Source organism: Bos indicus, chromosome 1 (assembly GCF_029378745.1).
Source record: "Bos indicus isolate NIAB-ARS_2022 breed Sahiwal x Tharparkar chromosome 1, NIAB-ARS_B.indTharparkar_mat_pri_1.0, whole genome shotgun sequence".
Classification (NCBI taxonomy): Eukaryota; Metazoa; Chordata; class Mammalia; order Artiodactyla; family Bovidae; genus Bos; species Bos indicus.
In genome coordinates this window covers 11706073-11778161 of record NC_091760.1, presented here as the reverse complement: position 1 = coordinate 11778161, position 72089 = coordinate 11706073, and positions in this window count along the sequence as shown.

Below are 72089 nucleotides of genomic sequence, written 5' to 3'. Positions count from 1 at the left end.
AGCAGAGCATAAAGTAGTTATTAATATGGTCATGTGTGTAGGACTATTTCCTAAAATGGCTAACGTTCAGCATAAAATTTCTTCAGGTAGGAGCATCATATGTATTACGTGTGGTACATAAGAAGACAACTTTTGGTAAATACCCTTTGCATTCTGCCATTTTTGAGTTTTTAACAAGAGCCTTTACAATGCAGGGATGTGGAGAATTGACCGATTTTGTACATTTTAGTGCTTTTTCACAATGTCTGCTACGTTCAGCAGAATATAAGCTTTCAGATTTAAAAAATGTTTTCTAGCTTATCCCACTGTGCAAATCAGTACATTAAGCAAGCCTAGCAGAAAACCATAAGCAGGCAGATAGAAAAGCTGCAAGAGTCTTTCCTATCAAATGTGATGGGAAATAAGATTTAAATATCAGTGTGCCCACCAGGGGATGACCCAGAAATTACAGTCCTGAAACAGGAAAAAATATCACCAAGCAAGCAAGGTCAACACAGACACACACTAGCTTGTAAACTTTGAAAGAACTCACTTAAAATCATTCAAATCAAAACATCCTTCATTAAGCATGCTTTCTTAAACATATTATACCAAAGCACATTGTTGATATAGGATAAACTGCTGCAACAAATAAACCTACATAGAGTCTATATTTCTTGCTCTTGCAATAGTCCAGACAGATGCTCCTGGCTGACATACAGCTCTCTGCTCTGCAAGGATGACGAGTTCTAGACTCTTTGCATCCAGGACCAAGACACCACGGTCCACATTCTGTAGGCTGCTTTAGGTTATGTGGCAGAAAATGGAAAAGAGGATAAAGAAGGTACATCTGTTCAGATAAAGGCCCCAGCACTAGGAGACTGGGATTCACACATACACACTATTAATACTATGTGTGAAAGAGATAGTATTAAATAGACATTCAGCTTTAAATATTCACTGGAAGGACTGATGCTAAAGTGAAGTTCCAGTACTTTGGCCACCTAATGTGATGAGATGACTCAATGGAAAAGACCCTGATGCTGGGAAAGATTGAAGGCTTGTGGGGAAGGGGAAGACAGAGGATGAGATGGTTGGATGGTATCACCAACTCAATGGCATGAGTTTGAACAAACTCTAGGAGACAATGAAAGACAGGGAAGCCTGGAGTGCTGCGGTCCACAGGGTTGCAGAATTGGACACAACTTAGCGACTGAACAACAACAACAACAAAATAGATTTAAAAAAAAAATGAGAACATACTGTATAGCACAGGGAACTTTACTTAATGCACTGTGTGACCTGAAAAGGAAGGAGTCCAAAAGGGAGAGGATATATATATATACAGAAAAAATGTCAGTTCTCTCTGAGAAGCCCGTGAGGGGACTCTGTGTCACCAAGCGAGGGGACTAAGGAAGCAGCAGTTCCATGTACCACAGAATGGGTGCTAATTACAACTTCCACTTGGCAAGTTGAGACTGCTCGTTACTTCTCCGTTATAGCTAGCAGCCTTTCAAAAACGTAACACTCATGTTGGCTTTGATTAGACGGTAAAGGTGTATTCTCAGTGCATGAGAAAATTTTGAGGGCTTATTTGGAATATCACCAAGTCTTTCACAGTTGTGTTTTTCTTTAGCAGTTAACTTTTTTTAACAAATACATATGATTCAGGGTCATAAATACATAGAATGTACTCGGTTACTTAGAATTCGGTTAAGGTGAATTTTGGAGAACAGAAAATAGGTTTTGGGGTCTCACTTCCCTGGTGGCTCAGAGGTTAAAGCATCCTCCTGCAATGCAGGAGACCTGGGTTTGATCCCTGGGTCGGGAAGATCCCCTGGAGAAGAAAATGGCAACCCACTCCAGTACTCTTGCCTGGAGAATCCCATGGACGGAGGAGCCTGGTGGCCTACAGTCCATGGGGTCGCAAAGAGTTGGACGCGACTGAGCGAAACCTTAGTATACAGAAAAATAAGTCAGTCATATATATATATAACTGACTTATTTTTCTGTACAGTAGAAACTGGCACATTGTAAAACATATATACTCCAATAAAAATTAATTAAAAAAAAACAGATCCCAGCCTGGAAGCGCAGTCTTTCCATTCTCATTGCATTATAAAGAACTCCAAGAGCAGTCCTTTGATCGATTTTGCTGCAAGGGAGATTAAAATCTATAGTCTTGCCAAGTGCCAGGAAGAAGGGGAGAAGGGATTCTGGTGTCCAAAAAACAATCACAGAAATAAGTGTGTGCAATAAACGTTGCACACATAAAATTCCTGCTGATACTAACATTCTAACACATTTAATTGTTTTAAAGATATTTTAATATGAAACAAGGAAGCTAGAGTGTTTATGATATAAAGTAACAAAACTATAATTACAATCATTTTTCTGGCTCATGAAAATAAGTCATTGGTTTGAGAACATAAGTGGTAACAAATTTCAGGATACTAATTTTGTGACATCAAGGTACCATTACCCAAATATGGCATCAGTTCAGTTCAGTTCAGTCAGTCCCTCAGTCGTGTCCGACTCTTTGTGACCCCATGAATCGCAGCACGCCAGGCCTACCTGTCCATCACCAACTCCTGGAGTTCACTCAGACTCACGTCCATCGAGTCAGTGATGCCATCCAGCCATCTCATCCTCTGTCATCCCCTTCTCCTCCTGCCCCCAATCCCTCCCACCATCAGAGTCTTTTCCAATGAGTCAACTCTTCGCATGAGGTGGTCAAAGTACTGCAGTTTCAGCTTCAACGGGAATTAAAATAATTCTGAGACTTAAAGAGAAAGTAGAGGAGAGTAAATGAATTTTTTAAGATCTATATACAAGTCCCTTTACTAAAAATGTGAGATATGTATGCCTGTGGCTGATGCATGTTGATGTATGTGGAAACTAATACAATATTTTAAAGCAATTGTCCTCCAATTAAAAATAAAATAAATTTATTTCATTTTTTTAAATAAGAGATTAACCATAACCTTCTCATACACCAGTTTCTCTTCTTTAAAAAGATACTTCCTAGACTTCTCTCTAACAGTTACTCTTAGAACAAACACACTTTAAAAGAGATAAAATGGAGAAAGTACTTTGAAATGTTATAGAGCTATGTACATTCACATAAGGAATTTTTAGAATACTAATTTTTTCTTGTACTCAGTTTTTAAAATTCCAATAAAAAGTAGAATTGTACAGTCTATTAATTCAATATTTAAGTTATTTTTAAAATTTAACAAAATATTTTTATAACGATTTGCCTCATAATGAATGTTTCCATTTACAGTCTTTCCCAGATTACTAATTAAAAATAGAATATCATGCTATTTTTCACATTTATTTTACTACTTTGTAGGTCCTTTGAAAAAATAACATATTTTATTCAAGTTGGTAAAGTTGGAATTTTTTACAATATCAGTTAAAAATTTTGTAATCTTAGACCTTTGTGTGTGTATGTGTAATTTACAATTACATATTTTTGTCATTGAATTAACATATGGTATAATTATGAAACTGAAAACCTATAAATTTTAGTTGTCAACTTAAAAATGTACTTTAAATAAATTTATGTATTAAAGATATAAAAAATATTTTGTGCTTACTAAAAACTGAAATATTTTAATAATTTTATATAGGAAAAAATTTATTTTTATTCAGTAATATTTTAGACCAATGTTATTAGTTTTTCCTGCTTTAACACTTTGAGATCCAACTATTTAAAGATATTCTAAATTCAAAAAAATAAAAAGATATTCTAAGTTCAGCCAACTATTTAAAGGTATTTATAGTGGTTTTAATGTATATCAAAATGGAATAAGATATTTCATGAAGCTACAATATGCGATGTGTACTTATGTATGGTTCATTGCTAATGGTAATGGATCCATATTTTAATAATCATGATGATTCTGAATTTTTATTGATTTATCGTAAGATCTGATCAGACCATTGTGGTATTTTGTTTTATTTTGCTTCCTTAATGTCACAGTCGGGCTTACAAAGCACCTGCACCTGGACTAAGCCAAGCTAATAACCCTGAAAATGTTACTTTTTATTTTACTGTCATTTTATCACGACCTTTCATCTACAGTTTGTTTGGAAGAGTCTTTTAACGATTGTCCATTTTAGGAGGATTAATTAAGTTAAAACTAGGTATTTCCACTTAAGGAGGCACAGAGAAATTACACTGTGCTGCAATCCACTGAAAGCAGATGAACTAGTGGAAGCAATTCTGTGGGGAGCTCTGTCTGAGACTTGGAGTATCCTGGTTGCTCGTGGTATAGGACCACAAGGGGGCGCCAGAGGCAGTTCACAGAGAATATTCATAAGGTTGTCTCTTACATATGTTAGATAAAAATAAGTAAAAGTTAAAGTACACCACAATGAGTTATTTTTGCTCCATACTGAATGTATTCACCCTCGCCTGGAGGACAGTGCATTTTAATTACCTAATGAATCTTAAAAATGCAGTTTCTGATTGCATATATCTGGGGTGGGGACCAGGATTCTGCAAATCTACCAAGTTCCCAGGTGCTGCCCATGCTGTTGGTTCATAGATCTCAAACTAAGTTGCAAGAACTTAGAACATAATTGCTTTAAAGATTAATTACAGATAACAAATATAATGGACAGTTCTATAGTGAACAAACCCTTAGTCTTGGATCTGTTACAGTTCAGTTCAGTTCAGTGGCTCAGTTGTGTCCGACTCTTTCCAACCCCATAAATCTCAGCAGGCCAGGCCTCCCTGTCCATCACCAACCCCCGGAGTTCACCCAAACTCATGTGCATCAAGTCGGTGATGCCATCCAGCCATCTCATCCTCTGTCATCCCCTTCTCCTCCTGCCCCCAATCCCTCCCAGTATCAGGGTCTTTTCCAATGAGTCAACTCTTCGCATGAGGTAGCCAAAGTACTGGAGTTTCAGCTTCAGCATCAGTCCTTCCAATGAACACCCAGGACTGATCTCCTTTAGGATGGACTGGGTGGATCTCCTTGCAGTCCAAGGGACTCTCAAGAGTCTTCTCCAACACCACAGTTCAAAAGCATCAATTCTTCAGCCCTCAGCTTTCTTCACAGTCCAACTCTCACATCCATACACGACCACTGGAAAAACGATAGCCTTGACCAGACGGACCTTTGTTGGTAAAGTAATATCTCTGCTTTTTAATATGCTATCTAGGTTGGTCATAACTTTCCTTCCAAGGAGTAAGCATCTTTTAATTTCATGGCTGCAATCATCTGCAGTGATTTTGGAGCCCAAAAAAATTAAGTCTGACACTGTTTCCAGTGTTTCCCATCTATTTCCCATGAAGTGATGGGACCAGATGGTATGATCTTAGTTTTATGAATGTTAAGATTTAAGCCAACTATTTCACTCTCCTCTTTCACTTTCATCAAGAGGCTTTGGGGCTGGTGCATTGGGATGACCCAGAGGGATGGTATGGGGAGGGAGGTGGGAGGGGGGTTCAGGATGGGGAACACGTGTATACCTGTGGCAGAATCATGTTAATGTATGGCAAAACCAATACAATATTGTAGAGTAAAAAAAAAAAAAAAGAGGCTTTTTAGTTCCTCTTCACTTTCTGCCATAAGGGTGATGTCATCTACATATCTGAGGTTATTGATATTTCTCCCTGCAATCTTGATTCCAGCTTGTGCTTCTTCCAGCCCAGCGTTTCTCATGATATACTCTGCATATAAGTTAAATAAGCAGGGTGACAATATACAGCCTTGACATACTCCTTTTCCTATTTGGAACCAGTCTGTTGTTCCATGTCCAGTTCTAACTGTTGCTTCCTGACCTGCATATAGGTTTCTCAAGAGGCAGGTCAGGTGGTCTGGTATTCCCATCTCTTTCAGAATTTTCCACAGTTTATTGTGATCCGCACAGTCAAAGGCTTTGGTATAGTCAATAAAGCAGAAATAGATGTTTTTCTGGAACTCTCTTGCTTTTTCGATGATCCAGCGGATGTTGGCAATTTGATCTCTGGTTCCTCTGCCTTTCCTAAAATCAGCTTGAACATCTGGAAATTCACAGTTCACATATTGCTGAAGACTGGCTTGGAGAATTTTGAGCATTATTTTACTAGCATGTGGGATGAGTGCAATTGTGTGGTAGTCTGAGCATTCTTTGGCATTGCCTTTCTTTGGGATTGGAATGAAAACTGACCTGTTCCAGTCCTGTGGCCACTGCTGAGTTTTCCACATTTGCTGGCATATTAAGTCCAGCACTTTCACAGCACCATCTTTCAGGATTTGAAATAGCTCAACTGGAGTTCCATCACCTCCACTAGTTTTGTTTGTAGTGATGCTTTCTAAGGCCCACTTTACTTCTCATTCCAGGATGTCTGGCTCTAGGTGAGTGATCACACCATCATGATTATCTGGGTCGTGAAGATCTTTTTTGTACAGCTCCTCCATCCATGGAATTTTCCAGGCAAGAATACTGGAATGGGCTGCCATTTCCTTCTCCAGAGGATCTTCCCGATCCGGAGATCGAACCCAGGTCTCCCACACTGCAGGCAGATGCTTTACCATCTGAACCACCAGGGAAGCTCTTGGATCTGTTTACATAAACCTAAAAAAAAAAAAAAAAACAGAACCAGGAACAGAAAAATAAATAACCAATAATAATACCTTAATCAAAATTTTCTTAAAGCATAGCTCCATTCCACCACTTCTAGACCTTTGGCCATGTTTTACACAATGTTTTGACAAGAAGCAAGATTTCATATACTGTCTAGAGTTCTTTAAGACTATAGGTAGGTTCATCAGCAGTAGAGAAGGCAAAGCTAGAACTATAGAAGGGTTTACAGCCTCTTGGTCATCTAGTGCTTGCTTTCTTGTATTTATCAATGCAGTGATGATAACAATCCTGATCCTGACAGTGGTGTTGAAAGGATTATACAAAATTATAGGATCAATACTTCATGTTAATTGCCCCTAGCAATCTTCACATGCCAGTGTGTTTAGAGAATTTGTCATTGCTTATGCTTAAACTGAAGCTAGCTGGTAACTTCTCAATTACTAGAGTGCCCAGAAGCACTCCAAAATATTTTAGCATAAATTGGGATTAGACATTGTGATGGAGAATGAAGGACTTTCCAAATACTTCATGATATAGTTGAAAACAAAGAAATTCAAAGTAACATTATATGCATTTTTATGTGCATATGAGAATTAAGTGTTACTCCGAATTTAGTGTGCTTGCTAAAAAAAAATAGCCAAATTTGTCAAAGAAATTCTTGATGTTTACTGAAGAAGATGAGAGAAAAGAACTTGACAACTAACAGGGCAATTTTATTTTAAAGGTGTTTATAAGCCTAGAGAAGGGAGAATGGGATACATATGTGTGCTTTATGAGTCTTGAAACAATGAAAACCTTTGATTTTTTTTCTTACTTTCAAAAAAGCTATTCAGGATTATATGTATGAATAGTTAAAATCTAAGCATTTTCAGTCAACTGAGTGTCTTTATCACTCTGTAATCTCAAATGTCTTAATGACAAAAGCTTTTCATGTGATATTTTAATAAACTCCCAACTAGATTATTTTAGTTTTTATTACAGGAGAGAAAACTAGCCAAGAAAACCTCTTTCTAAAATAACTAAATATGCATGCCATTTTCAAAAGAACTTTCAGTAACATATTCATCCCTAAGGTCTGTTTAAATGTTATGGAATTTATACACATACAAGCCCATATGCACACCCTTTTTTCTTGTTAAAAAATATAACATTTAAAAAAATACAACTACTGCACAAATGCTTTCTTTCTGATGTTATTAAAGAAACATTTGGCTTTATTCCCTGAATAACTGTTAGCAGCACTTTATATCCACCATTGATAAATTATAATAAAGGTGCTAAAAAAATTCCTGCTGAAATAAATCATGTCAAACTTTAATAACAAAAGTATAGAGTGATCAGATTGATACTGAGCAATTCCTCTTCCAATTGGGCTTTCCAAGTGGTGCTAGCAGTAAAGAACCTGCCTGCCAATGCAGGAGACACAGGTTCGATCTCTGGGTTGGGAAGATCCCTGGAGGAGCACAAAACTGGGCAATCCACTCAAGTATTCTTGCCTGGAGAATTCCGTGGACAGAGCAGCAGGCTACAGTCCATAAGGTCACGCAGAGTTGGACACGACAAACGACTTAGCACACATGCAATTCATCTTCTTTTATTATAATATTGATCAAAACAAACAGATATTTCCTTTTTCCAGAGTCTCATAAAAGTGAAAAGTAATCTGTTAATGCTTTCTAAATGTATTATGCCAACGTGGGAAAAAGAAAGATCTTTTGTGTATCTAATATGTGTTGGGAGCTGTACAAACGTCAAAAAAGGTACATATCTCATGTGACATCTTCCAAAAAGCAGGCCAAAGGTGGAATTGTTTCACTTTATGGAGAAGGAAGATGAGGTTCAGAGAAATTAAGTCATCGTGTCAGTGTTAGAAAGTTGGTAAGCTGCAGCAGGGTATCTCACTGCAGAGCCCATGCTCTTTCACTGGTAAAGCAAGACTGGATTTATCTTGTCCATGTGCAGAAAACATTAGGATGCATTTCATGAAGCAGTCACATCACTGGAGTTCTGTATGACTGAGTGCAAAAATACACATTATTGCTCAGTTGCTAAGTCATGTACAAATCTGGGACCCCATGGACTGCAGCGCATCAGTCTTCCCTGTCCTTCACCATCTTCCAGAGTTTGCTCAGACTCATGTCCACTAAGTCAGTGATGCCATCCAACCATCTCATCCTCTGTCACCCCCTTCACCTCCTGCCCTCAATCTTTCTTTGCATCAAGGTCTTTTCCAGTGATCTGGCTCTTAGCATCAGGTGGTCAAAGCATTGGAGAGTCAGCTTCAGCATCAGTCCTTCCAATGAATATTCAGGGTTGATTTCCTTTAGGAATGACTGGTTTGATTTCCTTGCTGTCCAAGGAACTCTCAAATATACATTAGGTGCAGGAAAATACTATTTGATTCCACTTGTACGAGATACCTAGAATAGTCAAATTCATAGTGTCAGAAAGTATACTGGTAGATGCCAGGGGCTGATGGTGGGGGCGGGGGGGTGGCGCGGGGGTAGGGAATATGGAGTTGGTATTTAATGGGGACAGAGTTTCAGTTTAGGAAGGTGAGAATTTCAAGAGCTGGATGATGGTGAGAGTTTCACCACAGTGTGAATATACTTAGTGCCACTGAACTGTACAGTTAAATATTGTTAAAATAGTATACTTTACATTATGTGGCTTTTACCACAATAAAAAAATTTTTTTAAGTATGGGTGTGGGGGTGCTCAGAGTCTGTATTCAGAATCCTTCCTCCTCATATAAGTACATGCAAACCCAAAATACCCAACACTGAAAAGAAAAAAATAAATTGTTTGAAATAAGATAAAATATTAAACCATAATACATGAAATCACCTGCTTATATTATAAAATGACACTCACACCTTAGATTGTACTGTAACAGTATAAAAATTAAATTGTTTTTATCCATTACTTCATCAAACAGATTTTCTGCCCATGTCTGTCTCTTCTCTTGCTGGGAACCTTATAATGGAAATGTTAGTATGTTTAATGCTGTCACAGAGGTCCCTGAAGCTACCTTAATGTTTTTCTTTTTCTCTTTTGGTGTTCTGCTTGGGTAATATCTACTATGTTGTCTTCCAAGTAGCTTAAGTGCTTTTCTATATCACCTAATCTGCTGTTGATTCCCTCCAGTGCATTTTTCATTTAAGTTCTTGTATTCTTCAATTCTGATTGGTTTTTTTTTTTTTATGCTTTCTAATACTTGTGTTTGTTTTATTTTGTTTTTAAATTTTGTGCCATGCTGCACAGCATGTGGGCTCTTTGTTCCCCAACCAGGGATCAAGCCCATGTGCCCCGAATTGGAAGCACAGAGTCTTGACCGCTGGACTGCCAGAGAAGCCCCTGTATGTTTTAATTCTTTGTTGACGTTCTCATCAGGGTTCCTCCTTTCTTTTCCCGAAGTCAGTAAGCAACTTAATGACTGTTGCTTCAAACTCTCTTGCATAAATTATTTATCTCCGTTTCTTTAGGACTTTTCCCCCTGAGGGCTTTATTTTAGTCTTTCAATTGTAACATATTCCTGTCTTCTCAACCTAACGGAAAATAAAACCAAAATAAACTACATATATTATCTGAAGAAGATAATGTGACTTCCATATTAAAATTGGCCTATCAATCTCAGTGTGCTCATTTATGATATGTGGGTGAACATTACACTGCATGGTAGAGAGAAAAATGGGCTAGATGTGTCCCCAGTGGCATGTTACTGAAGCTAGAATGGACTAAATACCATAAACCAACTAAATAAATCATCCAAAATAAGTCTAAGTTGAATAATTTTGTATCTTATCCTAAGGAATAAACTGTAATGACTCTTGTAAAATCTCAGTTTCTCAAAATAATAACCATGTATGACTGGCTGAAACATCCTTTTTGTAGGCCATCAATACCTTCAGGGGAGTACAAGGTTATGCACACCCATTTATGTCTTCATCACTGCATCATTACACAATACAAAATAGAAAATCAGTATTTAAGGTAAAATACAAGCTTCCCAGGTGGCTCAATCAATAAAGAATCTGCCTGCAATGCAGGAAACACAGGAGATGCAGGTTTGATCCCTGGGTCAGGAAGAGCCCCTGGAAGAGGGCATGGCAACCCACTCCAGTATTCTTGTCTGAAGAATCCCATGAACAGAGGAGCTTGGTGGGCTATAGTTCATAGCGTGGCAAAGAGTCAGACACAACGGAAGCAACTAAGCAAGGTAAAACACAGTTGTAAAGCGGCTTCAGTGGGTCTTTACAGAAGGTTGCTGCTGCTGCTGCTGCTAAGTCGCTTCAGTCGTGTCCGACTCTGTGCGACCCCATAGACGGCAGCCCACCAGGCTCCCCCGTCCCTGGGATTCTCCAGGCAAGAATACTGGAGTGGGTTGCCATTTCCTTCTCCAATGCATGAAAGTGAAAAGTGAAAGGGAAGTCACTCAGTTGTGCCCGACTCCTAGCGACCCCATGGACTGGAACCCACCAGGCTCCTCCATCCATGGGATTTTCCAGGCAAGAGTACTGGAGTGGGTGCCATTGCCTTCTCCATTACAGAAGGTTATGAAGACCAAATAAGAGTCAGAATTCACTTCCTTTGCTTGTTTCTTTTTCCTCTTAGTGTAGCTGGAAGGCTGAGCAGGACCTGGGAAAGTTCCAGAATAATGCTACTCTTGTAAATTCAAGAGAAGCCTTGACAGAGTTGGGCAAAGTGATCCTCAGCACTCACATAAGAGGCTGGGCTGCTCAGCTAGGGCTTCACTGCTGAAGCACTGACTCCAAAGAGGCCTCTTTGTGCAAAGGTAATGGTCAAGCATTCTTAACCTGACGCTGAGATCAAGAAGCAAGGCAAATCTGTATAGGAACTGGTTCCATTCTTTGGTTACAGTGAAGCTCTGCTATTAAAAATGAGCCAAGAGAAGAAATAATATCCCTTTCTGTGTAGCATGTATCAGGCTTAGATTCCCAAATACATCTATTTTTTATGTCTTTCTTCCCATCTTTCCCTCCTTTTGTCATTTATTTCACACATACCATATTATCTAAGTTGGTTAACTCTGAAACTGAAAGGACTTTCTTTAAAAAAATAAAAATAAATAAACTCACCCCTTTGCAGCTCCTGCTACTTAGCTATGCCCGCTGCCCACTGTCCCTCTCCTTGCTGAGGTCCACCACCAACTTCTGTTCACAGCTGTCCCATGCATAGCAGGTTACATCCTATGGCATTAACACTTTGAGTTTAATCTCTTTGTCTCTGAAGACATTTTCCTTCCTCCAAAGACTTTTTCTTTCTTCCAATTAACTCACCTACAGCTATGATCATACTCTGTTAACCCATAGCTACTCTACCTGAAAAATTAGTAAATCAAGGCTCCTGCTTTTTTACCACAAAACTGTGTCATTCTGGACTCATTGGTACATGAATAAAATCATTTCAAGATAGGACAGATGTGTGTTTTTCTCAATGCCAGTGAGAAAGATCCACTTGTTTGAAGCAAGCTGAATGTACAAGAGAAGAAAGATAACAGTTGATGGACAAAGAATCTTGTGTGTCAATACTTCTAACATCTTTTAGTCCATCAGACCTTCCCTTTCATCACTTCAATCTTCACCTGAGAGTCTAGGAGCTACCATTTTAGTAACATTCTTTCCTACATCATAAAATCCTTTCCTGCTTTGCCTTTTCTTGAACTCAGAAAAACCCCATTCTGGTTGGTCTCCTCTGTTTTCTTTCATTTTGCCTGTGTTCAATATAAGAGGGTATCAAAAACCTATCCTTCCCCTTTGTGCTTTGAACTCTGTCTTTTCCCATCTTCTCTTGTATATTCAACATCTCCCACTGGCTTTTAAACATGCCCACGTTTCTTTCGTCTTACAAAGAAACTCTCACTCAAACTTTTCCCTCCACTATTCCTGTGTCTCTCTCCTACCCTTCACAGATAAACTTCTTGAAAAACGTGTCTTCACCTACGGATTTCATTTTCTCATCTGCCTCATTCTCCACCCACTCTAATACGACTCCCATCCCCACCACTCAACAAAATGTCACTATCCAAGGTCAGCAATATTTCCATTTTGATAAATGCCATGGGTATTTGGGGGTAACATTTAGCACAACCTACTTATTTCATTCTCAAATATCTTTTCCTCTCTTTGGGTTTCTGTGCCTCCGCAGGGACCTGTCTTGTTTGACTTTCTTGAATTATCCTTCCCTGTCCTGGCCATTAATGTATTTCCTTAGACGGCTTATTAGGCTGTCTTTTCTTCTCCCTCAAAACTCTCTCCGTAGGCATTTCATCCATGCATATAATTCAAATCACTCAATGTGGGCCTATGTCAATCAAATTTATGCTACATTTAATCAAGATGCTTATTTTCCACATTTTAACGTCTTTGAAATGAAACTGGGTCTTGCAGTTCATGGCACGCCATAGTGGTGGCTGTATTTTTCTCAGTGGCATATAAAATCATGGTACAATTTTAAACTGGTGGTGTGTCAGATTCAATGAAATAAAGTCATTCCTTGAAATATCAGACCCATATATCTAGTTATTGTTTCTGTGTGCATGCTTGAGACACCAGGACAGCAGTGACAATTTCAGGGGGCAATGTTTGCATTGAAGTGTACATGAATGGCACCTTCTGGAAATACAGAACACAGCGATCTTGGCAAAAGTACTTCAAATTCAATACATTCAAAACTGAACTCAAATCTCCACTCTCTTCCCAAATCCCAAACTCCCCTGAAATCTACCCCTATTCTTGTGTTCACTATTTTAGTATTCTTTATCATTGCCCATCCAGTTATGTACAAGCCAGAACCCTAAATATCAAACTTGCATTTCCCTTTCCCATATCCTGTAAAATCTAGTTATCAAGTTCTACTGATTTTTCCAGATCTTTTGTATTTCTTTCAGTATCTTTCTAGTCCCAGAGACCAACATGATACTGAGACTCCATAAGAGTCTTCTAACTGCTCTGATAACATCCATTCTTGCCCTGTTTCCCATCTTTTCTCCATCTAATAGCATAATCCTTTCAAAATAAATGACAATGTCACATTCAAGTTTAAAACTCTTTGGTGTACCTATTGCTGCCTTGCCAGTATTCTCCCAGTCTGGGTCTTCTGGAAGGTTCCACATTTTCTGATCCCCTCCCATGGCTCTTGACCCCTGTATGTGGGTCAAGAAGCAACAGTTAGAGCCCTGTATGGAACAACTAATTGGTTCAAGATTGGGAAAGGAGTACGACAGGGCTGTCTGCTGTCACCCTGTTTGTTTAACCCATATGCTGAGTACATTATGAAAAATGCCAGGCTGAATGAGTTACAAGTGGGATTTAAGATAGGTGGGAGAAGCACCAACAGTCTCAGCTATGCAGATGATACCCTTCTAATGGCAGAAAGCAAAGAGGGACTAAAGAGCCTTTTGGTGAGGGAGGAGAGTGAAAGAGCCAGCTTAAAACTAAATATTAAGAAAAACTAAGGTCATGTCATCCACCCCCATTACTGCACGGCAGATAGATGGAGAAAAGGTGGAAGTAGTGACTGATTTCCTCTTCTTGGGCTCCAAAATCATTGCAGATGGTGACTGCAGCCATGAAATCAGAAGACAACTGCTTCTTGGCAGGAAATCAATGACAAACCTAGACAGTGTGTTGCAAAGCAGAGACATTACTCTGCTGACAAAGGTCCGCATTGTCAAGGCTATGGTCTTCCCAGTGGTCACATACGGTTGTGAGAGCTGGACAGTAAAGAAGGCAGAACACCAGTGAATTGATGCCTTCGAACTGTGGTGCTGGAGAAGACCCCTGAAAGTCCCTTGGACAGCAAGGAGATCAAACCAGTCCATTTTAATGGAGATTGGCCCTGAATATTCACTGGAAGGACTGATGCCGAAGCTGAAGCTCCCTTATTTTGGTCATCTGATGTGAACAGACAACTCTTTGGAAAAGAGCCTGAAGATGGGAAAGACTGAGGGCAGAAGGAGAAGAGGGTGTCAGAGGATGAGGTGGCTGGACAGCATCACCGATACAATGAACATGAACTTAGGCAAACTCCAGGAGATGCTGAGAGACAAGGAGGTCTGGCGTGCTGCAGTGCATGGGGTCACAAAGAGTCAGACACAGCTGGGCAGCTGAACAACAGCAACAACCACCCATGGCTCAAGTTCACGTGTACAGAATGCTTCCACAGTCCCTAAGCCCCAGTACAGTGGGCTTCTTTTAGGTCCCTAAGGACACAGACTCTTTCTTTAGCACAGATACATTTCTCTCTACCTGAAATGCTCTCCGTATTCTCCTCCCACTTTAGCTACTTGACCCTCTTCAGCCTTCAGATCTCTGTCTAAACAGTATTCTTTCTGGGAGTCCTTCTCTGACCTAAACCAAATCAGCTCCATTCATCACATGCTTTTCTTTTCATTTTAAATTTTTATATTTTATTAACATGTATTATTGATGGGGATATAAATAAGCTTTGCTAAATTCTTGGCCCCATGACAACAAGGACAATGCCTATTTTCTTATTTTTATAGCCCCAGTTTTCAACAGAGTTCCTGGAACTGAGTAGGCACTCAAGAAATTCTTTTTAAATGAATATTTACCAAGACAGGATCAGATCAGATGACGTCCAAGGATGCCCCTTCCCCCTATATGGGTGATTCCAAGATACAGGTTTTTATTTAACATTATTATTGTATTTATTGAGTGTTTTAGGCCTTCATGTCAACAGTATTTTTTTTAATTAGTTTTCTTATACATTCTGGGTTTTGTTTTTTTCTTTTCTGGTTGTACCTAGTAGCTTGCAGAATCTTAGTTTCCTAACCAGGCACTGAACTCTGGGCCACTTCGATGAAAGTGCCAACTCCTGACCACTGTACTGGGAGTGCCTCTTATCCAGCTTTATTTAATGTTGTGTGTTTACTTTTATTTAAATGGTGTTTGTTTTCTTACGTGTTCCATTTCTACATTATTATAAAAAATTTTATTAATTCCATTTGTTTGCCATTAGTCTCTCCTACATTGTTATTTTTTTCTTTTTAAAGGAATATTTTGCCTTTATTTTTATAATAGTTACGGTGATCTTCTGTGTCAGGAATTTAATATTTTGGTGATGACTAGCAAGTATTACTCTGCTATTTCTACACCTCTAGGTCTTTATTTCAATTAGTATAATATGCTCATTAAATTAAGACATCTATTATGGTGCCAGCACTCACATAATAGACAGAAAAATGTCTCATAGGGTCAATTGAAATCATTGCATTAAATTAACATCATAGCCTTTTATAAGAGGGTCTTAGTAGATACTGTTATTAACAGAGATAGGGCACAAATTGAAATGGGGTTTTTATGCTTTACATGCTCTGAGTAGATTTTCAATTGACAAATCTTTGTAGAAGGCAGCTGAGCTCTCAAAGTGTACCTTATTTGTGTATCCAAAAAACCATTTACCAATTTACACAGTAGTGAGGATTGTGCCTGTTTACCTGGCTCAGTGTATAAGACATAGGATCAAGTCTATTTTACCTGAGTATCTGAAATGTTCTCTACACCTCTTGGGTAAAAATAAAAGGCCTCTATTTTGCCTTTCAGGAATATTCTAACTCTGTATGATTCAGCTCCTGTTCAAGGCAACTGATCCTACTCCTCACGGATCAGCACAGTGTGCCCTTCACTGGTCCGCTCACTTGTTGCTGTTGTGTAGTTGTGAAGTCGCGTCTGACGCTTCTGTGACTCCATGGACTGTAGCCCACCAGGTTCCTCTGTCCGTGTTATTTCCCAGGCAATGATCGGGTCTCCATTTCCCCACCCAGGGATCATACCCGAGTCTCCTACATTTTCGGGCGGATTCTCTACCACTGAGCCAGCTGGGAAGCCTGGTTAGCTCACTGGCCAAGCTTTAATAACAGAATTAAAAGGAATCAATGATGGTTAGTACCACTTTTATTGTAGCTCTGGCCCTATGTTCTTCCTAAATGCGTGGCCTTGAGCAAGCCACGTGCCTTCTTATCCCTTGTTTTCCCAACTTTGAAATCTTCCCAGACTCAATTAACCATTAAGAATATTTGATATATAAATACAAAAAGCAGGTGTGAAGTAAAGGCATTACACAAATAGGAGACTTCACTTGTATTATGAACAACCTGCATTTTCAGGCACCAGCTATTTGAGTTCTTACTGGCATGTACCTGTCCATTGAGATATTACCCTCAATTCATTAAGGTTCCTGCGAGCACTTCTCTGGTCACATCATTCATCAGTGCATAGCTTTCAATGATGTTCTGTGATCTGACAAATGCACTCAGTCAAATCCTTCAGTCTAATAATCCGTTTTCCTACCCCATTCACGTGTATTTTGAGGCTGACAAAGTCATTGATGCAATGGGTGCAGAAGATCAGTCATTAATGCTGAGTGGGGAGGAACTTGAAATTGCCTTAATAAATATTTAATTTATTGTATTAATCAATATTTCCCCATTTTGGTGGCTTTTGCTCATCTTTTTCTGGCTACATTTCCAGTGAGTAGGACCTCAAAAGATGTCCAGAGATTATGGAGAAAGATTATCAGAGAGTGAAAAACAAAACAATACTCTGTGAGGATTTTATTTTTTTAATCCTATCACCATGATATAGTCTTACTATTTAACCTAAAAATACTCTTATTTAGAGGTTTAGGTTAAATAAAGCTTATTGCATGTGTGTGTGTGCTGCGTTGCTTCAGTCATGTCTGACTCAGCGACCTCATGGGCTGTAGCATGCCAGGCTCATCTGTCCATGGGATTCTCCAGGTGAGACTATGGAGTGGATTTCCATGCCCTCCTCCAGGGGAGTCTTCCCCATCTGGGGATAGAACCTGGGTCTCCTATGTCTCCTGCATTGGCAGACAGGTTCTTTACCACTAGCACAAACTGGGAAACCCAAAGCTTACTAAGCTAAGACAATTGGAGTCATAATTTGGAAACCAAGGAAACTAACCTAAATGACCAGTGAGAAGAGAAAAAGCATCAGTACCTCCTGAGTCCATAGGCTCAGCGGTGGACAGTTCCTTGGGGTGATGCACATAGGAGAGTGTCCTGAGCTCTCATTTGGAGACCAAAAGCAGGAGAAGGAACCCATGTTCCACCAGACAAGAACCCCTAAGCACAAACAGCACAAAGTGCCTCCACCTGGGCTGGGAAACACTTCCTCTCACCCGCACTACACGTAGGAAGCAAACAGCTGACAGTCATCAATAGCATTTCCGTCATCTGATGTTCCTGGTGCTAAATGTCCATCATGGCAAGATTTAGCATAACTTATTCTTTAACACTGATGTACAACCTCACAGGACATCAAACTTACCCCTCCTTGAAATAAAGTCTTCACCTCACAAAATGTATTAAAGACCTGATAACGTGTCAAGTACTATGCAAGGTTCTGAAGATATGGTTAAGAGTAAGGTTCTTAAAAAGGAGATATATTCTGCCACTCCATATGAATGAAATTCTGCACTAATATGTACATTCAAAATGAATCCTTTGTCCAAAAATAAGAACTCCAAATTTTCATAGTAATTAGCAGAGTGACTAAGGCATTACATTTTGGCACTTGATCCTTTGACTAATATTAGAAAATGTCAAAGCTAAAAATAACTGTACATGGGTGACATGCAGAAGATAACCAGAGGGAGTTTTAAAAGGAGGAGCAGGAACTAGGGACTTTCCATGAAACCGTCAGATAAAGGTGGTCACGCAGTATGTGATTCCATTTATATGACATTCTCGAAATGACAAAATGATAGAGATGGAAAACAAATTGATAACTCTCAGGGTTAGAAAGGAGAGCCGTTATGAGGACTATAAAGGGATAGCATAAAGGAGATTTTTGTGGTAATGGACTAGTCCTTTATCATAATTGCGACCGGTTTTACGCATAAAATAAAATGGCACCATATATACGTACTGCACTGATGTCAAATTCCTGGGTTTGATATTGTTCTGTAGTTACATAAAATGTAACCATTGAGAAAACTGGCTAGACAGGACATGTGATCTCTCTATACTATCTTTGCAAGTTCCTGTGAATTTATAATTATTTCAAAATTAAAAGTCAAAAAAAGAAAGAGAAAGACAGCAAACACTAGGGACTTTCCATGAAACTATCAGTTAGAATATGTGTATAGAAACCAAATCTACTTTCAGTTGTAACCGGAGGGGGCTTTTAGAGTTTTAGGCACACAGGTAATAGGTCTCTATCTCTTCAGCAGTGATCGGAGACGAATAATTGCATCCACAAGGGATCTCCCACTCAATTAATTGGTATTTTATTCTTGAGATTTGATAAAATGAGACCAGAAATCATGTTTAGAAGAAAAAGCAAAAAGCTTGAAGCCAGCCACCTAACATCTAACCGGAGATTGCTTGGCTTCTAATTTCTATCACACAGTTTCTGCTTATTACCTTAAGAAAAATGAGAACTATCTCAATTAAAAAATTCAAAGACTTTACCTCAGAAATTGTTAAAAGTAGTATCATTAGAATCATACAAATTAGAACCGACACGAGTAGTTTAAGATACGCAGCAATTTTTCATGCTAATGGACGAAAGTCCCTCTTTGAGCCTTTCCTGTCATCAGTTTCTGGCTCTATTATTTCTGTTGAGGTAAAATTATCTACATAAAATCATTACCCAGGCCTCCTGTGTATAAAGATAATGGAAACAGCTTCCAGACTTTGCGAACACGTTATGTTCCAAAAGAATATGAACATTTTATGTAAGTTCCTAATGGGAACATTTCTAAAACACTAAAACAATTACTCAACATGACTCTCTGCTCATAATTGCAGCAAATTTTATAAAAGTATAGATTTGAGGAGATATTATTATCTACTGTTATTTGCTTTCTTAAGATACCAGGCATTCTGATTCACTTTAAATATATATCAAGATAGACTGTGTCTACATTTCATGTGTATCTATGATTCAAAGATAAAAAGGGCATGATGATAGAATATAACACTGGACAAAATGTCTAATCCATCCCACAAAATACTTACACCTGCAATATTTCAATTCAAAATAATCATACATTTGATTTTATCCTGCAGTTTGTTAATACAATTCTGGACTACAGGAAGTGTTCTGTGGAGCAATTTTTGTAAATCATGGCTCTTCCAAACCAACCTGTAATAGTTTCCATGAGTGAAAATTCAGAGGAGCCAAAAAAGAAAGGCAATGTCTCCAGTTTCTAATTATTTCAGTCATGTGCTGTCAGAGTCAGGGAAAGAGCAGTAGAAGGCTTCGTTTGGCCTCAGGACCAAGCAACATATTTACAAAACATTTTGTATTTTGATAATAAAAAATATAATACACTTCCTCACCATATCATTCTGGTATCTATGGTTCTTGTAGGCTAGAATCATTCAAAAGTGGAAGTGGTACTCAATTCTAGAAGTAGCAATTACCAAACCCAACAACATTCATCTTGAGTACAACAAAATGGGGACATAAAACAAGGCAATATTTTGGGACTTTGCTGGCAGTCCAGTGGTTAAGACTCCAAGCTTCCACTGTAAGCTCAGTCACTCAGTCATGTCCGACTTTTTGCAACCCCATGGACTGCAGCATGCCAGGCTTCCCTGTCCATCACCAACTCCCAGAGCTTACTTAAACTCATGTCCATCGAGTTGGTGATGCCATCCAACCATCTCATCCCCTATCGTCCCCTTCTCCTCCCGCCTTCAATCTTTCCCAGCATCAGGATCTTTTCCAAGGAGTCAGTTCTTCACATCACGTGGCCAAAGTATTGGAGTTTCAGCTTCAGCCTCAGTCCTTACAATGAATATTCAGGACTGATTTCCTTTAGGATTGACTGGTTGGATCTCCTTGCAGTCCAAGTGACTCTCAAGAGTCTTCTCCAATACCACAGTTTAAAAGCATCAATTCGTTGGCGCTCAGCTTTCTTTATGGTCCAACTCTCACAGCCATACATGACTACTGGAAAAACCATAACTTTGACTATACAGATCTTTGTTGGCAAAGTAATGTCTCTGCTTTTTAATGTGCTATCTAGGTTAGTCATAGCTTTTCTTCCAGGGAGCAAGTGTCTTTTAATTTCATGGCTACAGTCACCATCTGCAGTGATTTTGGAGCCCCTAAAAATAAAGTCTCTCACTGTTTCCACTGTTTTTCCATCTATTTGCCATGAAGTGATGGGACCAGATGCCATGATCTTAGTTTTCTGAATGTTGAATTTTAAGCCAACTTTTTCACTCTCATCTTTCACTTTCATTAAGAGGCCCTTTAGTTCTTCATTTTCTGCCATAAGGGTGGTGTCATCTGCATATCTGAGGTTATTAATATTTCTCCCAGCAATCTTGATTCCAGCTTATGCTTCATCCAGCCCAGGATTTCTCATGATGTACTCTGCATAGAAGTTAAATAAGCAGGGTGACTGTATACAGCCTTGACATACTTCTTTCCCAGTTTGGAACCAGTCTGCTGTTCCATATCCAGTTCTAATCCAGTTCTGTTGCTTCTTGACCTGCATACAGATTTCTTAGAAGGCAAGTCAGGTGGTCTGGTGTTCCCATCTTTTGAAGAATTTTCCAGTTTGTTGTGATCCACACAAAGGCTTTGGCATAATCAATAAAGCAAAAGTAGATGTTTTTCTGGAACTCTCTTGCTTTTTCGATGATCCAGTGGATGTTGGCAATTTGATCTCTGGTTCCTCTGCCTTTTCTAAATCCAGCTTAAACATCTGGAAGTTCATGGGTCAAGTCATGTTGAAGTCTGACTTGGAGAATTTTGAGCATTACTTTGCTAGCATGTGAGATCAGTACAATTGTGTAGTAGTTTGAACAATCTTTGGCATTGCCTTTCTTTGGGACTGGAATGAAAACTGACCTTTTCCAGTCCTGTGGCCACTGCTGAGTTCTCCAAATTTGCTGTTATATTGAGTGCAGCACTTTCACAGCATCATCTTTTAGGATTTGCAATAGCTCAACTGGAATTCCATCACCTCCACTAGCTTTGTTCGTAGTGATGCTTTGACTTCTCATTCCAGGATGTCTGGCTCTAGGTGAGTGATCATACCATCGTGGTTATCTGGGTCATGAAGATCCTTTTTGCACAGTTCTGTGTATTGTTGCCACCTCTTCTTAATATAATCTGTTTCTGTTTAGTCTCCACTGTAAGGTCTGCAGGTTTGATCTCTGGTGTGGGAATTAAGATCCTGCATGTTGCACAGTGCCACCAAAAAAAAAAAAAAAAAAGACTATATCTTAAAGAACTATTTGAAGCATAATAGAATATAAATATATCCAGGAAACATTTCAGGTTTTGTCTCTTACTGTATATAAACTCTCTAAAAATAAGAACTTCCTACCCATAGCGCAGGCTTCCCTGGTGGCTCAGATACTAATGAATCTGCCTGCAATGTGGGAGGCTCGGGTTCTATCCCTGGGTCAGAAAAATCCCCTGGAGAAGGTAAAAGCTACCCACTTCAGTTTTCTTTCCTGGAGAATTCCATGCACTGAGGAGTTTGGTGGACAAACTCTGGGTCGCAAAGAGTCGGAGACAACTGAGTGACTAGCTCTTTACATATAGTGTAAGCAGAAGCTCTTCATTCTCCAAAACATTTTATTGGAACACCCTGTACACAGTACTAGTTAAGAAAATTATTTTTAAATAGATGTTAGATTGATGAATATCATTAAAAATTACATACTTCTTAAAAATGTCCTATTAGTCAGGACATGGATAAATAAAATGTGGCATACTGTATGATAGATTTCTTAAAAAATAAAACATAAGACATCTATATCATCATGGATATAGCCCAAAAATATAATAAGTGAAGAAATTTTATTTCAGAATTTGTTAAAATAATAAAATAACATTGTGAAAATATTTATAATAAACAATAATATTTATTATAAACTATTATTATAAAAATAAGTCACCACAACTAGTGAGTAGCCTCCCCTTGCCACAACTAGAGCAGCAATGAAGACCCAGCACAGCCAAAATAAATTATTTTTTTAAAAGAACCATTTTTAGTATTATTTTATTTTATTTTAATTAATTAAATAAAATAATATTAAAATTAATTAAGTTATTTAACATAAAAGTTATTTAGTAAGTGTTTAATAAAGCAGAATTTATTAAAATATTAAACTAATAAAATATCTTATTCTATTTAAAATTTAAATCACACCAAAATAATATTTTATTTTTCTCAAGAACTCTGTATTTGTGTAACAGTGAAAATAAACTATAAGAACATATATTTAATCTCTGATAAAAATGGTTTTTGGATAAAGGGAAGAACAAATTAGGAATAGGGGGTTAAGAACACTTAAGATTCAACAGATGATGACTGCAGCCATGAAATTAAAAGATTCCTGCTCCTTGGAAGAAAAGCCATGACCAACCTGATGATAGTGGTTTAGTCACTAAGTGATGTCCGACACTTGTGATCCATGGACTGTAGCCCACCAGGCTCTTCTGTCCATGGGATTCTCCAGGCAAGAATACTGAGTGGGTTGCCATTTCCTTCTCCAGGGAGATCTTCCCGACTCAGGAATCAAACCCAGGTCTCCTGCATTGCAGGCAGACTCTTTACTGACTGAGCTATGAGGGAAGCACATGACCAACCTAGACAGCATATTAAAAAGCAGAGACATTACTTTGCCAAAAAAGGTCCATCTAGTCATAGCTATGGTTTTTCCAGTAGTCATGTGTGGATGTGAGAGTTGGACCATTAAGAAAGCTGAGTGTTGAAGAATTGATACTTTTGAACTGTAGTGTTGGAGAAGACTCTTGACTTTGGACTGCAAGGAGATCAATCCAGTCAATCCTAAAGAAAATCAGTTCTGAATATTCACTGGAAGGACTGATACTGAAGCTGAAGCTCCAATACTTTGGCCACCTGATGCAAAGAACTGACTCACTGGAAAACACCTTGATGCTGGGAAATACTGAAGGCAGGAGGGGACAACAGAGGAAGAGATGGTTGGATGGCATCACTGACTCAATGGACATGAATTTGAACAAACCCCAGGGGTTGGTGATGGACTGGCATGCTGCATCCATGGGGTCACAAAGAGTTGGACACGACTCAGCAACTGGACCAAACTGAAGATTCAGACATTGCTTTTATTACTAAAATAAATTGAAAACACTTGGCATTTTAAAACGTTAAGATTTATATTCTTCAAAAACTGACAATTATCTCTCAGCAAGCTTCTTCTCCAACACCCTCACATTTCATCTTATACTTTTTAAGAACCATTTATTGGGCTTCCCTCATGGCTCAGTGGTATAGTTAGCCTGCCATTGCAGGAGGCATAGGTTCAATCCCTGGTCCGGAAAGATCCCACATGCCACGGGACAACTAAACCCATGGACCACAACTATTGAGCCTGTGTTCCAGAGCCCGGAAATTACAACTACTGAGTCCAGTTGCCACAACTACTGAAGCCCAAACTCTAGAGATTGTGCTCTGCAACAAGAAAAGCCACCAGAACGAGAAGTCTGGGCACCACAACTAGAGAGGAGCCCTGACTCACCACAACTAGAGCAGCAACGAAGACCCAGCACAGCCAAAATAAATTAATTTTTTTAAAAGAAAAAAACCATTTTTGAGTATTATAAATCAAAAGGAAAAAAAGTGTTTGTAAACTATACAAATAAAAGATAAATCTGTTTTATCTTTAGAAATACATAAATCAAATATTTTAAAATACATAAAGGATGTATCTTTAGGCTGCTCTTAGTCTGTATTTTTCACAGGAACACAATGACTAATCTGATAAATATAAAAAGTGTTTTCTTAGCATGGCTACTTCTAACATTCTTTTCTAGCTCTTAAAAGAGCTGAGATTGGAATACATGGAATCCCACCATGCAATCTCTACAAGTCAAAAGTGGATATGTAAATTGGTAAGAGAAAACTTGTCCATCTCTAACTCCCAAGGACAATCCAAGTTTAACCTGAGGATATGATATAACACATCACCCGAGTCAGCAGGTACCATGAGAGGAGGTCACTGCACTCCGCAAATAAAAGTTTCAGACTAGAGTCCCAGCAGGTATTTCATTTCCAGACCTGCTATACCACAAGTGACTGAAGAGGACCACAGTTGCCTGAAGAGGACCACAGTTGCCCTGGGTAAGTCACTGCTCACTTAAAAACCACTCATATCTTAGTCTTATATTGCTGTACCAAGGGATCTGTTAGGTCTCTCCTCTCAAAGGCTACCTTCCATTCCATAGTTAAGCCTAGATTCTGAGTCTAGACTGAACTGCTGCTGCTAAGTCACTTCAGTCATGTCCGACTCTGTGTGACCCCAGAGAGAGCAGCCCACCAGGCTCCCCCATCCCTGGCACTCTCCAGGCAAGAACACTGGAGTGGGTTGCCATTTCCTTCTCCAATGCATGAAAGTGAAAAGTGAAAGGGAAGTCGCTCAGTTCGACTCTTAGCAACCCCATGGATTGCAGCCTACCAGGCTCCTCCATCCATGGGATCTTCCAAGCAAGAGTACTGGAGTGGGATGCCATTGCCCTCTCCGTAGACTGAACTATGAGTCCCCAACTCCTGTAGTATGTTCCACAAATCTCTTCATAATAATCCCTGTCTGCCTGGACTACACAATTATGGAACACTGCAAAATTCTTAGTCAGTCTTCAAATCTTGAGCAAAAGCCCATTTCATCCATACAATTCATGTGTCATACATATTTTGCTGTATTCTTAACCTTTGAAAATTAGTTTTGTTTTAAACCATGTAGAATTCTTTCCTAACAAAATGATTTTAGTAAAATATTGTATTTTTTTGCAAAGCACCTCACACATTTATGACATCTGAATAGTGGCATACTAGTAAGAGCTGGCGTTGGCACCCCACTCCAGAACTCTTGCCTGGAAAATCCCATGGATGGAGGAGCCTGGTGGGCTGCAGCCCATGGGGTCTCGAAGAGTTGGACACGACTGAGCGACTTCACTTTCACTTTCATGCATTGGAGAAGGAAATGGCAACCCACTCCAGTGTTCTTGCCTGGAGAATCCCAGGGACGGGGGAGCCTGGTGGGCTGCCGTCTATGGGGTCGCACAGAGTCGGACACGACTGAAGCGACTTAGCAGCAGCAGCAGCAGGGTAGTAGCAGCCCCCCAGCCAGTCCTACCCCAGCAGTCCCAAATGTCCTACTTGTTGTTCTGTCTACACTGAACCCAGCCCAGGACATAACCCCTATCCTATGTCTGACTCCAGTATTTCCACTGTCTATCATATGTCTTGTCATTTTATAGAGAGAGATTTCTAGGTACATATCTTCTAATATAAAAAATGCACTTTTAATCTTTCAGGGTATGGTGGCTGTGTGTGCGTGCATGCTAAGTCACTTCACTCATGTCCAACTCTTTATGACCTTAGGAACCATACCCCGAAAGGTTTCTCTGTCCATGGGGTTCTCCAGGCAAGAAAACCAGAGTGGATTACCATCTCCTCCTCCAGGGGATCTTCCCCATCCAGGGACTGAATCTGCATTTCTTACTTCTCTTGCACTGGTAGGCTGGTTCTTTACCACTAGTGCCACCTGGGAAGCCCTCGTCAAGGTGACGGTAACCACGGTCATGTTTCTCTCAGGACTGGCAGCAAGGCAGGGCTGCAAAGGACAGCATCATTTTGATCCAGGGCAGGAGTCCTCTACGGGGTAAGCTTTGTTTGAGGATTCCCTGTCAGGTCAGCAGAGATTTGCAACATCTGCTCAACTCTGTTTACCCCTCTTTTTTTCCCACAGGCATTTTTCCCAATAAATCTTTTGTACTCCAAATTCTATCTCAGCTCCTGGAGAACCTACCCTGCAACAGATGAAGATGTGAGAGATGGGATTTATGACAATGTCATAAAGTTAAGAAAAGACCAAAATGGAAACAGACTCATAAAGCTTGAAAACAAATTTATGGTTGCCAAAGTGGAAAGGTTGGGAGTTATAAATTAGGAGTTTGAGATTATCATATACACACTACTATATATAAAATACATAATCAGCAAGGACCTACTGTATAGGACAGAGAACTCTATTCAATACTCTGTAATGGTCTACATGGGAAAAGAATCTGAAACAGAATGGATATATATATATATATTTACATATATTCAGTTATATATGTATAACTGAATCACTTTGCTGTACACCTGAAACTAACACAATACTGTAAATCAACTGTATTCCTAGACAAAACAAAAATCAAATTTGAGAGGGAAAAAAAAACTAGGAAAAGACCACACTGGGCTGGCTTATAAAACTTGATGGAAGTTGGGAAAGGGTGGGGTTGCCAGGTGGTGCGGAGGACAGGCCATAGTGTTTCTAGCATATCAAGAACTGTAAAAGAATGCAAGCTAGAATTTACCAGATTCTTACTATATATTAGGAAAATTTACAAATGTTATTATCACTCAGTCTTTTTAATTTATTTATTTTTACTTGGAGCATAATTGCTTTACAATATTGTGTTGGTTTCTGCCATACATCAACATTATCATTCAGTCTTTATGAGCACTTTTGGAAAGATACGTTTTAGGCATATTTAATAGATCAAACCTGTCACAAATATTCATTTACACCTTCCTGCTTCACATATCTGCACCACAAAGTTATTTGCTCTCATAGGTGCAGATTTTACACCAGCAAAGTAGAATCTGATAAAAGACATGAAGGGTAGAGAAAAGGGTCACCTCTCTGACCTGAGAATTAAAAGTAGGTTTCCAAGAGGAATTTATACCTGAGCTTACTCATAAGGTGTGAAGACCTATTTCACTTGGGTTAACCAGGTTAAAAAAAAGAAAAAAAAAGTGTGGCCAGAGAAGTTTAAGCTGAGACACTCTGTAAAAATGAGAGGAGAGCCCAAAGCTTCATTCCCAGATTCCTGGTAAAAGGTGAAGTCAGGATTCAGACTCAGTCTTGACTCCAAATATCACATCTAGTGCACTTCCATCAAAGCTCAGGACTGAAATTGGCAGAGTATGTATACTCAGTCACTAAATCATGTCTGACTCTTTGTGACTCCATGACCTGTAGCCCACAAGGCTCCTCTGTCCGTGGGATTTCCTGGGCAAGAATACTGGAATGAGTTGCCATTTCCTTCTCCAGGGGATCTTCCTGACCCAGGGATCAAACCTACATTTCCTGCATTGGCAGGCAGGTTCTTTACCTCTGAGCCACCAGGAAAGTCCAACTGGCAGTAGATGGACATAAAGTTGTCTCTCCACCTTTCCCTGGTGTGTCTAGAGCCAACTTGTTTCTCCAAGTCATGCTCCCCTTGCCTTGGTGTTCCCATTAGGTACAAAATCCAATGCAAGCAAACAACTGACAACAGTAACACAAACAGAGCTGTGAAGGCCTTTTCCAGACGCTGAAGCTCCCCTGATGGCTAGTTGAGTTGACAGCAAAAATTCATTCTGAGCTAGAAAATCACTGATCATGAAAACTCCTGGAAGGCTACACTTAACCTCAGCTACTCCATTGCTCACACTAAATGCTGACCTACCCATGTATGGGAGGCAACAAAGAAACACTATGATTAATAATTGAGCACTGTTTTAATACAATGTTATAGTCCTTACGCTTTTAACAATTACTACTTTTGTTGTTCTGAAATGGCAGTTTTATTTTTTTTATAATTTTTTAATGAAATAGTTAATTTACAATGTTGTGATAGTTTCAGGTATACAATAAAGTGACTGATATATATGCGTATATAGGACTTCCCAGGTGCCTCAGCAGTAAAGAATCTGCCTGCAATGCAGACGACACAGGAGACGTGGGTTCAAACCTTGGGTCAGGAGGATCCCCTGGAGAAGGAAACGGCAACCCACTCTAGTATTCTTTCATGGGAAATCCCTTGGACAGAGGAGCCTGGTGGGTTACAGTCCATGGGGTCTCAAAGAGCCAGACACAACTTAGTGACTAAAAACCAACAAACAAACAGAGAGAGAGAGAGAGAGAGACCAGGGAAAGGTGGAGAGACAATTTTATGTCCATCTACTGCCAACTGGGCTTTCCTGGTGGCTCAGAGGTATTCTTTTTCAGATTATTTTTCCATTATAGGTTACTATAAGATATTGAGTATAGTCTCCTGTGTTAAACAGTAGGTTCTTGTTTATTTTATTTTTGGTACTGTGTATCTGTTAATTCCAAACCCCTAATTTATCCCCACCACTATTCCCCTTTGGTAACTGTAAATTTGTTTTCTGTCTGTGAATCTATTTCTGTTTTGTAAATAATTTCATTTGCATCATTTTTTTTAGATTCCATATATTAGTGTAATGATAGCATTTGCCTCTGACTTACTTCACCTAGCATGATCATCACTAGGCCCAAACACATTGCTGCGAATGGCAACACTTCATTCTTTTTCAAGGCTGAGTAATATTCCATGGTATATATACCACATCTTCTTTATCCATTGCTCTTGATGGACATTTAAGTTATTTCCCTGTCTTACCTACTGTAAATAGTGTTGCTATGAATGCTGGGGTGCATGTATTTTTTTTGAATTAGAGTTTTCTTCTTTTCCAGATACATGCCCAGAATTGGAATTGCTGAAATGCTAATTTTAACGGATTGTTTCAATCTCATGGAATAAGCAATGTTTGGCCTTGCCAGAATAAATGGAAATAGTTTCATGATTCAGTGTTTAACTAATGCAAATTACCTCCTCAAGACTCACCCAAAGGTGAGTTTCACAGAGAAATCCTATTTTTATTAGGCACTGTCAATATACAACTAGAATGTAAAATTAAGGAACATAACAATAAAGTGCCCTCCAGTGCAATCCCTGACTTTAGCAATTGACAGATTCTGTCAACAGTCATTTTGGCACTGACTTCCAACTGGAGCATGATTAATCATGATTCCTACAGTATGTTAATTCATCATTAATGGAGTAATGTATTTTTACATCTTTAATTTCAGCACCTAAGTCAAGCAGCAAAAAATTATTTTGTTTAGTTGGCAATGAGAGATTTCTTTTGTAGAACTAAAAGACTTTGTTAGCCAAAAAATAATCCAGGTATCATATGAAGATAATAGCACAGGACTGGATATTGGAAGCAAGAAGCCAAGACCACACCCTGACTAGAGTTCTGATAGAAAATGTGCCAGAGCTCTCAGGGACTGCAGAGGCTGACTCTAAACTCAGAGTGGGACTGAGGTGAACTAGGCACTTTTACAGAATGTGGGCTTTGATGTGATGGCATTGGGCTTTCCTGGTGGCTCAGCTGATAAAGAATCTGCCTGCAGTGCAGGAGACCTGGGTTCAATCCCTGGGTTGGGAAGATCCCCTGGGGAAAGGAACAGTTACCCACTCCAGTATCCTGGCCTGGAGAATTTCATGGACTGTATAGTCCACGGGGTTGCAAAGAGTCTGACACGACCTAGCGACTTTCACTTTCATTAGACTGATAGATGGGCATTGATGTGATACAGTTTCACGTGATGTAATCTAGGTAGAAGGACCTGACTCGGTGGTGGGCACACAAGTAGTGGATCAGAACTTATGAGCTGAACTAGACTCTGAGAGGACCAGCTACACTGCCAGTAACCACTGTCTGGGTGGGCTCTCTCTAGAGGATCAGCTATGACAGTGGTCCTTGAACATGCGTCAGAATAAATAAGTCTGCTTATTATTTTTTTTAACCACTGCTAGTGGTTAAAAAAAAAAAGAGCAAAACCCTGCCTGGTAATGCAGGAGACATAACAGATGCAGGTTTCATCCCTGGGTTGGGAAGATCCCTTGGAGGAGGGCATGGCAACCCACTCAAGTATTCTTGCCTGGAGAACCCCATGGACAGAGGAGCCTGATAGGCTACAGTCCATGGGGTTGCAATGCGTCAGACATGACTGAAGTGACTTAGCATGCAGCATGCATCAAAAGTGCAGGTTCCTGGGCTTCTCTGGTGGCTCACTGGTAAAGAATCTGCCTGCCGGTGCTGAAGATGCGGGCTCTATCCCTGATCTGGGAAGATCCCCACATGATGCAAAGCAACTAAGCCCGTGCGCCACCACTACTGAGCCCTCGCTCTAGAGCCAGGGAGCCACAACTACTGAGCCCACACACCACCAGTGCCGATGCCTGCACACCCTAGATTCCGCGCTCTGCACCAGGAAGCCACTGCAATTAGAAGCTCTTGCACCACAGCCAGAGAGTAACCCGCGCTCGCCGCAACTAGGGAAGAATCTGCAAACCAATGAGGCCCAGCACAGCCAAAATAAATAGATAAATAAATTAATTTTTTTAAGTACAGGTTTCCTGACCCAACCCCTGATTCAATAAATTCAATAAAGCATGAATGAAACCCAGAAATCTGCATGTTGATTCTGCTGCAGTTTCCTGATAAGAAACCATGGTCTAGGTGGAATTGTGAAATAAAAGATTAAAGAAATTATAACTGGCAGAATGAGCCATGATGCATGTAATGCAACAAAATAGAGCTTAGTGGCCCAAACAGAATCTTACCATCCTCTCCCTCTGGTTGCACTCTAGGTAAGTATAAGTCCCCAGTTATGTCTCCAATTTTAAGAAGCCATTAAGAAACTGGAAAAAAAAAGTCACATTTTTTAATTGAAGAAATTTCAGCTCATTTTAACCAATCAATTGAACACATATAAGGTTTTGTAGTGGAAATGATATTGGATACTAACGATAAAAAACAAATTCAAATCTTAATTCCATTTCTGGTTAAACTGATCATATTGACAGTTACTAACAGCTCAGCATTTCAATTTCCTTCGCTGAAAACACCGGGGATAATAATACCTGTGCAGAATGATTGTTGTGAGAATTAAATGAGGAGACTATGCAAGTTCTAAGCCTGGTTTTCAGTACCTAAAAGAAACTGTAATTTGGGGATATGAATAGGTGAATAAACAAACAAGTATTTGGGTGGATGAGACACTCGTGAAATAAAATGAAAGCTGAAAATGTTGACAGACATAATGTGTTAGCTCTCAAGTTAGCCACAAAAATAAATAATTCTTTATTTTTAATGACCAATTAATTTCTTTTTTCCATTGTGTTTTTAACCACTAGGAGCACACATGTTATCAGTCTTTATTTGTATCCTGCTTTGCTTTGATTTCCTGCACAGCTTTGGTGTAAATCATTCAAAATATCATTTAAACCATAGACCAGCAGAGCCTAGCGGTCTTTGGATTCAGGGCTGTTGAACCAGATGGGAAAACTAATTCATTCATCTGGTTCTCATTTTGTATATCATTCCCACCTTTTTCAAGACTTTTATTAATTTTCAGAGCATGGTCTGTGAGTAGTTCCGCAAAGGTCCACAATTATGTGGGGCTGTCTTCCATGTTAACTCTTCAAATGGCTTCATTTATAGGCACAGCTGTCTCATCTTGATTTCACTGTGAGCGAGGCAGTGCTGGCATTTCCCTGCTCACAGCCCATTTATTCTCAGACACGTGTTGCAGCATACATTAAGGTCAATTTCTGCCGAGTTGTTACTGACGTGTAGAACCATGCACAGCTGGATGGCATCGTGCCCTCCAAATGGGACAAAGAATAATGTAGACAAAAGGACAAGCAGAGGAAAGGTAAATTTTCTAATCTGTGACATCCGTGTCATGTCGAGGAAATCCCCAAGCTTTCCCCAGGAAAAGAAGCAACAGTGTGACTTGGAGGTAGACAGAAGTTTCCTATTTACAAATAATCTCACTCTTATCACTTGATTTTCTAGACTATGGCATGTGTGTGTGCTCAGTTGCTTCAGTCATGTCCAACTCTTTGTAACTCCATGGACTGTAGTCTGCCAGGCTCCTCTGTCCATGGGATTCTCTAGGCAAGAATACTGGAGTGGGTTGCCATTCCCTCCTCCAGGGGATCTTCCGGACCCAGGAATCAACCCACATCTCCTGCACTGCAGGCAGATTCTTTACCAATGAGCCACCAGGGAAGCCCTACTTTGGCATAGGTATTATTCTAATCCTTATTGTAAAAAGGAGGCACTAGCCTCTGACGGTCTAGTGGTTAGGATTTGCTGCTCTCACCACTGTGGCCTGGGTTCAAGTCCTGGGTAGAGAACTAAGATCTCACTTTAAGCTACTGCACACTGATATCACCCTGAGATCACTTTCATGAAACTATACATTTGTATAAATATTCCAACTATCCACACAATTGAAAACATTATATAAGGAGCTCGGGATGAACACACACAAACACACACACACACACACACACACTACTACACATAAGAAAGATAACCAGAAAGGACCTACTGTATAGCACAGGAAACTGTGCTCAACATTCTGTGATAACCTATATGAGAAAAGAATCTTAAAAAGAATGAATATATGTATGTTCATGCCTGCATGCTAAGTCACTTCAGTTGTGTCTGACTTTTTGTGACCCTGTGAACCATAGCCCTCCAGGCTCCTCTGTCCATGGGATTCTCCAGGCAAGAATACTGGAGTGGATTGCCGTGCCCTCCTCTGGGGGATCTTCCCAACCCAGGGGTCAAACCTGAGAGCCTGAATATTGGATGTCTCCTGCACTGAGTTCTTTACCACTAGCACAATCTGGGGAGCCCAAATATATGTATGAAGTAAAGTGAAGTCAAAGTCACTCAGTTGTGTCCAACTCTTTGCAACTCCATGGACTATACAGTCCATGGAACTCTTCAGGCCAGTATACTGGAATGAGTAAGCCATTCCCATGTCCAGGGGATCTTTTCAATCCAGAGATGGAACCCAGGTCTCCCACATTGCAGGCGGATTCTTTACCAGCTGAGCCACCAGGGAAGCCCAGAAATATGTATATGTATCACTAAATCACTTTGCTGTACACATGAAACTAATACAATGTTATAAATCAATTATACTCCAGTAAAACTTTTAAAATAAAAAAAAAAAAAAAAAAACAAGACAAGTATCTCAATACATATTATTAGGCCCACCTGAAATTTATTCAGTGAAAGAAATCTACAAATGTAGGTGTTATGACAGAGGGCATACATAAGACATACATTTAACTTATATAAATCCCTTTACATAGATACATTAAAAAATTACAATAAAATTTTAAAATAAAAATAAATAAGAGGAAATAGAAGCCCAATAGGGTCACGTAAAAGACCCGAAGTCACAACTGGCAAGCTGCCGAGGAGACATGGACACCACTTTCTTTGCCTTAGTCCATTCAGGCGGCTATAACAGAATAACATAGGCTGGGCAGCTTATGAGTAAGAGAAATTGTATTCCTCACAATTCAGAAGGCTGGGAAGTCTAAGATCAAGGCATCAGCATGGTTGCTTTGTGATGAGGGTCCCCTTCCTGGTTCATAGCCAGTGCTTTCTCGCTGTGATCCACACACAGTGAAAAGAGGAGTTAGTTCTTTGAGACTCTTTTATAAGGACATGGGTATCATTCCTGAGGACTGAATCCTCTTGATCTAAGCACTTCCCAGATGCCTCACCTCCTCAATCCATCTTATTTGGCCTTAGGATTTCAACATATGAACTCTGGGATGACACAAATATTCAGGCCATATCATCTTTCTAATTCCAAATCCCAGATGCCTTCCAAAGTGACAATATCTCTCCCTCTTCAGACATGACTCTGGGCTTAGCAAGAGTCTTTAAAGGGGAAGAAAGTGAGACATGTAAGGCAAATGCAGATTCCCAGAATCAAGCTGCATAATCCGATTCAAACAAACCCTCCTTGTTGTGTTCCTCTCAGAGGCCCTCCGTGGGTGTAAACTTATTCATTTAATGCCAGTCACTAACCACAGGAGAGTCACTTTTTCAGATGGTCACCACTGCCTCCTCGCTTCAGTTTAGCTGCAGGCATCTGACAGCTGCCATGGCGGACAGTGCTGTGGGATCGCGGACGCCGGAGCACAGTCTTTAGTCCTATTTGGTTGAATGACCTTTGGACTTGAAGGTTGTGAACTTGATTGGGTTGCAGTAACTCCTTGATCTGGAGTGGCTGCACACCATTGTAATTTTACTTGGCACACAATAGCATTTGTTCTAAGTAAACTTGGGATAATCTCCAGTTCAAAGGATTCTGCAGACAAAATGCCCACAGCATAATCCTCTCCTGTGTGCATGCGTGCGTGAGAAGTCACTTCAGTCGTGTCTGACTCTGTGCGACCCTATAGACTACAGCCGGCCAGGCTTCTCTGTCCATGAGATTCTCTTGGCAGGAGTACTGGAGTTGGCTGCCATGCCCTTCTCCAGGGGATCTTCCCTAACCAGGGTTTGAACCTGCATTGCTTAAGTCTCCTGCATTGTCAGGTGGGTTCTTTACCACTAGCACCAGGTGGGAAACCCAGGCCTCCCCAACCCCCTCAAAAAAAAAAAAAAAAAGGGCTACAGTAGATTGACTTTTTTACCTTGTACTAGTTCATGTGAGCTGCACTTCTATGACTAAAGCAGGAAAGTGTCCAGGTGAAGGATTATGTGTATTGCATTCTCAGGTCAGTCTCAGAGGACCTGGTTTGTCTTGTTTTATTGTGCTCTAGCAAGGTACTTCGGAGAAGGCAATGACACCCCACTCCAGTACTCTTGCCTGGAAAATCCTATGGATGGAGGAGCCTGGTGGGCTGCAGTCCATGGAGTCGCTATGAGTCGGGCACCACTGAGTGACTTCACTTTCACTTTTCACTTTCCTGCATTGGAGAAGGAAATGGCAATCCACTCCAGTGTTCTTGCCTGGAGAATCCCAGGGACGGGGGAGCCTAGTGGGCTGCCGTCTATGGGGTCGCACAGAGTCGGACACGACTAAAGCGGCTTAGCAGCAGCAGCAGCAGCAACAAGGTCCTTATACAAATGAACCACAGGCTTCTCTGCCATCAGCTGAGAATCCCTTATTGTAGGTTTAATTAACTGCCATAGATATGTTTTCCAGGCTCAGAAAATTGCTAAACACACCAGGTACTATGAGCTGGAGCAGGAGATCAAGTGTCTTGGTATCAAAGTAAAACTCCCTGAAACACGTGGGGAAACGCTGCTAGTATGTGGAACCAAGGAAACACCTCCTCACGCTTCCTCTTCCTCTTCGACTGGAGGATGTGCTTTCTGTCCTTTCACTCCCAGTCTCTCTTCCCATCCATTTCTGCTCCTTGTTCAGTTCAGTTCAATCACTCAGTCATATCCAACTCTGCGACTCCACGGTTTGCAGCACACCAGGCTTTTCTGTCCATCACCAACTCCCGGAGCTTACTCAAACTCATGTCCATTGAGTCAGTGATGCCATTCAACCATCTCACCCTCTGTCGGCCCCTTCTCCTCCTGCCTTCAATCATTCCCAGCATCAGGGTCTTTTCCAATGAGTCAGTCCTTCGCATCAGGTGGCCAAAGTATTGGAGTTTCAGCTTCAGCATCAGTCCTTCCAATGAATATTCAGGACTGATTTCCTTTAGTCAGGATTTTGGATCTCAAGAAAATAAAGTCTGTCACTGTTTCCATCGTTTCCACATCTATTTTCCATGAAGTGATGGGACCAGATGCCATAATCTTAGTTTTTTGAATGTTGAGTTTTAAGCCAGCTTTTCTGCTCCTTGATTTACCCCTTATTAACTCTTATACAAAGAGGACTAGCTGATCATCAGAAATGGAGATAATTAGAGGCACATTGTACCAGGTGGCTCAAATACTAAAATGTCCTTAAAGAGACACCATGAAAGCTCTCTGCTTTTTCTTCCTTCTTTCTGAATTTTCATAACAAGCAGAACCAGAAAAGGCCTGACTCTCTAGAATACCTCCCTCTATCTCTCTTATTCTTTCCTTTCTTCTCTACTAAGCATGCAACTGAATAATATTAAATTCAAGGAAAAATAAGGAGTCCTTTCTTTGATTTAACTAATGAGCCTATATTGGGAGAGAATAGTTCCCTGGTAGCTCAGTGGTAAAGAATCCACATGCCAATGCAGAAGACACAGGAGATGCAGGTTCAATCCCTGTGTCAGGAAAATCCCCTGGAGAAGGAATTGGCAAGCCACTCCAGTATTCTTGCCTGGGATATCCCATGGACAGAGGAGCCTGGCAGGCTACAGTCCAAGGGGTCACAAAGAGCTGGACATGGTTGAGCAACCAAGCACAGCCCTACTTCTCTTTTGGCTCTTAATCCTTGAGTTTGTCATTCCCCTCATCAAGCACCCTACAGGGAGAAGTTCCAGATCCAGAGCTATAGCCACTCATCCTTCGAACCCCAATACTTTGAAATATACATCAAACCTCTAAACTGCAGAGTAATTATCATACACCATTCCATTCAGTCATTCAATCTCTGGGCCAACTATTAATGATGAAATCCCAAAATGAGGGAAATTAATGTGTGATGGGAATTTGTTGCGGAAAATGAAAGTCAAATCACCTATGACCCAATAACAGCCTTCCAATTTCAATATTTTACTTAATGAGATTAAACCCACCATGATGAGTATTACCTCTGTCATCCATCTCCAATAGCAACCGCCCCCTCATCCAAATTAGCACATCAGATGTTTCAGCTATGCCTTTGCCTGTTCCTCTGAAAAGAGATCTTGAGATGAAGTCTGGGTTGCAACACTTCATTTGGGAAGCAGTTCTCCCAAGGCAGGAATGAAGGATGAAGAAAGTAAAACAAGGAAGGAGGGAAATTCAACAAAGAATGCTTTGTCAAGTTGGTGTGTGATCTCTTAGGACTTTCTGAGGACCCCTGAAATGACTTAGAACTGCCTGCCTGGGACAGACAGATGAAAGCAGAGAGCATTTATGCACTGGCTGTAATCCTCCACTGGGCAAGAGTGTCCTAGGGCATGATCTTCCCCAGTACCCGGGCTGCAGACACGCACAAGCTGCGTAGGTCCCCCAGGACAATGTGAATGCCAGGGTAGCAGAGAAGCCCTTGGCAGGAAGTTAGACAACATAGTGAAGACACAAGGGGGAAGCTCTGTCTGGTGTCTGGAGCTACTCAAGTCCTGCATAGAACTGGTGGTCACAGAAGTAGATGCAGTAAGAGAAGGTATTATTATGGCCAACACAGTCCTCCTCTAGCATTACAGTTCATGCCATGCCTTCCTTTAAGTCCAAAGTATTAGTGTCTTCTTCAAGCTCTGACCAGCCACAGTGTCTTCAGGGATCTAACATAGCAGACTGATGGAGCCGTGTCTCTGTCGCAGCCAGGCTGAAGTCATAACTGATCCCCACAGTCAATCTGCATCACTGGTTTTCTCTTTCTCTCAACCTTGAGCAGCATTTTGGCAGCTCTGCGTTGCTTTTCTGGTTGAATGACCTAGACTTTCATCATTTAGAAACCTGAGCTTTTATTTTTCTTGTCCTCAAGCCAAGGTTTGCTCAATTGCCCTATTTACAGCTGGCGGTGAACACAGACTCACTGAAAGACACCTCAGTGTACTCCCAGATCTCAGAGCCACCCCTCCTCAGCCCCACCAGGTAGGAGTAGTCCCCCTCCTCGTGACAATCAGACTCAGGTTCCTCACCAGAATAGAACGTCCGTCTTGTCCTACTGGTCCTCCTACATGAGGGTCCCACGTGACTGGGGATAGCATAGCTTCGTTCAGTAGAACTCTTACTACATCCCTGACGGATGTGTTATACACCTAAGAACCACACTTCCTATTCAGGAAGAGCCTACGACTGTGAGCACAGCTCTGCTCCCCAAGGGAGTCTCTGGGAATGATGTTTAAAAGAGCCAATCCTACTTATACCCTTCAAGTTTCAGACCCTTGTTCTCTGCTGTTGCTGCTGCTGCTAAGTCGCTTCAGTTGTGTCCAACTCTGTGAGACCCCATAGACGGCAGCCCACCAGGCTCCCCTGTCCCTGGGATTCTCCAGGCAAGAACACTGGAGTGGGTTGCCATTTCCTAGCCACTAGCAAAAGAGCACACATGTGCATGCTCAGTCATGTTCCACTCTTTGCAAACTCCCTGGACTGTAGCCACTAGACTCCTCTGCCCATGGGATTCTCCAGGCAAGAATACTGGAGTGGGTAGCTATTTCCTTCTCCAGGGATCTTCCGAACCCAAGGATTGAACCTGCATCTCCTGCATGGGGATTCTTTACCTTAGAGCCACCTGGGAAGCAGGGTATATTTTTCCATCATGTATATTTTTGCCACAGTTAACAAAAAAAAAAGAAAAAGAAACTGCTTTTGATTTTCTTTGCTGTTGGAAATTGACAAAAATGCCAGACCAATAGCCACATGCCAATGTCAGAAGTTGGGAGGGCCATATGAGGGGCACCTGTTGTGCTTGGGGAAACCATTACCACTTGAAAAAATTATGGCTATGCATGTGTGAAGAGAAAGTACTTTAATTCAGACAGTCAGGAAAAACATCATGGAGGTATCTCATGATAGAGACCTTGAAGACAAGAAGAATTTCCACAGTGAAGGTTGGAGAGATTATTCTAGACTTTTCAAGTGCAGAAACAAAACATTGGCTCTTCTGCCTTGGGAATATTGGAATCTTTGTTCTATCACATTTAGAACATACTCTGAATAAGCTACTAAGGTCATTGCCATGATTTGTGTGTTTGTCTTTAATTTTTTCTTGCAATATAGATGATTTACAATGCTGTGTTAGTTTCAGGTGTACTGCAAAGTGAATCAATTATAAATATATATGTAATATACATACTATATATATGCTGTATATAGCCACTCTTTTTTAGATTCTTTTCCCATATGGGCCATTACAGAGGACTGAGTAGAGTCCCTATGTTCTTATTACTCATCTATTTTATATATAGCAGCATGTATATGTCAATCCCAGTCTCCCAGTTTGTCCCTCCACGTTTCACTTCCTGGCAAACATAAACTTGTTTTCAACAGCTGTAACTCGATTTCTATTTTGTAGATAAGTGCATTTGTACCCTTTTTTAGATTCCATGTATGAGCAATATCATTTCCATTTTTGTAATCGCTAACTAGCCAAGAAGTAGAAGCCAGTGGCTACAGGAAATATTTGACATTTATGAAGAAAGAGGTACCCAGTGAAACCCGGGGTCTCCTTGCTTCCCATTTAAGCTCTTCTGAAAGTATTTTCCTCGCACCTCAAGGTTATCAAACAAACTTAAGAAACAGAACTTCCAAATTCATCAGACTGTTGGAACAAAATTAAATATAAATGTGAATTTCTCCTGCAGTTTTCAATCCTTAGAACTAAAGCTATTTACTACAAAATCACTTAAAATTAAATCTATATATCAAAATGTAAATATGCATCATCCATTTCATACGGATGGCCCTTTCATCAGCAACACAAACTTCCTATATTTTTCTGCAGTGCCTCGCTTTCTCAGACCTTTTCTTTCATGTTTTCATGTCTTTCTTCATTGGGGCCAAATGAAAGAGGATGTGGAGGCTTTTTCAGTGTTCAATACTGGGTTGCTAAGCACCCTTGTAGCATCTTTGCCAGGGGCTTTGTCCCAAGCACATGCCTTCATGCCTCCTTCTTAGAGGCAACCTCATTCTTGAGACAACCTCATTCTTTCACGGTATAGAAATGAAGAATCAATATAACCACATCAGATTTCTTACATAGGCCCCATTAGAAAGCTGAGGCTCAGAGTTTGTCTCATCACGGTCTGCAGAGGAATATGGTGAGAGGCAGACTGCACTGTGACTTTGTCAGCTCTTTAGTAAATTACATGCGCGAGTAAAGAAGATAAAGGATAAAGAGGACGAGCCTCACCTGCTGATAAAACACATTCTTTATTCTCCTTTCTCTGCAATGTTGAATCACACTATAGGACATGTCATTATATACTTTATATGAAAAATGAATAATTACAGCAAAGGAAGCCAAAAAACATACTTCAAAGAATATCATGTTTCCTAGCAGGAAGTGCAGAAATTCAGAACCGTGAACTCAGGTTTTCAACTCTGAGTCTTTTTAACAGTGTGATGATTTTTAACATCCTAACTAGATTATGATCCTGCCAAGCAATACTTGTATTTCAGCCTTCTGTTTGGCATTAAAACTCAAGTAGCAATTGCCATTAGGAAAAAAAAAAATGGAATAGAGGAAGGAATTTTTGTTTACCTAATTTTGTAATGTATACAAAGCATTTGCTGGTGTCATCATTGATTCTTCACAGCAGCCTTATAGAAGAAGCACTGTTTACCCCATTTTTGCAGCAGAAGCTGAGAGGCACCAAGAAATTTGCTCAAGCTCAGTTTTCAAAAGAGTGGAACCCAGATTTATGTGAGATCAATTTGAACAAATATCCTTGACTCTTAAAAGTCCAGGACACAGTTCTCAGGAGAATCCACTGTATAAAATTACCAGTAGAACTTTTAATTTTGTGAAAACAAAAAAAATTTAAGTTTTCCTTAAGAGTAAATTTATCATATTCAATGCATGTTAATATTGTCTATAACATCTGTGCCTTGAAACTTATTAAACACTGAAAACAGTTTTGCATGGTTATTTGACCTCCTAATATTTAGTCTTATTCAGTTAACACATTTTACTTCTATCAAAAACAAGTAAACAAAATTTTAATAGCATTAATTCTGAACAGTTCTCTAACATAATAACTCTAGGTATTTTTCTTTTCTATAAGGAAAGAACTTCTTAATAATACAATCTCTTTAGAAATGTTAGCATCAATCTCTTTAAATAACTTAATCTTACATATTTTAACCCAACAAACCAGGAAAAGAAGAAGAAAAGAAAGAGAAAATTAAATGAATAGGGAAGGTGAAATAAGGAAGCCATCAGAAAGCTTACAAGAATGGAGTTCTTTTGCCACCTAGTGGCTACTTTGTATTATAACCAGAGTGTGTTTGCTCAGTCGCTCTTTCTTGTTCCCCTACCGACTGTAGCCTGCCAGGCTTCTCTGTCTATGGGATTTCCCAGGCAAGAATACTGAAGTGGGTTTCCATTACCTCCTTAACGGGATCTTCTAAACTGAAGAATCAAAATCCACGTCTCCTGCACTGGCATGCGAATTCTTACCACTATGACACTTGGGAAGCCCTGCTGCTGCTGCTGCTGCTGCTAAGTCGCTTCAGTCGTGTCCGACTCTGTGCGAACCCCATAGACCGCAGCCTACCAGGCTCCGCCGTCCCCGGGATTCTCCAGGCAAGAACACTGGAGTGGGGTGCCATTTCCTTCTCCAATGCATGAAAGTGAAAAGTGAAAGTGAAGTCGCTCAGTTCTGTCCAGCTCTGAGCGACCCCATGGACTGCAGCCTACCAGGCTCCTCCGTCCATGGGATTTTCCAGGCAGAAGTACTGGACTGGGGTGCCAATGCCTTCTCCAGCCTGCTTTTAATTATCCAAGGTTTGGGAACTTTTTTGTTTCTGTTTTTTAAGACACATTTTGATGTACTTTTATTTCCCAAGATACATTCACTCAGTGGTTTCCAAACCTAGATGCCTAACAGGGCCATCAGAAAACACATTCATGGGGTCTATCCCTTGATATTTTGATCCTGTATTTGAGGGAAGGGCCTCAGATACTTTTGCAATTACCCAGTTGATAATGTGTGTGTTTGCCAAGTCACCTCAGTCGTGTCCGACTCTTTGGGACCCTATGGACCTTAGCCCACCAGGCTCCTCTGACCATGGGATTCTCCAGGCAAGAATACAGGAGTAGTTTGCCATGTCCTCCTCCAGGTCATCTTCCTGACCCAGGGATCAAACCCGCATTTCTAATATCCTCTATTCTGGCAAGGGGGTTCTTTACCACTACACCACCCAGGAAGACCCCCATTTATAATGTACAGTTGATTTGAGATCAGCTATGACAGAGTTTGCAAGCTTTTCTTATAAAACCGATATTTTCTTCTTGGCATAGGAAATGACAACCCACTTCAGTATTCTTGCCTAGAAAACTCCATGGACAGAGGAGCCTGGTGGGCTACAACCCATGGTGTCATAGAGTCTGACTCGACTTAGCATACATGCACATGTTCTCTTCTTTGCCTACTCACTAAACTCCATTTAGTACCTCTCTTTACTAGTTATGGCCACTTGACTAAGCTGGAATCTGGCCACCTTCATCTTTATTGACTGTGGCTGCTTTTTTCCATTGTCTTCTGCCCACACATCTTGGTTAATTACAGTGGTGGTGACAACCTTTTTCTTGAAACTTCTTCCTCTGTTGGAATTAGCTAGACCTTCTCTCTTTGTTCTCCTTCTACAAATGAACATCATCAAAAGATCTCACTCCAGGGACTTCCCCAGTGGTCCAGTGGCTAAGACTTCACACTTGCCAATGCAAGAGGCTGGGTTTCAATCCCTGGTGAGGGAACTAGATCCCACATGCCACAACTAAGACCCATCCCAGCCAAATAAAGAAATCTATTTTTTTAAAAAAGGAAAAGATCTCACTCCACTCCAGCCAAACTAGCCTCTCAGCTTCTCCAACCATCAGACATGGCCTCACTTGGGGCCTTGGACCATGTAGTATTTCTGGCTGGAGCACTTTGTCCTCAGGTACACACTTGGGACCTGCCCCACCTCCTTCAGGCTTTATTCAAACATATATTTATCATCAGTTCAGTTCAGTTCAGTCGCTCAGTTGTGTCTGACTACTGGAAAAACAATAGCCTTGACTAGACAGAACGTTGTTGACAAAGTAATGTCTCTGCTTTTTAATATGCTATCTAGGTTGGTCATAACTTTCCTTCCAAGGAGTAAGCATCTTTTAATTTCATGGCTTCAGTCACCATCTGCAGTGATTTTGGAGCCCCCAAAAATAAGATCAGCCACTGTTTCCCCATCTATTTCCCATGAAGTGATGGGATTGGATGCCATGATCTTAGTTTTCTGAATGTTGAGCTTTAAGCCAACTTTTTCTTTTTTTTTCAAAAGTTTTTAAAATTTTATTCTTTTTTTTTTTTTCTAAATTATTTAATTAGTATACATGTGTTCCCCATCCTGAACCCTCCTCCCTCCTCCCTCTCCACACCATCCCTCTGGGTTGTCCCAGTGCACCAGCCCCAAGCATCCAGCATCGTGCATTGAACCTGGACTGGCATCTCGTTTCATACATGACGTTTCACATGTTTCAATGCCATTCTCCCAAATCTTCCCACCCTCTCCCTCTCCCACAGAGTCCATAAGACTGTTCTATACATCAGTGTCTCTTTTGCTGTCTCGTATACAGGGTTATCGTTACCATCTTTCTAAATTCCATATATATGCGTTAGTATACTGTATTGGTGTTTTTCCTTCTGGCTTACTTCACTCTGTATAATAGGCTCCAGTTTCATCCACCTCATTAGAACTGATTCAAATGTATTCTTTTTAATGGCTGAGTAATACTCCATTGTGTATATGTACCACAGCTTGCTTATCCATTCATCTGCTGATGGACATCTAGGTTGCTTCCATGTCCTGGCTATTATAAACAGTGCTGCAATGAACATTGGGGTACACGTGTCTCTTTCCCTTCTGGTTTCCTCAGTGTGTATGCCCAGCAGTGGGATTGCTGGATCATAAGGCAGTTCTATTTCCAGTTTTTTAAGGAATCTCCACACTGTTCTCCATAGTGGCTGTACTAGTTTGCATTCCCACCAACAGTGTAAGAGGGTTCCCTTTTCTCCACACCCTCTCCAGCATTTATTATTTGTAGACTTTTGGATCGCAGCCATTCTGACTGGTGTGAAATGGTACAACTTTTTCACTCTCTTCTTTCACTTTCATCCAGAGGCTCTTTAGTTCTTCTTCACTTTCTTCCATAAGAGTGGTATCGTCTGCATATCTGAGGTTATCGATGTTTCTCCAGGCAAACTTGATTCCAGCTTGTGCTTCCTATAGCCCAGCGTTTCTCATGATGTACTCTGCATATAAGTTAAATAAGCAAGGTGATATATATATTTATCATGCTGCTACTACTAAGTCACTTCAGTCGTGTCCGACTCTGTGCAACCCCATAGATGGCAGCCCACCAGGCTCCCCCATCCCTGGGATTCTCCAGGCAAGAACACTGGAGTGGGTTGTCATTTCCTTCTCCAATGCATGAAAATGAAAAGTGAAAGTGAAGTCGCTCAGTCGTGTCTGACCGTCAGTGACCCCATGGACTGCAGCCTTCCAGGCTCCTCCATCCATGGGATTTTCCAGACAAGAGTACTGGAGTGGGGTGCCATTTCCTTCTCCCATATTTATCATAGACCCTCCTATTTATAAGTATGACTCTCTACCAACAAGCTGCTTATTCCTATTATCGTTTATTATTTCCATAGAAATTATAACATTCAACATATTATACAAGTTTAATACTTATTATTTTACTTATTGTCCTCTTTATCCTATAAGACAAAATCCATAAGGGCAGGGAATTTTGTTTTCTTCACAGCCGTGTTCTCAGAAACAAAAACAGTACCTGGCACATTGTAGGACCTCCTTCAAAAAAAATATTAGTCCAGTGACTGAATGAAGGAGTAAATTGATGAATTATGACCCATGCTGTTGGTAGATAAACACACGGAGCACTACTTAGCCTTGCAAGTGTTCAAACATACAAATTAACACAAAGTAAGATATATTTGTATTCATTAGCCAATTTTTATGATCTTTAAATATATATAATTCCTAAACTATGTGTAGTGAATTGCATACAAATTTTAGATAAACTGATGCAGTTATTTTGAAAATCAACCTATATGTGGTCATAAGGAGTTTATAACCTTTGACTCAGTTTTAGAATAGTGCCACAACAAAAACAATGTTTTAAATATATATATTTTACATGACCATATAATCAGCATTGCTAATGAAGATGAAGAACTGAAACTAAACGTCTAATAAGAACAAAATTTAATGAATTAAACTATGTTAATCCTATGCAAGTGTTCCCCTGATGTCCAGCAGTAAAGAATCCACCTGTCAATACAGGAGACTCGGGTTCAATCCCTAGGTCGGGAAGATTCCCCTGGAGAAGGAAATGCCAACCGGCTCCAGTATTCTTATCTGGGAAATCCCATGGACAGAGGAGTCTAGCAGGCTACAGTCCATGGGGTCGCAAAGAGTAGGACACAACTTAGCGACTAAACAGCAATACTATGCAGCAGACTATTTTCCTACTATTATAATCGTAAGGACTGTATTTCAACATGGAAAATTGTTTATGGAAAATGCTCTATTACAATAGCATTTTTGAATCTGCAATGCAGTTTTTGTATATCTGTGAGGAAGAACTATAAGGAATGCACAGAAATGAGAAGAATTTTCGTATATACGGGGGATGAGATTAAATCTTATTTTTGTCTCCCTTTCCCAAATGTTCCAATTTGTTGTCACCGTTTTTACCGTTCTTCAGTACTGGAAAGGAAAAGAAACTGTCTTGTTTCTAAATGCTTTACCCTCATTTGATGTGAATTTATTCTAGGTTCCACAAATTGATCATCACTTCCTTTTATTGTATTCATCAAGATCAATTTACATCTCTGTGGAAAGTTCTTTAGCGAGTCTGTAAACCAGATTCACTTGCATGAAAATGAGCAATTTGTCCAACAAATTCAGGTTAAATTTAACATCAGTTCAAGAACTGAAGTTTTCTTTCCATTTTCTCCTGTGTCCATTCTACCTACATGCCCATGTGAATCCACTTTCTACTTGCTTGGTTTGTAGAGATATATTGTGTCCATCTTCATCTGCATCTTAATAAGTAGGACTGTCTATAATTGTTCCTGTTTTCACTCATTAATGTCCATTAGTTCATAACACACTCCTCAGGAATTCATGGAGGAGAGGGATTTTTAGACAAAGGAAATCAGGGCACGCACCCCCTCAGAAATTGGTTTTCCCCCTAAATAATTGAGCTAAACCTTCAGCCTTCACTAAACCCTGAGAATTCTCTCTGTGCTTGATTGAGCCTCCGTACCATCTCTCAATCTGGGTCAGTCCTCACCTTCTGTTTTGCAACCCCACGGACTATAGCCCACCAGGCTCCTCCATGCATGGAATTCTCCAGGCAAGAATACTTGAGTGGGTTGCCATTCTCTTCTCTAGATCTTCCTGACCTAGGGATCAAACCCAGGTCTCCTGTTATGGCAGGCAGCTGCTTTGCCATCTGAGCCACCAGGGAAGCCCTATCCTCTTTTACCTGTGGCCTGATTTATTGTTGAAATTCAATCTTCCTCCCAGGTACCTTGCTCTGCAAGGATTTTGGCAGTGGCCCAGCTGCTGTCAGTGGTCGTAGCTGCTCTTCGTTTCAGAGTCATCCATTTGCATGACCCTCTGTCACTCCCCATTCAATACCACAATCATAACATTGACTCCTTTGTGTGAAACAAAGTCATATCAAACAATCTTTGATTCTCATCCTTGTAAAGCTAAAGAGTCATATGATCGAAACAAAACAAAGGAAAAAAAAATCCTCCCCATGGGTCCTCTTACTCCAAAGATCATCTCTGCAGAGACTACACTTCTCACACCATTGGCAGAGTTATCACAAGACATACTTTGGTCAAAGAAACGGAAGATAAAGTGCTATGTTCTACTTCCAATAGAAGTTATTAAAGCCATCACATGGTTTGTCCATTGCTTTCTATTTCCTCGGACAAAAGAGCGCCAGTGTCCAAGATAGGGGCTGCTTCTACAGTCAAAGTCCAGGAATGAAGCAGAGCAAGTGTCCTGTGATGGAGTTTACAAACAAACAAAAATTTCAAGCTCCTTTTATTAGAGCCCACTAAGATTTTAGGAGCCATTTGTGGCCACAGCATAACCCAGCCAAAGCTGCCTGATACAACTTGTGTCTTCCTATGATACAGGGAGCTCGCTCTGTGACCTTGGGAGAATTACCCAATCTCACTGCCTCATCTATAACAGTAAGATAATACTTATTTTGTGAGATTATTATGATAAATAGATGAGTGAAAACTTAGAATCGCATAAACACTACCTATACCTGCATGTATGCTAAGTCCCTTCAGTCACGTCTGACTCTGCAACTCCATGGACTGTAGCCCACCAGGCCCCTCTGTCCATGAGGATTCTCCAGGCAAGAATACTGGAGTGGGTTGCCATGCGCTCCTCTCGGGGATCTTCCTGACCCAGGGATCGAACCTGAATCTCCTGCACTCAGGGGCAGGTTCTCTGAGCTAGTGCCACCTGAGAAGCCCTATCTCGTACATAATTTGTGCTTAATATGTGTCAGTTGCTGCTACTTGGTGATTATTATTACTATTATTCTGCCACAGGCATGGGTTTTATCCAAATTCTGTATATGGTGCCCCCCCTAGGACTATCTTCCAAGTATCTTTAATGAATCAGTCATTTCCCTCTTGTTTAGTTTCCTAATAGAACTACTTTCATTGAATTTTTTTTTTTTTTTTTTTGGCCACTCCCTGGAATCTTAGTTCCCCAACCAGGGATCAAACTCATGCCTCCTGCACAAGAAGAATAGAATCTTAACCACTGGACCACCACGGGAGTCCCTCATTGATTTTTCTTTTATCATCATTTGTTCCCTCTTTTCTTTTAAACCAGCAGAGAATTTAAAACATTAATTTAAACAGTATCCAAATGCCTTCAAAACATTCAGCTCACCTTTACTTGGTACCCTGAATTTTTTACTTTCATAAACTTCGATCTGTTTTTTATTTTAAATGGAGCTCCAAATAAATCATTTTATGTACCCAGTTTTCTGTTTAAAGGACATCCCAAGACACAGTTCGTTCAATTTGTAAACACTCAGAAGTACCTGAAATGATCTTGAGTTACGGAGTCAGAGCCTCAAGGAAAACTCTTTTTAGAAACCATTCTTCCTGCTGTCACGCTCTCAAGGATGCGGAATAATGTTCTCTTCTCTTTTTCCTATGTGAGACATTTATACAAAAAGACAACCATTGTTTCTTAGAAATCCTACAATTTTTGTGTCCTTGGTTTCTTTACATCTTTCTGTGTTCCCGCACAAAGGACCTTTAATCATTTATGACATGGATTTTCATTGCAACCCATTTTCCTGGATTCTAGAAGCAGAAGACACATGCTTTAAATTATCAAAATCTCACTCACCTCATTTTTCATGGCAAAAAATAAAACAGAAAGTTCTTTCTCCAAGTGAAAACTGTTCTTTCCTGTTTGGCTTGGTAGATGCTTAAGGGCTTTGGGTTCTTATTCCCTGAATTTCTAACTGGCCACCTGGACTTCAGCTTCTCCCTCAACCCAATCCTTGTTGCCAAAACCATCTCAAAATTTAAATTTGATCATTTCGCTTTCTGGAGGAAGAACCTCTGCAATAGGATAAAGTTTGAATTACTGGAATTATTTTGCGTGAAGGGAGTAGACCCTCCTCCCTAAAATGCCCTCTTCTTCCAGTTCCTAAGATAGTTCCTTCTTCTTCACCTTCTGTTCACTCTCCAGGTCCTTCTCAGCCTCCCCTTTCATCTATGAACGCGGGCATCTCCACAATTATGTCCTCAACCTTATGCACTTCCTTTTCTCTGTCCTCTCCACAGAGATCTCAACTCTCCTCAAGCTGTCACCAATAGCTACTCACAAGCATTATCTAGAGCAGTGTTGTCCAAGAGAAATATGATGCAAGCCACAAATACAAGCCATGGATGTAATGTTCAATATCCTAATAGCCACATTTTAAAAGAAGCAGATGAAGTTAACTTTAATAACATATTTTACTTAGCCCAGTATATCCAAAATATTATTTTGACATGTAATCTTTGATTTAAAAGTGAAATATTTATCTTCGTTGGGCGGTGGGTTGCTTTTTGGATTTTCTTTGAAATGAAAGTGTGCTTCCCACTTACAACACATCTCAGGATTAGCCGTATTTCTTTATACTCCTCAGTGGCCACATGTATCCAATGGCTATCATGCTAGACAGTGCAATAAGCACTTTATCAAAGTGTGCCTATAATTATCTGCTTGCCGCTAAGTCACTTCAGTCGTGTCTGACTCTGTGCGACCCCATAGATGGCAGCCCACCAGGCTCCCCCGTCCCTGGAATTCTCCAGGCAAGAACACTGGAGTGGGTTGCCATTTCCTTCTCCAATGCATGAAAGTGAAAAGTGAAAATGAAGTCACTCAGTCGTGTCCGACTCTTAGTGATCCCATGGACTGCAGCCTACCAGGCTCCTCCGTCCATGGGATTTTCCAGGCAAGAGTACTGAAGTGGGTTGCCATTGCCGTCTCTGAATTATCTGCTTAACATCTCCTTATAGATGCCTTACCAGCACTTCAGATTGACCAGGTCTAAACAAAATACAATTTCCCCCTACACTCCCTAGCACCTCACCTATGCACCAGCTCACTATCCTGACTTGCTCTCAACATCTCCAACAATACATGGGTGCTTAAGTTCTATAACTATTAATACTCTGATATTAATGAAGCAGAAGGAATCTTTCAGATCAGCCAGTTCTACCTCCAAAATCTTCCTCTACAGGATAGATTTTCAACTTTTTAGCTACCATGTGTACCAATCTTCTGAGATTGTGGATAATGATGTGTCCTTGGTCTTTCTGGGAACAATATCCTTAGCTGCAGAACTCAAAAGAGTTTAAACACTATGAACTAGGCTCAACTGTGCCTCTTCTCTCTTCTATAATGGCCAAATCCAATTTATTACCAAATTCTGCCCATTCAAAATTCCATATCTCTGTAAGGCAAACGTATTTCTCCTTCCTCGCTGCCACTAACAGATCATACTCATAACTCTTAGATTGCTTCAACAACGAGAGCAGGAAACCCTGCTAGGGAGCAGTCTGTCCATGGTAGGAGGGCATGCTAAGTCACTTCAGTCATGTCCAACTCTTTGTGACCCCATGGACTGTAGCCTGCCAGGCTTCTCTGTCCACGGGATTCTCCAGGCGAGAACACTGGAGTGAGTTGCCATACCCTACTCCAAGGAATCTTCCCAACCCAGGGATCAAACTGATGTCTCTTATGTCTCCTGTATTGATCTGTGGGTTCTTTACCACTAACACCACTGGGAGGGCAGCTGGAGCTTGATCACATGTGAACACCCATGACAGGATCAGGTGGGCAGAGATAATTAGGAAATGAAATCAAAGCCACATCAGTGGGAAGATGAACTGTGACTAAACCTGGGCCCACACTATACCAGATGGCATCAGAGCCATTTGAATAGCTTGTGTCTGAGTTGCCCCTAGGGTTCCCAGTTTTAGGTCTCAGTGCTCTGGGAGAGGTTGGCTGTGGTCCTTTCAGGGGAACCCTCAGCATTTCTCTGTCCAGGTACCTAGAGTAGACATGCAGTCAGAACTGGTTTGCCTTGGCTGTGTTTGCATCCAGTCCAACAGAGTTGCTCATTTGCACATGATAGATCCTAGTATCTTCTGCTTGGACCGGGGATGCAGTTTAATGGTGTGTCTTCCAAGTCTCAGTAGAGAGTTTCATGATTCCTCTCTGCCTTCTCCAAGGCTACTAACGGTTTTCTAGAAGTTAGACTTTGGCTAAAGCCTTGACAACTTACTCCCCTTCCCTGAGTTCCTCTCCCCATTGCATCCCGCAGACCTTTGTCTGAGTAAACACACTCTTTTAAAGATACAATGTCTCTTCCCTTCTTAGTTTTATTCTTATGGGTGTCCCTTAACAAAAAAATAAAATCAAAACTCCCTGGTGTTGCATTAAAGACTTCTCTGGCATCTGCACACAAGATTACCTTTGGATCCTAACAGATTTTTCTCTGTGACTATGCTAAGTCACTTCAGGGGTGTCTAACTCTTTGCGACCCCATGGACTGTACCCCTGCAGGCTCCCCTGTCATGGGATTCTCCAGGCAAGAATACTAGAGTGGGTTGCCATGCCCTACTCTAGGGGATCTTCCCAACCCAAGGATTGAACCCTCGTTTCTTCTGTCTTCCACACTGGCAGGTGAGTTCTTTATCACAGCACCACCTGGGAAAGAAGAAACCCTCTACGTTTCTTCAGTCATAACTAACACCCGAGAAGGAGTTTGAATATCAGAGCTTCTGAGCCTTCTGCTAGCCATTTGCTTCATGTTTTCAAAGAGACAATTTCAAAACTGCATGCAATCAATAGCATTAGATAACAATTTCCTATGTAGGCACATCAATACATATTAATGGAAGCAATGGGTTGGCCATGAATAATTTAAAGTACTTACTTTGTCAGAACGTCTCTGACCATAAGGGTCATGGCTTACATTCACTGGCTCATTCACAACACCTTTCATCAGAGCCCCAACCCACTCCAGAGAAACCTGTGTAGGCAGGAGACAAGTCCTCACTGCTAATGTCAGACCCTGAAACAGGAAAATGCCCCTAATTGCTACAAAAGAGACCAAATGGCCCTCCAGACACTATTTTCAGCCTAATGTAAATCTTTATATTGATGTCCTGCCATCTTCTCATTCCTACAAAGAGTTAAGCTGCCTGGGAAACACTGGTGTTTTCACAAGGCAGACGATGGTGGGACCGTCTACTAAGCGCTCCTCAAGCAAGAGCTGGTGACTGTGAGATCAAACCCTCAGCTGCTCTCTGTCAAAACCCTTCCATTTTACACCAAAAATGGTTACCCTGTAACCAAAAGCATTAGATCTCTCTCACTGTCTCTCACTGAATGCTAACCAGAGTCCAGGGTGCTGCCACACCAGTTATGTCTTGATCTCTACTCTCTGGTGAGAAATGGAATATTTCCTGCCATATCAGGAAACAGAGGGTGTCACTCATGCTCATGCTGAGTCGCGTCCTACTCTTTGCGACCCCATGGACCATAGCCCACCAGGCTCCTCTCTTCATGGGATTTCCCAGGCAAGAAGACTGGAGTGAGTTGCCATTTCCTTCTGCAGGGGATCTTCCTAACCCAAGAACCAAATTTTTGTCTCCTGCATTGGCCATCAGTCTCTTTACCACGGAGCCACCAGGGAAGCCCATCCGATAATCAGACAGGAACATAGTTATTTAAAACAAATGTGTTCCTTCAAATTTGGGATAAATATGATGAGTGGTAATTCAACATGAAATATCTTAACAGTGTAACAAAAATTCTCATATTACTTTATACTTTGAAAGTCTTCTTTAAAATTCTATAAAATGAAATCAAGGATGGGGAAAGAAAGGGAAGGAAGGAAGCAGGGAGAGAGGGAAGGAAGGAGGGAAGAAGAGGAAGATAAAACTCACACCTCTAATCACCTGTTATTAGCAAACAGAATGTTTTATTCATCACACAGAAACTTAGATCTATGAATCATCTCTTGGGATTTTTCCTACGTAATCAAAATACTAGATGATTTTTGTCTGCACTGATCATGGCCAGTGGAAAACTACTGAAATTATTCTTTCTGTAAATTTTTGTTAATAAACCTAGGAAAAGTGCAGGATTACTTGGGAAATTAAATAAAACATTTCTAATGAAAGGATTCTATTTTGAAGTTCATCGTATCTGCGATCCCTCCCAAATATAGATGTTGGAATTTTTGGTTTCCTGATCGTTTTCCAGTATGCTCCCTGATGCATTTATGTGGTTTTCTGGGTTCTTCCTGGTGGCTCAATGGTAAAGAAACTGCCTGCCAGTGCAGAAGACACGGGTTTGATTCCTGGGCCAGAAAGATTCCCTGGAGAAGGAAATGACAACCCACTCCAGTATTCTTGCCTGGGAAATCCCATGGACAGAGGACCCTGGCAGGCTACAGTCCATGGGGTCGCAAAGAGTCGGACAAAGCTTGGTGACTAAACAACAACAACTGGGTTCTTGTATTACAGAGCACGGCCTCAAGCTTTTCATCTGTCAATATAACATAAAGACAAGTCATTCATGCAATCACGCTTCTTAACAACAGAAAACAGATCTGATATACGCCTTGCCCTCAATAGGTACTCAATACTCTGTGAAAAATAACCATTGTCTGTGTTTTGAAATATTCTTCATAAACTACAGATAATGCAGAGTCTACAAAAACAAAAGTAAAGCTAGTAAGAAGTATCTATAAGGACTTAAATAATACAAGTTGCCATTCCTTGCTATAAATCTTTGTACATTTTCAGAGAATAGATATTTGAAGGGGTTTGGAGAAAATCAAGACGAGCTAAAATTTTCCAATTTTGAGTGTCAGAGAAAGAGATGTTTGGAAGAAGATTCGGAGATGAAGTTTGAGTGTCAAATGTTTATCAGTGATCAAAGCCTGAGAAAAGAAGGGAGAGGGAGCAGGACTATGTGGAAGAAGAGGTCCTTTCACAATGCAGGCTTCTCAAAGATGGTCTGTATGCTTTGGTTCTTTAACAAATAATATATTGGAAATATTTTGGAGGCATCGTTTTTTTAAAGTTTTGATAGATCCTTAAAATGTTCTCTTATTCAGATTTCAAAAGTAAAAGCCTTTGGTTATAAAGGAAACTTTCTTATATGTTAACAATGAACCACAACTGGTAAAGAAATATACCAAAATGTTAACATGGGTGATGGTTTTTTCTGTTTCTATAGACATTTCCTTGTTTACCAAATTATCTAAAGCAAACATGGAAAACTCTTAAGAGAGTCATAAATACCTGACAAAATCCAAAAGGATGGAATGAGTGTATACAGGGCAAGAGTTATGGGGTGAAGGAGTTTGAATTAAAAAAAAAAAAAACTAACAATTAACAATGATTTACTTTGCTTGATCAGAACAGTAAATAATTTTGTTTTGTTTTCACTTTTCCAACTTTCCTGTGGTGAGAAGGTATTTTATTAACAGGGTAGGGGAGTGAAGGAAGTCCTCCAAACTCATTTAATTTTCAAGATATTTAAAATAGAAAACCTGGGTGGAGAAGTTAACCTTGGATAGCTGAGACACAAACTTATATGAGTTGAGGGAAGGGTTAAACAGACAAGCGGGGACTCCCCTGGCCATTCAGCAATTAAGAACACACCTGCCAATGTAAGGAGTTCCATGTGGATTCAATCCCTGGTCTGGGAACTAAGATTCTACATGCTGTGCAGTGCGGCCAAAAAAAAAATTTTAAAGAGGAAAAAAAAAAATCTCTTTTTTTTACCTTTTTCTTTTGTATTGGGGTAGAGCTGATTAATTATGTTGTAATAGTTTCAGGTGAGCAGTGAAAGGTCTTAGCCACAAGGACACATATATCCGTTCTCTGCAAAACCCCTCCCCTGCAGGTTGCCACACAACATTGAGCAGAGTTCCCTGTGGTACACAGTAGGTCCTTGTTGGTCATCTATTTTAAGTACAGCAGTGTGCACATATCTATCCCAAACTCCCGAACTGTCCCTTCCCCGCATCCTTCCCCCTGGCAACCGGAGGTTTGTTCTCTGGGTTTATGAGTCGGTTTCTGTTTTGCAAGTTCATTTGTATCATTTTAAAAGAAATTTCTAAATACACACACACATAGTTGACTGAGTTTAGGCCTCTCTGAGATCCAAACTGAAGCAACGGGCTGTGCAGTTCTCCCAAGTGAAAGTGTCAGTCACTCAAGTCATGTCGACTCTTTTCCACCCCACAGTCTGTAGCCCGCCAGGCTCCTGTCCATGGAATTGTCCAGGCAAGAATACTGGAGTGGGTTGCCATGCCCTCCTCCAGGGGCTCTTCCTGACCCAGGGATCAATCCTCGGTCTGCTGCACTGCAGGCAGCCTCTTTAATGTCTGAGCCACCAGGGAAGGTCTCCAAGGGGGCAAATAAACAACACGATTTGGGGTGTAGGCGAGGACTCCGGGTCACTGACTATTGAGATATTCTTTAGGGATTCTTAAAGGTTTGAAAATGTCTTTCTCTCTTGGAGCACTTTTGAAAGAGAGACCATCCACCCCTCTTTCTTCCATGTGGAGGTGCTTTCCAAACCTATCATATGAAAATGATAGCAAGTGGCGTGTGTTTCAAGGTCCTGTGAATGCCCGTCTCCCCTGTGAGTCATTCAGACATTCAGAACGCCCACAGACCCTCAGTTCACATTCTCATCTCCCACCATCACCAGAGTCTGTGAGGGTGTGACCAGAGGCCTGCTGGGTCCTCTCCCCATCCACTGAGACCAAGTCTATCATCAGAAACCACACTGTCGACTCCCAGCGGAGCCTGCGCTGCTGCCTTTGGCCACAAGGACACAGAGGCTGTTCTTGATGATCACAGAATTAGTCAACAGGAACCTGACTGTGTCGGGGATGTTTGCAGACCTCAGTTCATCCAGCGCCTGGAATACCAGGCTCCTAATGAGAGAACTAAACTAAACCTATACAAATATTGCTGTAAAATCCAAAGGAAAAATCACAAACATTATAGCAGATGCAAGCCCGAAGCCACTTCAAATGCCAAAAATATTAAGCCTTTCCAGTAAATGAAAGTACTTGTTTCTATTCTACTTCATTCAAATCAAGCAGTCCATCTAAAGAGCTCCCTTTATCAAAGGGGTAGGGGAGTGAAGGAAGTCCTCCAAATTCATTTAATTTTCAAAATAACATTTGAAATACAAAATAGGAAACTTGGGAGGAGAAGTTAACCTTGGATAGCTGAGACACAAACTTATGTGAGCTGAAAGAAGGGTTAAACAGGTGACCCGGGTACCTGTCACCTACTGATACCTTAAAATACACAAGAGACAGAGATTAAAAGCCTTCTTTTTATAACTTTAGAAACCTGCAACTAATTAATTGCTTCTACGTGGGTGTGCTCAGTCTCAGTTACTTAGTATCAGACTCTGCAAACCCACGGAATATAACCCTCCAGTCTTCTCTGTCCATGGGACTTCCCAGGCAAGAATAATGGGAGTGGGTTGCCATTTCCTTCTCCAGAAGATCTTTCCATCCCAGGGATCAAACCTGCATCTCCTGGTTGGCAGGTGGATTCTTTACCACTCTGCCACCTGGGAAGTTCAATTGCTTCTATTATATACACCTATTTCAGAAAATTATTATGTCTAAAAATTATTATGTCTAAAATTATTATGTCTAAAATATAAAATTATTATACCTAAAAATCTCTGGGAGAACTTCCAGTAATATATGCTGTTACTTATATTTGCATTTTCTGATTGTTGATTTCAATGTCTTCTTTTAGAGTGTTACTTTAAAAGTATTCCATTAAAAAAAACTTTCCTTTAAGCTTCTGAATTTAAGTTTAATCATCTTCTAATTACATAATAAATGTTCTGAAAAACATTTTAATATAACATCTGATTTCATGGAATTAATTTATTCTTCTATACAAATTGAGTCTTAACTAATTTTAGGAAGAATGATCTGTTTGTAATGTAGCCCTTAAAATTCAACTATAGCAGTTAGATACCTGCCTTGCAAGAGATGGAATTTTATTATGAGGGAAGTTTAGTGATCAAGTACTAGAAACTGGACAGAGATATATAATTTCTAATAAATGAAATGGAAAATTCATTAATTAAGGAGTTAACAGTACTAAGGCACAAGGGGAAAGAAGCATTCATTAGTGAAATTTAGGAAGATTTATTCTAGGTGGTGCTAGTGGTAAAGAATCTGCCTACCAATGCAGGAGACATAAGAGACGCTGGTTCGATCCCTGGATCAGGAAGATGCCCTGGGGAAGGAAATGGCAACCCACTCTGGTATTCTTGCCTGGAGAATCCCATGGACAGAGGAGCCTGGTGGGCTGCAGTCCATAGGGTTGCAAAGAGTTGGACACGACTGAAGCAACTTAGTCCTCATGCACACATTCTCTAGAAGAATAGAGATTCTGTCTTCTTGTGGGATTTTGAATAGTGGACACCCTACCAGGGACAAGAGTCCACTAGAAAAAAGATAATGAAAACAATTCCACCTGGAGAGTGGGTGTGAGTGATGTAGGTGGCACTTTATGAGAACTGAGTTTATTCCAAGATATTAAAGTTGTTTTGATAGAGGAGGGGTGGAGAACAGAGGCCGATAAGTACCACAGAAGCATTAACTATTATTAACAGTCCAGAACATGGAAAGAAAGCAAAAGGCAGCCATGAGACAGCACTCTAAGTAACACCACATACATCAGAGTTACTTATTCTAGCTATGTTTAGGGCCAGCGTTGAAGTAAAGGACTTTTTAAAAGCTATTTATATGAGTGTAGTTCATTATCTAGGTTTAATTTAATTTTTAGCAATCTTTCTTTCCCTAATTTAAATGTGTGACTGGTAATGGAGTGAAAGCTATTCAAAGCTCAAATAAAAGTATATGGGTTAACACAAATTCTCATTTAAGGCAGGATTCGGTTGAAGTGACAGTTATTTCATCTAATCTGGAGGAATCACTGTGTTGTGAGGATGAATGATTCCAAACATTAGGAATCATTTCAAGCCACAGGCCCCTGGCTTGAAGCAAGAGTCCATGTGGGGACTTGAATTTAACAGTGAGAGCAGGAAACCCAGAGAGCCTAAGTGCAGGAGACAGAGTTGGAGCAAGCAAGCAGGTTCACTTTTAATGGTAACCCCAGATTAAATTTAATTATATGTGATGTGTCCATAAGAGTGAAAACGAATCAGTATGTCTGAAGTTCACTTTATGTTCACACTTCTGTGTATGATATTAAATATATTTATTGCTCTTTCTCTCTGCAAAAAGGGAAGGGACATATTTTTTATGAACCTACTTAAAAATATATAAAAGTCCAAGGTGGCTTTCTTGGTATGAGAGTTGTTTTATGGGAATTGAATAGAGATGATCATTTCAGTGGAAATTCTGAACACAAGCAGTTTGAAATATCTACCAAGGACATATGGAATGTAAACAAAAATGTCATTTTATATATGATAGTCCTCAAAAATGTTGATAGGGACTTTGCTGGTGGTCCAGTGGCTAAGATTCCATGCTCCCAGTACAGGGGGACTGGGTTTGATCCCTGGTTAGGAACGAGATCTCACATTTTATAACTAAGAATTTGCATGCACAACTAAAGATCTCGTGTGCAGCAACTAAGATCTGGCCAACTAAATATTTTTATTTAATCTTCAATTAAAAAAAATGTTGATAAATTTAAGAAAATTGAAATAATATTTCTTCTTTCCTAGGGCTGGATAGAAGGATTCTGCACTAATCTTCTCCTATGAGAACTCCAAAATTACAACTTGCTGCTGAACAACTGTTGACAGAAGAATGTTGGATCCCACCAGAAAAAGATACCCCACCTCCAAGGGTAAAGGAGAAGCCCCAGCAAGATGGTAGGAGGGGCAAAATAGAGTTTAGAATCAAACCCCATATCTGCCAGAGATGCTCAGAGGGCTCAAACAAACCTTGTGTGCACCAGGACTCAGAGACCCCACAAAGACTGAACCAGAACTGTGTGTGAGTGTCTCCCCTGGAGGGACGGGTCAGCAGTCTGCTGCAGGGGCAGGGGCTCTGGGTGCAGCAGACCTGGGTATGGCATAAGCTCTCTGGAAGAGGTCGCCATTAACCCCAACACAGAGCCACCAGAACTTACACAGGACTGGGGAAACAGACTCTTGGAGGGCACAAACAGAACCTTGTGCACACCAGGACCCAGGAGAAAGGAGCAGTGACCCCCACGAGAGACTGACCCAGACTTTCCCGGGAGTGTCCAGGAGTCTCTGGCAGAAGTGTGGATCAGTGGTGGCCTGCTGCAGGGTTGGGGGCACTGAGTGCAGCAGTGCATGCATGGGACCTTTTGATGGAGGTCGACATTATTTTCATTACCTGCATCATAGTTTGGCCTCAGGTCAAACAACAGGGAGAGAACACAGCCCCACCCATCAACAGAAAATTGAAGTTAAGATTTACTGAGCATGGCCCGGACCTCCAGAACAAGACCCAGTTTCCCCCTCAGTCAGTTTCTCCCATCAGGAAGCTTCCATAAGCCTCTTATCCACCAGAGGGCAGACAGAATGAAAACCACAAAACAGAAACTAACCAAACTGATCACATGGACCACAGCCTGTCTAATTCAATGAAACCATGAGCCATGGAACCCAAGATGGATGGTGGAGAGTTCTGACAAAACATGGTCCACCGGAGAAGAGAATGGCAAAACACTTCAGTATTCTTGCCCTGAGAACTCCAAGAACACTATGAAAAGGCAAAAAGATAGGACACTAAAAGATGAACTCCCAGGTCAGTAGGTGCCCAGTAGGCTACGGGAGATAAGTGGAGAAGTAGCTCCAGAAAGAATGAAGAGATGGAGCCAAAGCAAAACAACATCCAGGTGTGGATGTGACCGGTGTTGGAAGTAAAGTCTGATACTGTAAAGAGCAATATTTCATAAGAACCTGGAATGTTAGGTCCATGAATCAAGGCAAATTGAAAGTGGTCAAACAGGAGATGGCAAGAATGAATATTGACACTTTCAGTTCAGTTCAGTCACTCAGTCCTGTCCAATTCTTTGCGACTCCATGAATCACAGCACTCCAGGCCTCCCTGTCCATCACCAACTCCCGGAGTTTACTCAAACTCACGTCCATCAAGTCGGTAATGCCATCCAGCCATCTCCTCCTCTGTCGTCCCCTTCTCCTCCTGCCCCCAATCCCTCCCAGCATCAGAGTCTTTTCCAATGAGTTAACTCTTCGCATGAGGTGGCTAAAGTACTGGAGTTTCAGCTTTAGCACCATTCCTTCCAAAGAACACCCAGTGCTGATCTCCTTTAGAATGGCCCGGTTGGATCTCCTTGCAGTCCAAGGGACTCTCAAGAGTCTTCTCCAGCACCACAGTTCAGAGGCATCAATTCTTCGGCACTCAGCTTTCTTCACAGTCCAACTCTCACATTCATACATGACCACTGGAAAAACCATAGCCTTGACTAGATGGACCTTTGTTGGCAAAATAATGTCTCTGCTTTTCAATATGCTATCTAGGTTGGTCATAACTTTTCTTCCAAGGAGTAAGCGTCTTTTAATTTCATGGCTGCAGTCACCATCTGCAGTGATTTTGGAGCCCAAAAAAATAGTCTGACACTGTTTCCACTTTAGGAATCAGTAAACTAAAATGGACTGGAATGGGTGAAGGGAACTCAGATGACCATTATATCTACTATTATGGGCAAGAATCCCTTAGAAGAAATGGAGTAGCCATCATAGTCAACAAAAGAGTCTGAAATGCAGTACTTGGATGCAATCTCAAAAATGACAGAATGATCTCTATTCATTTCCAAGGCAAATCATTCAATATCACAGTAATCCAAGTCTATGCCCCAACCATTAAGCCTAAGTTCTGTGAAATCGAATGGTTCTATGAAGACCTACAAGACCTTCTAGAACTAATACCCCAAAAAGATGTCCTTTTCATTATAGGGGACTGGAATGCAAAAGTAGGAAGTCAAGAGATACCTGCAGTAACAGGCACATTTGCCCTTGGAGTACAGAATGAAGCAGGGCAAAGGCTGATATACTTTTGTCAAGAGAACACACTGGTCATAGCAAACACCCTCTTCCAACAACACAAGAGGAAGACTCTACACTTGGACATCACCAGATGGTCAATACCAAAATCAGATTGATTATATTCTTTGCAGTCAAAGATGGAGAAGCTCTATACAGTCAGCAAAAACAAGACTGGAATCTGACCGTGGCACAGATCATGAACTCCTTATAGCCAAATTAAGACTTAAATTGAAGAAAGTAGGGAAAACCACTAGACTATTCAGGTATGACCTAAATCAAATCCCTTATGATTGTACAGTGGAAGTGACCAATAGATTTAAGGGATTCAATCTGACAGACAGAGTGCCTGAAGAACTATGGACGGAGGTTTGTGACATTGTACAGGGAGTGGTGACCAAAACCATCCCCAAGAAAAAGAAATGCAAAAAGGCAGAATGGTTGTCTGGGGAGGCCTTACAATTAGCTGAGAAAAGAAGGGAAGCTAAAGGCAAAGGAGAAAAGGAAAGATATACCCATCTGAATGCAGAGTCCCAAAGAATAGCAAGGAGAGATAAGAAAGCCTTCCTAAGTGATCAATGCAAAGAAATAGAGGAAAACAATAGAATGAGAAAGACTAGAGATCCCTTCAAAAAAAATTAGAGCTACCAAGGGAACATTTCATGCAAAGATGGGCACAATAAAGGACAGAAATGGTATACACCTAACAGAAGCAGAAGCTATTAAGAAGAGGTGGCAAGAATACACAGAAGAACTGTACAAAAAAGATCTTCATGACCCACATAACGACAATGGTGTGATCACTCACCTAGAACCAGACATCCTGGAATGTGAAGTCAAGTGGACCTTAGGAAGCATCACTACAAACAAAGGCAGTGGAGGTGATGGAATTCCAGTTGAGCTTTTTCAAATCCTAAAAGAGGATGCACTGAAAGTGCTCCACTCAATATGCCAGCAAATTTGGAAAACTCAGTAGTGGCCACAGAACTGGAAAAGGTCAGTTTTCATTCCAACCTCAAAGAAAAGCAATGCCAAAGAATGCTCAAACTACTGCACAGTTTCAGTCATCTCAGTTCAGTTCAGTCGCTCAATCATGTCTGATTCTTTGTGACCCCATGAATCACAGCACGCCAGGCCTTCCTGTCCATCACCAACTCCCGGAGTTCACTCAAACTCACGTCCATTGAGTCGGTGATGCCATCAGCCATCTCATCCTCTGTCACCCCTTCTCCTCCTGCCCCCAATCCCTCCCAGCATCAGGGTCTTTTCCAATGAGTCAATTCTTCGCATGAGGTGGCCAAACTATTGGAGTTTCAGCTTCAGCATCAGTCCTTCCAATGAACACCCAGGACTGATCTCCTTTATGATGGATTGGTTGGATCTCCTTGCAGTCCAAGGGACTCTCAAGAGTCTTCTCCAACACCACAGTTCAAAAGCATCAATTCTTCAGTGCTCAGCTTTCTTCACAGTCCAACTCTCATATCCATACATGACCACTGGAAAAACCATAGCCTTGACTAGACAGACCTTTGTTGGCAAAGTAATGTCTTTGCTTTTTAATATGCTGTCTGGGTTGGTCATAACTTTTCTTCCAAGGAGTAAGCGTCTTTTAATTTCATGGCTGCAGTCATCTGCAGTGATTTTGGAGCCCCCAAAAATAAAGTCTGACACTGTTCTACTGTTTCCCCATCTATTTCCCATGAAGTGATGGGACCAGATGCCATGATCCTCGTTTTTTGAATGTTGAGCTTTAAGCCAATTTTTTCACTCTCCTCTTTCAATTTCATTAAGAGGCCTTTTACTTCCTTTTCACTTTCTTCCATAAGGGTGGTGTCATCTGCATATCTGAGGTTATTGATATTTCTCCCAGCAATCTCGATTACAGCTTGTGCTTTTTCCAGCCCAGCGTTTCTCATGATGTACTCTGCATAGAAGTTAAATAAGCAGGGTGATGATATACAGCCTTGATGTACTCTTTTCCTATTTGGAACAAGTCTGTTGTTTCATGTCCAGTTCTAACTGTTCTTCCTGACCTGCATACAGATTTCTCAGGAGGCAGGTGTGGTGGTCTGGTATTCCCATCTCCTTCAGAATTTTCTGCAGTTTGTTGTGATCCACACAGTCAAAGGCTTTGGCATAGTCAAAGAAAAAACAGAAATAGATGTTTTTCTGGAACTCTCTTGCTTTTTCAATGATCCAGCAGATGTTGGCAATTTGATCTCTGGTTCCTCTGCCTTTTCTAAAACCAGCTTGAATATCACACACTAGCAAAGTAGTGCTCAAAGTTCTCCAAGTTAGGCTTCAAAAGTACACAAACTATGAACTTACAGATACTCATGCTGGATTTAGAAAAGGCAGAGGAACCAGAGATCAAATTGCCAACATTTGTTGGATCATCAAAAAAGCAAAAGAGTTCAGAAAAAAAATTACTTTTATTTTATTGACTACGCCAAAGCCTTTGACCATGTGTATCACAACAAACTGTAGAGAATTCTTTAAGAGATGGGAATATCAGACCACCTAACCTGCCTCCTGAGAAATCTGTATGCAGGTCAAGAAGCAACAGTTAGAACTGGACATTGAATAGACTGGCTCCAAATTGGGAAAGGAGTACATCATCAAGGCTGTATATTGTCACCCTGCTTATTTAACTTATATGCAGAGTACATTATGAGAAATGCTGGGCTGTATGAAGCACAAGCTGAAATCAAGATTGCTGGGAGAAATATCAATAACCTCAGATATACAGATGACACCACCCTTATGGCAGAAAGTGAAGAAGAACTAAAGAGCCTCTTTTTTTTTTTTTTTTTATCTTTACAATATTGTATTAGTTTTGCCAAATACCGAAATGACTCTGCCACAGGTATACCTGTGTTCCCCATCCTGAACCCTCCTCCCTCCTCCCTCCCCATACCCTTCCTCTGGGTCGTCCCAGTGCACCAGCCCCAAGCATCCAGTATTGTGCATCGAACCTGGACTGGCGACTCGTTTCATACATGATATTATACATGTTTCAATGCTATTCTCCCAAATCTCCCCACCCTCTCCCTCTCCCACAGAGTCCATAAGACTGATCTATACATCCGTGTCTCTTTTGCTGTCTCATACACAGGGTTATTGTTACCATCTTTCTAAATTCCATATATATGTGTTAGTATACTGTACTGATGTTTTTCTTTCTGGCTTACTTCACTCTGTATAATAGGTTCCAATTTTATCCATCTCATTAGAACTGATTCAAATGAATTCTTTTTAATGGCTGAGTAATACTCCATTGTGTATATGTACCACTGCTTTCTTATCCATTCATCTGCTGATGGACATCTAGGTTGCTTCCATGTCCTGGCTATTATAAACAGTGCTGCGATGAACATTGGGGTACACGTGTCTCTTTCCCTTCTGGTTTCCTCAGTGTGTATGCCCAGCAGTGGGATTGCTGGATCATAAGGCAGTTCTATTTCCAGTTTTTTAAGGAATCTCCACACTATTCTCCATAGTGGCTGTACTAGTTTGCATTCCCACCAACAGTGTAAGAGGGTTCCCTTTTCTCCACACCCTCTCCAGCATTTATTGCTTGTAGACTTTTGGATCGCAGCCATTCTGACTGGCGTGAAATGGTACCTCATAGTGGTTTTGATTCGCATTTCTCTGATAATGAGTGATGTTGAGCATCTTTTCATGTGTTTGTTAGCCATCTGTATGTCTTCTTTGGAGAAATGTCTATTTAGTTCTTTGGCCCATTTTTTGATTGGGTCATTTATTTTTCTGGAGTTGAGCTGTAGGAGTTGCTTGTATATTTTTGAGATTAGTTGTTTGTCCGTTGCTTCATTTGCTATTATTTTCTCCCATTCTGAAGGGTGCCTTTTCACCTTGCTAATCGTTTCCTTTGATGTGCAGAAGCTTTTAAGTTTAATTAGGTCCCATTTGTTTATTTTTGCTTTTATTTCCAATATTCTGGGAGGTGGGTCATAGAGGATCCTGCTGTGATGTATGTCGGAGAGTGTTTTGCCTATGTTCTCCTCTAGGAGTTTTACAGTTTCTGGTCTTACGTTGAGATCTTTAATCCATTTTGAGTTTATTTTTGTGTATGGTGTTAGAAAGTGTTCTAGTTTCATTCTTTTACAAGTGGTTGACCAGTTTTCCCAGCACCACTTGCTAAAGAGATTGTCTTTAATCCATTGTATATTCTTGCCTCCTTTGTCAAAGATACGGTGTCCATATGTGCATGGATTTATCTCTGGGCTTTCTATTTTGTTCCATTGATCAATATTTCTGTCTTTGTGCCAGTACCATACTGTCTTGATAACTGTGGCTTTGTAATATAGTCTGAAGTCAGGTAGGTTGATTCCTCCAGTTCCATTCTTCTTTCTCAAGATAGCTTTGGCAATTCGAGGTTTTTTGTATTTCCATACAAATTGTGAAATTATTTGTTCTAGCTCTGTGAAGAATACCATTGGTAGCTTGCTAGGGATTGCATTGAATCTATAAATTGCTTTGGGTAGTATACTCATTTTCACTATATTGATTCTTCCAATCCATGAACATGGCATATTTCTCCATCTATTAGTGTCCTCTTTGATTTCTTTCACCAGTGTTTTATAGTTTTCTATATATAGGTCTTTAGTTTCTTTAGGTAGATATATTCCTAAGTATTTTATTCTTTCCGTTGCAATGGTGAATGGAATTGTTTCCTTAATTTCTCTTTCAGTTTTCTCATTATTAGTGTATAGGAATGCAAGGGATTTCTGTGTGTTGATTTTATATCCTGCAACTTTACTATAGTCATTGATTAGTTCTAGTAATTTTCTGGTGGAGTCTTTAGGGTTTTCTATGTAGAGGATCATGTCATCTGCAAACAGTGAGAGTTTTACTTCTTCTTTTCCAATTTGGATTCCTTTTATTTCTAATTCTGCTCTGATTGCTGTGGCCAAAACTTCCAAAACTATGTTGAATAGGAATGGTGAAAGTGGGCACCCTTGTCTTGTTCCTGACTTTAGAGGAAATGCTTTCAATTTTTCACCATTGAGGATAATGTTTGCTGTGGGTTTGTCATATATAGCTTTTATCATGTTGAGGTATGTTCCTTCTATTCCTGCTTTCTGGAGAGTTCTTATCATAAATGGATGTTGAATTTTGTCAAAGGCTTTCTCTGCATCTATTGAGATAATCATATGGTTTTTGTTTTCAATTTGTTAATGTGGTGTATAACATTGATTGATTTGCGGATATTGAAGAATCCTTGCATCCCTGGGATAAAGTCCACTTGGTCATGGTGTATGATCTTTTTAATGTATTGTTGGATTCTGATTGCTAGAATTTTTTTAAGGATTTTTGCATCTATGTTCATCAGTGATATTGGCCTGTAGTTTTCTTTTTTGGTGGGATCTTTGTCAGGTTTTGGTATTAGGGTGATGGTGGCCTCATAGAACGAGTTTGGAAGTTTACCTTCCTCCGCAATTTTCTGGAAGAGTTTGAGCAGGATAGGTGTTAGCTCTTCTCTAAATTTTTTGTAGAATTCAGCTGTGAAGCCGTCTGGACCTGGGCTTTTGTTTGCTGGAAGATTTTTGATTACAGTTTCAATTCCCGTGCTTGTGATGGGTCTGTTAAGATTTTCTATTTCTTCCTGGTCGAGTTTTGGAAAGTTGTACTTTTCTAAGAATTTGTCCATTTCTTCCACGTTGTCCATTTTATTGGCATATAATTGTTGACAGTAGTCTCTTATGATCCTTTGTATTTCTGTGTTGTCTGTTGTGATCTCTCCATTTTCATTTCTAATTTTATTGATTTGATTTTTCTCCCTTTGTTTCTTGATGACTCTGGCTAATGGTTTGTCAATTTTATTTATCCTTTCAAAGAACCAGCTTTTGGCTTTGTTGATTTTTGTCATGGTCTCTTTTGTTTCTTTTGCATTTATTTCTGCCCTAATTTTTAAGATTTCTTTCCTTCTACTAACCCTGGGGTTCTTCATTTCTTCCTTTTCTAGTTGCTTTAGGTGTAGGGTTAGGTTATTTATTTGACTTTTTTCTTGTTTCTTGAGGTATGCCTGTATTGCTATGAACTTTCCCCTTAGGACTGCTTTTAAAGTGTCCCACAGGTTTTGAGTTGTTGTGTTTTCATTTTCATTAGTTTCTATGCAAATTTTGATTTCTTTTTTGATTTCTTCTGTGATTTGTTGGTTATTCAGCAGCATGTTGTTCAGCCTCCATATGTTGGCATTTTTAATAGTTTTTCTCCTGTAATTGAGATCTAATCTTACTGCATTGTGGTCAGAAAAGATGCTTGGAATGATTTCTATTTTTTTGAATTTACCAAGGCTAGATTTATGGCCCAGGATGTGATCTATCCTGGAGAAGGTTCCATGTGCGCTTGAGAAAAAGGTAAAATTCATTGTTTTGGGATGAAATGTCCTATAGATATCAGTTAGGTCTAACTGGTCTATTGTATCATTTAACGTTTGTGTTTCCTTGTTAATTTTCTGTTTAGTTGATCTATCCATAGGTGTGAGTGGGGTATTAAAGTCTCCCACTATTATTGTGTTATTGTTAATTTCTCCTTTCATACTTGTTAGCATTTGTCTTACATATTGCCGCGCTCCCGTGTTGGGTGCATATATATTTATAATTGTTATATCTTCTTCTTGGATTGATCCTTTGATCATTAGGTAGTGACCTTCTTTGTCTCTTTTCACAGCCTTTGTTTTAAAGTCTATTTTATGTGATATAAGTATTGCTACTCCTGCTTTCTTTTGGTCCCTATTTGCATGGAAAATCTTTTTCCAGCCCTTCACTTTCAGTCTGTATGTGTCCCCTGTTTTGAGGTGGGTCTCTTGTAGACAACATATGTAGGGGTCTTGTTTTTGTATCCATTCAGCCAGTCTTTGGCTTTTGGTCGGGGCATTCAACCCATTTACATTTAAGGTAATTACTGATAAGTACGATCCCGTTGCCATTTACTTTATTGTTTTGGGTTCGAGTTTATACACTGTTTTTGTGTTTCCTGTCTAGAGAATATCCTTTAGTATTTGTTGGAGAGCTGGTTTGGTGGTGCTGAATTCTCTCAGCTTTTGCTTGTCTGAGAAGCTTTTGATTTCTCCTTCGTATTTGAATGAGATCCTTGCTGGGTACAATAATCTGGGCTGTAGGTTATTTTCTTTCATCGCTTTAAGTGTGTCTTGCCATTCCCTCCTGGCTTGAAGAGTTTCTATTGAAAGATCAGCTGTTATCCTAATGGGAATTCCCTTGTGTGTTATTTGTTGTTTTTCCCTTGCTGCTTTTAATATTTGTTCTTTTTGTTTGATCTTTGTTAATTTGATTAATATGTGTCTTGTAGTGTTTCGCCTAGGGTTTATCCTGTTTGGGACTCTCTGGGTTTCTTGGACTTGAGTGATTATTTCCTTCCCCATTTTAGGGAAGTTTTCAACTATCATCTCCTCAAGTATTTTCTCATGGTCTTTCTTTTTGTCTTCTTCTTCTGGGACTCCTATGATTCGAATGTTGTAGCATTTAATATTGTCCTGGAGGTCTCTGAGATTGTCCTCATTTCTTTTAATTCGTTTTTCTTTTATCCTCTCTGATTCATTTGTTTCTACCATTCTATCTTCTAATTCACTAATCCTATCTTCTGCCTCTGTTATTCTACTATTTGTTGCCTCCAGAGTGTTTTTAATTTCATTTATTGCATTATTCATTTTATATTGACTCTCTTTTATTTCTTCTAGGTCCTTGTTAAACCTTTCTTCCATCTTCTCAATCTTTGTCTCCAAGCTATTTATCTGTGATTCCATTTTGATTTCAAGATTTTGGATCAATTTCACTATCATTATTTGGAATTCTTTATCAGGTAGATTCCCTATCTCTTCCTCTTTTGTTTGCTTTGGTGGGCTTTTATCCTGTTCCTTTGTCTGCTGGGTATTCCTCTGTCTCTTCATCTTGTTTAAATTGCTGAGCTTGGGGTGTCCTTTCTGTATTCTGGCCGTTTGTGGAGTTCTCTTTATTGTGGCGTTTCCTCGCTCTGTGTGGGTTTGTACAGGTGGCTTGTCAAGGTTTCTTGGTTAGGGAAGCTTGTGTCGGTGTTCTGGTGAGTGGAGCTGTATTTCTTCTCTCTCCTTTCGAAGACTTGGGTTACTTTTCTGGGCGCCTGATGTCCTCTGCCGGCTTTCAGAAGTTGTTTTGTGGAATTTACTTGGCATTTAAATGTTCTTTTGATGAATTTGTGGGGGAGAAAGTGTTCTCCCCGTCCTACTCCTCCGCCATCTTAGCTCCTCCTCTCCTAAAGAGCCTCTTGATGAACGTGAAAGAGGAGAGTGAAAAAGTTGGCTTAAAAGTCAATATTCAAAAAATGAATATCATGACATCTGGTCCCATCACTTCATGGCAAATAGCTGGGGAAGCAATGGAAACAGTGAGAGACTTTATTTTGGGGGACTCCAAAATCACTGCAGATGGTGACTGCAGCCTTGAAACTAAAAGACGCTTGCTCCTTGGAAGAAAAGCTATGACCAACCTAGACAGCATATTAAAAAGCAGAGACATTACTTTACCAACAAAGGTCCATCTAGTCAGTTATGGTTTTTCCAGTAGTCATGTATGGATGTGAGAGTTGGACTGTAAAGAAAGCTGAGTGCCAGTGAATTGATGATTTTGAACTGTGGTGTTGGAGAAGACTCTCGAGATTCCCTCGGACTGCAAAAAATCCAACCAGTCAATCTTAACAGAAATAAGTCCTGAATTTGCAAGGACTGATGTTGAAGCTGCAACTCCAATATTTTGGCCATCTGATGCGAAGAACTGACTCAGGTCAAAAGACCCTGATGCTGAGAAAGACTGAAGGCAGGAGGAGAAGGGGACAACAAAGGATGAGATGGTTGGATGGCATCACCAATTTGATGGACATGAGTTTGAGTATGCTCCAGGATTTGGTGATGGACAGGGAAGCCTGGCGTACTGCAGTCCAGGGGGTCACAAACAGTCAGACATGACTGAGCAACTAAACTGAACTGAACTGAACTAAACTGAGGGCTGGATAACATTTTAATCTTTTGACTTTTTATTTTGTTGGAGTATAGCTTATTAACAATGTTATGATAGTTTCAGGTGGACAGCACAGGGACTCATACTTATACATGTACATGTTCTTCAAACTGCCCTTCCATCAGGCTGCCACGTAACACTGAGCCGAGTTCCCTGTGCTATACAGTAGGGCTTTGTTGGTTACCCATTTTAAATATAGCAGTGCGTACACATCCATCTCAAACTCCCCAACTATCTTTTTCCCCAATTCTGAATATTTTTATGTCAGCTAAAAAGACAAATTTGGGGAGGATTCTAAAGGAGGATGCCAGACTGCAACTTTGAGAAACACTTAGAATTTTGAAGAAAACTTAAATTCTGGATCTAAAAGGACATGACAGACTCTCCAAAGAGGAATTATCAAGCTCTGGAAAATTAAAGTTCTAAAGACAAGTTTTAATTTATACCATGATTTTTTATGAAGTTTAATGTTTTGTTAGTTCAACAGTAAAAGCAGTGTGGTGGTTGGTTTTATGTTTCAACTCTTATCCTCCTGACTTTAAGTACAATTATATGGTAGCCACTCTGAGATTCTGGCCCAAATACGGTGATGGTTTTGACGTCAGACTCTGCTGCAACCATCGAACAACTGACATCTGCTTATTGATACTCCAAGTAAAGCAATTTGGAAGTCTATGTCCCCTGGAATTTTCTAATGCTTCTAATGAAGGCCCTGACATCTTAGACTGCATTGTCCCAGGTAAATGTGTCCTAACTGTAGGACTAACTTCAGACTCACTCAGAGGCAGAAGTTAAGAGGCCGCCTTTAGACTTCATGTGTCTGAGTCAGGAAAGAAACAGAAAATGAAATCCTAGCCTTTTTAAAATGTTTGCTTGAATTACTTCACTCAGTCCAACCTCTGGTGTGCTGGCAGTCAGACCACTCTATAATTGATCTGCTCCAGAAAGAAAGCCAGAACTTCACATATCCCTGGTGTGACTCTATGTTGCACAAACACACACACATGCACATTCATTGCACAACCTCTTCATTATTTCATTGTCTAAGTGTGGACTCTCCAACCAAAGGAAACTTGCAGGAATGTCAGCAGTTACTGACTTCTGAATCTTTGCAAGGCTGGTTTAGTAACTAAGTCATATCTGACTCTTTACAGTCCCAAGGACTGTAGCCTGCCAGGCTCATCTGTCCATATTTATTTCCCAGGCAAGAATACTGAAATGGGTTGCCATTTCTTTCTCCAAGGGTTCCCGACCCAGGGCTAGAACTTGAGTCTCCTGCATAGCAGGCGGTCTCCTGCATTGCAAGCAGATTCATTACTGACTGAGCCACCAGGGAAGCCATTAGCAAAGCATAATAAAATAAGCCACAATTTCCTGCCCCTGGCACTTCACCAAGCAGTGTCCAACCATGAAATGCCAGATGGCCCAGAGACATTAATTGCTCAAGAATGGCCTCATTCACACTTAGAATGGCTTGACAACAGCTAAACAGTATGGTCTAACAGTAGCTCTGCTGCCACCATGGATGACGATATCCTGTAGCCACACTTGCTCTTGCTTTTGTACAAATAGTATAGATCACGAGCTTGTTTAGAAACTCCCGAAGGTCTGTGTTACTCTTTCTTAATTATTTATTTCTTTATTTGGCTGCTCAAGGTCTTAGTCGCATCACGCAGTTTCTTTGATCTTCATTGCAGCATGTGGGATCTAGCTCCCTCACCAGGGATGGTACCTGGATCCCTTGCATTGGGAGAACTGAGTCTTAACCACTGGACCAGCAGGGAAGTCCTCTGGGGCTGTATTACTCTCTAACTATGAATTCCTCTAGGTAACACTAGAAGTTTATGTCCCAAGTCTAGAACAAAATATTTATTTGGACACTTATAAAACAATATCAAATACTCATGCCATGAGCCATCACCTTGCCAATCTTCAAATATATTTGCTATGTCTTTGAAAACATTGTTACTAGAACATCAAATCCTAAAAGTATTCCTGGGGGATGCTACACTGTTTTGAGCTCAGTGTGGAGAGGGTATCCATGAGAGAAACTGCCCAGAGAATAGAAGCAATTACAAACCCTATAATGCTCCTCAGATTAGAAAAACCTGCTTTCAAATGAAACTCATCCTGATACTTTGTCAATTCTCCATAACAGAAATGGAGAATTTATTTCCATGAAGGCACTGACTAAAAGTGGAAATCTACCAACCTGTTAATTGATTTTTATATTGAATAAAATTTTAAGTAATTGAAAATAGTATATGCTACCCTTCTTAGTACAAAACTGCCA